At 41.5% G+C, this 67,290-nt stretch overlaps 1 protein-coding gene and 1 non-coding gene across 2 annotated transcripts; both read left to right on the top strand.

Annotated features, from left to right (window-relative positions):
• The first annotated feature begins 7,172 nt into the window (after positions 1–7,172).
• Positions 7,173–7,244, top strand: TRNAC-GCA (transfer RNA cysteine (anticodon GCA)). Its single transcript has one exon. It is a non-coding gene; the product is annotated as a tRNA-Cys (tRNA).
• Positions 7,245–29,020: 21,776 nt separating this feature from the next.
• On the top strand, positions 29,021–65,906 carry LOC149446009 (Golgi-associated PDZ and coiled-coil motif-containing protein; the record flags this gene model as incomplete). The annotated part of the gene is made up of 7 exons (XM_089653150.1): positions 29,021–29,391; positions 54,036–54,200; positions 57,503–57,526; positions 62,115–62,290; positions 63,199–63,364; positions 64,953–65,048; positions 65,742–65,906. Coding segments are annotated over exons 1-7 (1,047 nt in total), but the record flags the coding sequence as incomplete, so codon positions are not given.
• Between the last annotated feature and the right edge of the window lie 1,384 nt (positions 65,907–67,290).

Below are 67,290 nucleotides of genomic sequence, written 5' to 3'. Positions count from 1 at the left end.
GTTGTTCAGGTTGATCACCACCTCTTTAAGGTTGTCTAACCCTGCTCTATAGCAGCAGAGCCAAGCTAAGAATCACTACTTTAGTAAAAAAGAATGCAACAGAAACAGCTACTTGCAATTATCCCCATAAACAGCATTCTCTAAGGCTGCATTCACACTTGAGTGATTTGTAGCTTGAATCTTGAAGCTCCAAAAATGCTCAGACTTGAAAAATCAGTTGTTCTCTATGGTGCCTGTTCATATGATCGGGTGCGAACAGGCACCATAGAAAACAATTGATTTTTTAAGTTTGAGCTTTTTTGGAGTTTGGAGCTTTTAGCTTCAAGCTACAAATTGCTCAAGTGTGAAGGCAGCTTCAGTAAAGTTCAGAGTAACTCTGGTAACACATGTGAACCATTGGAGGTATCCAAGGCCCAAGGACACAGGGGGGGGGGGGGGGCACCCCACTGGAACTGGAGAACTCTGGCAGCAGTCGAGGAGGGGATCCCATGTGTAGCTTCCTGGAAAAACTGTGTGATAGTAGGCTCTGGCCAAGTTGCCTGCACACCAGTTCTGGCAGTGGAAGGCTGCTCACCTGGCTGCAGATCACTTGTCCAGCTACTTCTACTTTATTAGGTTCGTCCTTTCTGAGCTCTGTCTAGGATCCCAGAGATTTATGGGAAAGAGCAGCTAAAGGGGCCTGAGACTCCATCTGAACATGGTAAGTAGATGACACTCTGCTGCAATAGCTTTATACAGCACATGGTATTAATCACAAAGGAGACACACCGATAACTGCAATGTACCATTAACAGTTTCTGTCAATTCCATGCTAAAGTGTTGTCTTGATCTGTTCAGTTGTTCTAGGATTTGAAAGTGGTTAAAATTATTATTATTATACAGGATTTATATAGCGCCAACAGTTTGCGCAGCGCTTTACAATATAAGGGAGCCAGTACAATTACTATACATTTCAGTACAGAAGGAATAGGAGGGCCGTGCTCGTGGAGCTTACAATCAAAAATCTTTCTATGAATTCCTGGGTGTATCCACTTTAAAGCTGGCCATACACCTCACAATCTGATTGAACAATCTTTTTTAGATCTACCAATTATGTAGTACAAATTCAGTGCATTGTTTATACAATGTTAATGTGTGTATTATTAGAAACAAATTGCCACTGGCAGCAGTCAGAATGTTGCAAATCCTGTCATCTGTCTAGATGCACCTGTCCCCCAGCCATTTTGATAGTCAGAAGACTCTCCTGTGACTATGAATAGCAGTGAGGCATAGAATCTTGCCAAAAAAAAAGGGTAACAGTGGAAAAAGTGAATTTCTGTATGTGCAAAATTGTGATATTTCTACCTAAGGCTTATGTCAGATGGGTGACTTTTCTGCTAGTGATCCTGGTGCGGATAATTTGTTAAAATCACCAGGGGCAGGATCGCTAAAAGGCTGCCTGTTTGTCCTTATAGAATGGCTCCCTCTGCAGCTGAGGCAGTGCAATGTCAGTTCCAATTCTAGCGATCAAAATTCAGCAGTGTTAGGGACAATAGTTACAAAGTTAGTTTGGCTGAAAAAAGAAAAAAGTCCATCCAGTTCAACCATTAAAAAAAAAAAAAAGTTATAATCCTATACCCACAGTTGATCCAGAGGAAGGCTAAAAAACCCATCAAAGCATTATACAATTTGCTCCTGCAGGGGAAAAAATTCCTTCCTGATCCCCCGAGAGGCAATCGGATATTCCCTGAATCAACTTTACCTGTAAATGTTAGTATCCAGTTATATTCTGTGTATCTAAGAAATAATCCAGGCCTTTTTAAAGCAATCCACTGAGCTGGCCAGAACCAACTCTTGAGGGAGTCTATTCCACATTTTCACAGCTCTTACTGTGAAGAAACTTTCCGTGTTTGGAGATTAAATTTCTTTTCCTCCAGACAATGACAGAGAGACATCTCATTACATCTAGCTACAAAGGGAGAGAATCCATAGGGACAGACAGAGATGCCTTTTAGTGATCCTACCGCTGGTGATTTGTCTGTAGAATCACCAGTTTGATATCAGCCTTTCTTTCAGTAAAGGCTATATTATTTTGTTATTTTACTTAGTAAATGTCTGCAGATTGTTTTTACATTTCATTAATAATTTGAGTATTTGTATTCCTGTATGTGACAGTGTCATTGCCATGGCCTCTGTATGGCTGATGTCAGATGGGTGATTCTGCCACTAACAATAAATCACCAGTGGCAGGATCACTAGAGGTTGCCGTCTGTCCCTGTGGAATGGCTCCCTCTGTAGCCAGAGGCAAAAGATGTTAATGGGCTGAAGACCAGACCTTTTCTGACACTTATTGTTTGTATTTTAAAATCAGTATTTTTGCTGTCAAATTACTTGGAACCCCTATACATACAGAGTTTATATAAAAATGGTGAGTGTTGCAATTTGTTATGTTACACGGTAATTGTGCAGTGGTTTTTCAAATGCAGTGGGGTTTTGTTTTGTATTTCAATGATTTTTATTAGTTTATAAACATTAAAAAAAAACAGGAGCAACAAGACACGCCCACACAGAGGCCAATTGCACATACAAAAATAAGGAAAACAGTGCTCTAACACCAATAGAGCAGGGCCTATCAAAGGCCCAGAATTTGACAAAAACATTGGTATAACAGTAACTCAGTAACTCAAACCAAAGGCAGCTATCCACCGCTACACCAAAAACAAACAGAAATGGAAAAGGAAGGAGGAGTACAAAAGGGAAAAGATGACAAGACCATGAACAGGGGTTCGGGAACGCCAGTACCGAGCAACAACACAACCCCAGGCTAGCCTGGGGGAGAGTGGGAAGGAAAAATGCAGTGGTTTTTTTCTTTAGGCAGAGGCCCTAGAAAATAAAATGGTGAATGTTGCAATTTTTTATGTCACACGGTAATTGTGCAGTGGTTTTTCAAATGTAGTGGTTTTTTTTTTAAATATACTTTAATGAAATTGAATGCACAAAAACACAATATCATACCCAATTATTTGGTAAAAAATAAAAGATGATGTTACACAAAGTAAATAGATACCTAACATGCCAAACCAAAGCCATGCTTTAAAATTGTGCACGCTGGTTGAATGGTGACAAACTATGGTATTTAAAAATCTCCATTGGCGATGATTTAAAAGCCTTTATAGGTTACCAATTTAGAGCTACACGAGAGGTCTGGTGCCAGAATTCTTGGTCTCGTTATAACGTTCACATGTGTGGTGTGAACACTATTTACATATGTGTGCACGACCTACGTATGCAGTCGCCTTTGCATGCAAGCACTTTACATTGTCACTTTTTCTGGTTTCTAATACCATAGAGATGATCGGGGACGTCGCAGTTCTCTCCTGCTGCATGAAAAAGCAATCCAGCGGCTAATTAGCCTCTAGGATTGCTTTTACATAAAAGCCGATCACCTCCTGAAAAAAATACTTAAAGTGCCACTGTAAATATACGCATTGCAGTCAGCAAGTGCATCGCTAACAATGTGAGCAACATATCACTGATCCAGCTATAGAGGGGGTCATTCCATAGGGAAAAACAGGCAACCTCTTAGTGATCCTGTTGCTGGCTTTAGTGATCCTTCAGCTAGCGATTTTTTTCTAGTAGCAGAATTGCCCATCTCATATCAGCCTACATACATTGTATAACCTTGTAAAAGATGGTGTGGCTTTATAAATCATTATAAGTACTACTACTTACATCATACCTCCCAACTTTCTGAGATGGGAATGAGGGACACCTATAAACAAAAGTATGTAGGCATAGGACACACCCCTGCCACAGCTCCTTAACCCCTTCCCGCCGGCGCCTCCCAGCCCTTGAAGAGTTTCAGATGCTGGGGGGCGTGGTTTAGAGATCATTTGACCGCTGTGATGCGTCGTCACAGCGGTCACATGATCGGGAAAGGTCCCGATCGAAAGAGTGGACTGGGACCTTTCCGTGAGTACCGCACATGTGTGCTGGGAGCGCGCAGAGCACACGCTCTCAGCACATATGTTTTTGTTACATGAACGCAAATGTGCGGCCGCTCAGCATCTAGGCCCTGACACCGAGAGGCCGCACATTTGTGTGCGGCTGGTGTGAAGGGGTTAAAGGAGAATTAAAAAAAAAAGATTGGTTAAACCAACAAGTGCTTTTTTTACCACTACTATTCCTTTAGATTGGCTTTTGGAATTTACAAAAGCAGCCATTTAGGATTTGGATGAAAAATTTGTACTGTAAAACACTTTTTGATACATAAGTATTGCATTTTATATACAACTATATAGATTAGACCAAAATTAGGGACAAATGAGGAGGAAAGAGGGACAGAGGGGCTTTGTTTCAAATGAGGGACTGTACCTCGAAATCAGGGACTGTTGGGAGCTATGCTTACATACCTCCCCAACTTCCTGAATGGGACACCTCTTAGCACACAGTATATAGGCAAATGAACAGCCCTGGTTACCCTGGCCACAAAGATTTAAAATGGAGAAAATGATTAGCTAAACCACACAAGTGCTTTTTTTACCTCTATTCTTCCTTTATATTGGCTTTTCAAAATACGATATGCAGTAATATTGAGGTTGGATAAAAGTAGTAGTGCATAACATTTTTGTTAGTAAAATAGTACATTTTGTATAGAGATATACACATCAGATCAAAAAGAGGGACAGCTGAGACTGTAAGTGGGACAGAAGGATTTGGTCTCAAAAGAGGGACAGTCCCTCCAAAAGATGGTCAGTTGGGAGCTAAGCTGGTATTACTGCTACTAATATTATAGTATTATAGTAACAAAGTATAACAAATCAGTGTTATGTATACCCTTGCTTTCAGTGGATGATTTTTTTTGTAGTTATACAATATTGAAAGGGTGAACCTTTTCAAGGCTACATTCAGAGCGGCAAATTGTAGCAGCAGGAATCAGAGATTCCTGCTGCGGCTCTCAGCAGCTAGGTGCAGCCAGTGGCCCCATTCACTACAATGACAGGTCATCAGCAACCAGAGCAATTGTTGGCTCTCTGCATTGCCAGCAATTACCTGCTGTGATCACTGCTGAATGCTGCGTCACTGGCTATGCAGAGAGCTGTGAAAAGCTGCAATTGAGGGTGACCTGTCATTATAGTGAATGGGGCCACTGGCTGCACCTAGCCGCTAATAACCGCATCAGGACACTGATTCCTGCCGCTACAATTTGCATTGGCCCTAATTGCCGGTGTGAGTGTAGCATAATATAATGTCAGTTCCTGCAATGTGAATAAGCTGAGGCTTTTTTTCTCAGAGAATAGCTGCAGGTACCCCTCCTTATCCTAAAACACCCCTTGTGTCCACCTCTGACCTACCTTTGAGCACTGACCGTTGTCTCTTCCCCCTATCCACCTCCTAGTACTGCTCCTTTTAGAGAATACAGAGCCAAGTATAATTTTGCAGTGTTAAGTAATGTGCATGAAATTGGTTAACAATAATAGACACCTCCGAGCAACAACAGATCCTTTCCAACAAAAGTACACCCTTCCCCAGGAACAAAATACACCCCAACAACAGTAGATCTGTCCCAGCAACAATACACCCCTGCTGGTAACAATAGATCCCCTAGCAGTCAGTGTCAGTAGACCCTCCCCCATCAATATAAGAATCCTAGAGCAACAATAGATTCCCTACATCAACACTAGACCCCCCAGCAACACTACACCCTCCAGCTACAATAGACCCCCAGCAATTAGCATTAATAAATCCTCCAGCATACCCCAGCCCCCTTTGCTTGTACCTACACTCTGTGCTGGAGGTGGCAGAACTGTGGGCAGCACAGTGGCTAAATGGTTAGTACTTCTACCTGGCAGTGCTAGAGTCATTGGTTCAAATCCCAACCACAGCACCACCTGCCTGATATTGGCATGTTCTCCCTGTGTTTGCATTGGTTTCCTCCCACACTTCAAAGACATGCTGGTAGGTTTATTGGTTCATGTGAATGTAAGGTAGGGAGCTTAGATTATATATACACCCCTTGAGGGTTAGGGACTGATGCAGAGACTGACCATTTGGAAATGTGGGCACTGCCCAAGGGCCCAGGGTCAGCAGGGGGCCCCATGAGATGCCCCTGGTACCTTCTTCATAAGCCTTTTTGAGTTTGGGCAAGGACACAGGGGCCCCATGATTCCCTATTGCCCGGGGGCCCCATGAATTATCAGTCCGCCCTGGGCTGATGTGAATGTACAATATATAAACTTATGGCACTATATATATATATATATATATATATATATATATATATATAAACTGATAGCACTATATAAGTACCTGTGATAAATAAATATAATCAAACATACATCACAAACCCACAATTGCCTCTCTGGGTAAATTTACTTTTAGTTATTTTATAACAGGTAAAAAAAACTTCAAGATATCTGTATTTACTTAAATGTGTAACTGTGTATTGCATAATTCCTGTATAATATTATCTCGCTATATTGTACAGCGCTGAGCAAACTATTGGCGCTATATAAATCCTGTATAATAATAATATAATGGCATTGTTCAGTAGGTATGGTTGCAGTGACATTTCCTTGCAGTACCTGCACTCACCTGTAGGTGTCGGATCCTGCTGTGGCTGATGTAGAGCTTCCTGGTGGAGGCAGGGATCCCCCCTGGGATGTCAGAGATCCTGAAACATTGCATTGCCCTGGGGGAGTCACAACTACATCGCCGAGGGCAAAGAGCCAGACAACTGCATAGGCAGGAGAGCAGGCACAGAAGACTAATGACAAACATATTCAGCTAACCCTAGTGTGAGATGTGGCTGACAATATATAGTATGATCAGATCTGATTATGGAGGGCAATCACAGTCTGTGTACTTATCTAAGCCAAGGGGTGACAGCCAACAATGGACTCCCTGACAGTCTTGATGAATTATCAGTAAACAGAGGTGATCAGTACAGTGTTGTGGAAGGTGACCATCTGGAGTCTGTATGTGTGGTCTGATAAAGCTATCTAGATGCCTTTATCAGAAATCAAACCCTGAAGACAGGTTTGTGAATAGTAAATGTATGCAGTAGTTGATGGTTTTATTATTATTCTATTCCTATAAAAAAAACACAAGATTAATATACGCAACACAAATAAATCAGGACACTACAGCTTCTAAAGCATTGGACATACTGCATATACAACATAGAGGCACAAGGGGGTATAGCTCAGTGGTAGAGCATTTGACTGCAGATCAAGAGGTCCCCGGTTCAAATCCGGGTGCCCCCTTCTTTTGTGCATTTTTTTTCTTTACACATATTCTCTTGCAGAATTCTTTCATACCAACATAGAAATGCAATTTGTGTTCCAAATATTTTATTTACCTTTACATTCTATATCAAATAAAAATCTCCCTATATATATACAACCACAAGAAAGCAACACAAAGCACTGCATGCAGATGAATGATCTCTACTGACACCTAGTGAGCAATCTTGGAAACGGGTTTTTTCTTTATTCGCCTGTAGCTCAAACTGATTTGCACTTTATTTTGTCTCAGCAGGTCACTAATCATAGGCATTTGCCCAGATTATGGCCATTAAAATACTGTTAAAACAACTAGTTTAGTTTGCCCTGTAGCTGAATATTTCATTATCATTAACTGGCAGTTATTTAATATTGATCTAAATCCCAACTTGATCACGTTAAAGTGGAGTTCCAGCCGATTTTGTGTTTATTAAGTCAGCAGCTACAAAACCTGTAGCTGCTGCCTTTCAATAAACACACACTTACCTGTCCCAGGATCCAGCAATGTGCTCACCTGCGCCGTCCCTTTTCTTCTTCTCTCCAGGGCACCGGCATCTCAACTGTGGGCACCAGGCTGTGACAGCTTGCGGTTTCACAGCTGAGTGTCCACTGTGCAGGCATGAGTTGCACTGCGACTCCTGATTGGTCCAGCAGTTTTCTGGGACCTTTGAAGGTTCCCAGGAGACTACGGGAGGAAGGACGGAGCCGAACTTCCGGTTCACTTTGCCATGGCGAACCGAGCCGGAAGTCGGAGTGGGTACCTGTCAAAACCAGGTACCCGCTCCCCCCTCCCCAGCAAAAGGTGCCAAATATGGCAGTGGAGGAGGGGGGGGGGGGACACAAACAAGTGGAACATTGACTTTTGGGTGGAACTCTGCTTTAAGGCCACATTCACACCATACGTGCAGAAAAACTGATGGAAAATGATGCGCAGATTTCACTTGCAGAGACTCAAGTTTTCATATGCGTTTCAATGAGTTTTATACACATTGCAGATTCCTGCGCAGAAAAAATCTGCATGTGATAGTAGTGTAGTGGTGTGAACAGGGCATAGAGAACAATTTTTTTTGTGCCGTTGCAAAATGCGTGCAGAAAAACTGACGTCTCTGCAACATGGCGTGAACAAGGCCTTAGTTTGCTAATGCATTGTGCATCATAAACTAAATTTAATATAAAATACTCTACATTTTTCATCCCTTTGTGTATTTCAGTGCTGCTGATCTCCCACAGTGATTTTCAGTCATTTCATGTCTATTTGCACTCGCACGCTTGTTATTGTTTTAGTCCAGCTTCATAAAAAATGATGGACCATACCCGCATAATTTGCGTCAGCATGGCTGCTTGTAGTTTCCACCAGGGAAACATATGGCCCTGTATTGCGTCAGTCGTTTGAGCGTTAATGGATTCCATTAGTCAGAATATTAATTTATTCTGGCCATTGGAATGCATTAATGCTCAAACGAGTCTAAACGCATCTAGCATTTAGACGCATTTACATTTGTCTAGGCACATTCAGCATTTTTTCTGCTCTTCAGCTCCTCGCCTTAATGCACTTTTGATGCTTTTTTTCCAGCCTGTATTATTATTATTGCACAGGATTTATATCGGGCTCAGGTAAGTATGGAGGGGAGCTGTACACAGAAGATTTTTCACCTTAATACATAGAATGCATAAAGGTAAAGAACCTTCTACCTTTACAACCATTTTAATCTCAAAATTATTAAGGTCCATAAGAAACAGGTTTTGGAAAATTCAAATGCATTTGTCTTGGGTAAAGAAGGATTTAGCGTGGTCACAGGCAACCCAGGAATTGTAAGTGATGCTCTTAATTTCAAGCATTGTTTATCATTACTGGGTTGACAGCAAACTTCAGGGAGGTAATACATGTCCTGTCAGCACTCATAGCTTAGGGAAGTTTTCCAATGTAGAGGCTCTGCCAGGGTTGGAGTACCACTGGTCTCAGAACATTGTTTGCTTCTGCTTGTTGCTGGAAACTGCTCTCCATTACATAGAGCAAGAAGAAACAATGGTATGGGTTATGAAGATTTATTTTACCTTGACCAGACTAGAAGGTGCCAGTAAGGTTGGCTGGGGAAGGGGATAAACATTCAGGGAGACCCCCTAAAAGGGTCTTTGCCTCCCAGGCTTAGCCTGGAAAGAATGTGAATCCAGAGACCCGGTCTTTGCCGCCCAGGCTTTGTCTGGAGGTGAGGTCCACTGTGAATGATCTCTTTGACTCTGAGGCCTGCTGTATGTGGAGGCTTCATCAGCATCAGAATCATGTCCCAGAGAATGTGAAATTGACCTATGCTAGAACCTGGAATATAGGAGCACCTTCATAAAGTTTGATCAGTTGATTGCTGGTCTCGGAGTAGAGGCAAACCCTTGGCCCAGGAGAAGAGCTGACATTATTTTTCCATCAGAGTGGAATAATGTTGTTGTTGTTTGGGTGTCTTGTAAACCCTATCTCTCTCTTCTTTGGACTTGGCCAATAAAACTTTCAAGCAAAGATTGGTAGAGTGAACATCAGTCATTGGGTTGCCACTTTTGTGCAGAAAAGGCAGTTTACACAGGACGTAATGAGCTCACTGGGTTTCTGGCAGGATCAAAGGGTACTTTCTGTACTGGCCGCATTAAGGAAATTCAGTGCCCGCCACATAGATTGGGTTATTTTAGACTTAGCAATGTTCAAGTTCCAAAAGAGCATAAAATGATGATACGCTGGATCCATGGATCTTAAATAGTAAAATATTTTGAGTTCAAATCTGTGATAAGGCTGGTTAGTTGTTTGCTAATAAAAGTAACATCTATGTGTAGTTTTACTTCGTAGAATGGTATGAATTTTTTGTCCATGCTCAGGTCCTATGTGAGGTTGGGAAAGCCAATAAGATGTAGGTTGACAGTGTGCAATGGGCTTTGGTGAGAAAGGGTGGCTTATCCATTCTTCATTACAGAGAAAGTTAATCTATCTCCCAGTTAACTTTTCACCATCTCTGGTTTATTCATTATGCTATCTGATCACTATCTGTGAAATGCAGGAATCTTGCATTGGTTACCAAAGCTTGTGAAAACTATGTGCTTCTCATGACAGTTTCAGTAAAGTATGACAGGCTGATAACATTGTGTTTACTGACTGCTCCATTATCTTATCACAGGAATTGTCTTGTAGACACTGATGCATTGATCACTCTTCAAACTCAGTTGTGGACTTTCCCTTATGATATTAGATGAAGCTTGGCTATGTCGTTGGAGATGTTTTTGAAAGAAATATACAATGTTTACATATGCAAGGATAATTTTGCTTTGTGGGCATTTGAAGTGAACTTATATTCCATTTCGGAAGTAAACGTTCTATGTTAGAGCAGACACCACATATTAAAGTACCTGTCCCCCTTGCATTCTCATCTTTTTTTTGCTGCATTCTCCATTAATAAAAAAATTAAAAATGCAGTGTTGGTTGTGGGACCTCCTTGTAATGGCCATTGCACACGAACAGACCTGTATCTCTAGCAGAAAAATCAATCTGCCTGTGTCAAGACATAAGAAGACAGTGGGTGAATTAATTTTTCAGCCACCAAAATTTAGGTTTTGATCCAGGCCAGCAAATCTTGGGCAATTCATTGGTTTTCCGGTTAGCCAAGTGAAATTGTGTTCACCCTTATTTTAAAACAAATGCACAAGACTGGATGATATCTGTGAATATGGCTTCACTGAGCTATGTGAAAACTGTACTACTTTAGCAAATCAGGTCCAAAGTCTGAAGCTTTCTACAGGTTCCCTGGGGAACCTTTATATGCTTTTATTTATGTACACTGCTCAAAAAAAATAAAGTAACACTGTTTAATCAGAGTATTGTATCAAGTCAATGAAACTCCTGGGATATTAATCAACAATGAGATGACCACCAAAACAGGAATGGTTTAACAAATGGAGGCCACTGACATTTATTTCCCTACTCATCTTTTCCGACTGTTTTTCACTAGTTTTGCATTTGACTAGGGTCAGTGTCACTACTGCTAGCATGTGGCGATACCTGAACCCTACAGAGATTGCACAGGCAGTCCAACCCCTCCAGGATGGCACATCAATACTTGCCATTGACAGAAGGTTTGCTGTGTCTCCCAGCACAGTCTCAAGAGCATGGAGGAGATTCCAGGAGACAGGCAGTTACTCTAGGAGAGCTAGACAGGGCCGTAGAAGGTCCTTAACCCATCAGCAGGATCGGTATCTGCTCCTTTGTGCAAGGAGGAACAGGATGAGCACTGTCAGAGCCCTACAAAATGACCTCCAGCAGGCCACTGGTATGAATGTCTCTGACCAAACAATCAGAAACAGACTTCTTGAGGGTGGCCTGAGGGCCCAAAGTCCTCCAGTGGGCCCTGTGTTCACTGTCCGGCACCATAGACCTCGATTGGCATTTGCCATTGAACACCAGAATTGGCAGGTCCACCACTGGTGCCCTGTGCTTTTCATAGATTAGAGCAGGTTCACCCTGAGCACATGTGATAGACGTGAACTGGTCTGGAGAAGCCGTGTAGAACGTTATGCTGCCTGTAACTTTGTTCAGCATGACCGTTTTGGTGGTGGGCCAGTTATGGTCTGGGGAAGCATATACATGGAGGGACATACAGACCTCTACAGGCTAGACAATGGCACCCTGACTGCCGTTAGGTATCGGGATGAAATCCTTGGACCCATTGTCAGACCCTATGCTAGTGCAGTGGGTCCTGGGTTCCTCCTAGTGCACGGCAATGCCCGGCCTCATGTGGCGAGAGTATGCAGGCAGTTCCTGGAGGATGAAGGAATTGATATCACTGAATGGCCCCCCATGCTCGCCTGACCTAAATCCAATAGGACATCTCTGGGATGTCATGTTTCGGTCCATCCAATGCTGCCAGGTTGCACCTCAGACTGTCCAGGAGCTCAGTGATGCCCTGGTCCAGATCTGGGAGAAAATACCCCAGGACACCATGCGTTGTCTCATTAGGAGCATTAGGAGCCCGATGTTGTCAGCCATGCATACAAGCACATGGGGGCCTACAAACTACTGAGTACTATTTTGAGTTGCTGCAATAAAATTTCAGCAAAATGGACTAGCCTGCTGCATCATTTTTTCACTTTGATTTTCGGGATGTCTTTGAATTCAGTCCTCTGTAGGTTGATCATTTTAATTTCCATCAAACTATGGGGCATCCTTAGGTTCCTAACACATTACCCCGTCCATATCAGTATAGATATCCAACATGATATTTTTCCCCATTGAGATCTGATGTGTTTTCAAAGTGTTCCTTTAATTTTATTGAGCAATGTATTTATTTTGCATAAAGGGCATTCATTAGGGCTTCATTCACATGGGTGGACAGCAACAAGAATCAGCGATTCCTGCCAGAGCAGGAGTTACTGGAGAGCCAGATTCAATGACATTTTGGCTGTACTCAAGTCAGTCAAAGGATCAACTTGGGTACAATCAGCCTGACAATTGATGGATTGAACCTAGGCTGGTCCCCGCTGAACCAGCTGAGACTCGATCTATCTATGTCCAGCTTTACTTTTATTCCTAAAGTAGTTCTAAAACCTGGGCATTTTTAACATTAGAGCATTCTGTGCATTAAGGTAAAAAATGTTGTAGTGTTTGTTTTGCCCCCTCACCCCCCTGTATACTTACATGAGTCTTATCTTGATCCAGTGCCATGCCAATCTACAGCAGCACTCTGTGTGACTGTCAGTACATGGACACAGCCTGGCTTGGGATCAAGCCCGCAGATGTGCCCCCATAGCAAGCTATGGGGGCACACAAAGAAGAGGAGGTTTGAGGCTGGTCTGTCCCTGGCCCTTTAAGAGGTTTCTGATGCCGGGAAGCTGGGCAGGGTTTTTGATAATGTAACCGCTGTGAGTGGCTATCACAGTGGTCACATGATCGGAAAGCTTTCCTTTAAGGGCCAGTAACTGTGCAAGGTGTGTGCTCTAGGCACATGTTTGGCACAAGGGGTTAATAATGCTTTAAGATATTACATTAAATCATTTTTCAGTCCTTCAAGCATTCTCCAACTCCAGAAATACATTATAAAACATACTATATTTCAGGAGTATTTCAGCTGGTCATGAGTCAAGTTTTGCCTAATCCTCTTCTTCAGTATTGGGTGGCATTCAATGCTGTACAGTACAGTACTCATGTTTACACATGTAAGCACTGTACTTTGCTGCGAGTTACACTGCAGGTCCAAGACTGCTGGGAACACTAATGGGAAAAGGTGGGTATTGCAGCAAAAGCTGCATTTTTTATTTCAGGTGTTAGGGATATTAAGGCTCATGCAAAAGGGAATAGTAAAATACTGATGTCTATGCAGGATCTTGCTGGCAGAAAGGTTCTGCAAAAAAAGATGCATGTAATGGTAAGTGCTTTCATTTGTATATGTTTAGACACATAAACATCTGCAACCATTCATAAAGTTCTTTTTGCATTCCTTTAGTTCAGTTTTTACTCCCAGAATGAATCATTATATGTGTTTGCATAAATTATTGACCGCCAACTCAGAATTTTCTTCTTTGACTTGCAGCTGAACGCAGTGCAAGATCACTGAGCTCATAATCTACAATACTGCTACAGACAGATCTGTAAAACAATTGATGCTGTACAGAAATGAAAGCAGCATTTTTACCACCTGTCTACATGAGGTGTTAGGATATAAATTATTGTTGAAGCTAGAGTTGGACTTTAAAAAAATGTGGCTTAAAAATTTATATATATCTGCTACACAAGTAATTTTTTTAATTTATTGTTGTAGACATTTCCATTTTAATATGCAGCCATCTGTGATTCTGTACAATATATGGCATTATGCAACATGGGGGCTTTCTGTGCTCTATACCTGACATTTGTTCGATTGTATATAAGTACTGTTTGTATTGTAATTGCAGAAGAATAGCCTTACAAATATAAAAAAAACCCTGTTACGTGTGTAACATGATGATGTGCACAGTTTGGAGTCGATTATTTTTGAAACGCTCATTTCCATTGTCAGTGACCATGAAGTTCCTGATTAGTTTGTGTGAGGTTAAGTGGTTGTCTGAAGTCCAGAATTGGGAGCAAATGCAAGATTTCTTTCGGAAAATTATCCTTCAACAGTTTGGATTGCAAGTCTTTAACAATCTTCGGTATATCTTCTAATGTTGGATAATAGGTAATTTCTAACAGTATAAAGCCGGCCATAGACAGACTGAAATTTGGCTGGCTCATCAGGAACAGGCCGAGTTTCAATCTTCCTATGATCAAGCTGGTTGAACTTAAATCGATCCATCAATCGACTTCAGTACAACCAGCCTATTGAGTTTATTTTGCTATAGCCACTGACAGTGATCATTGTATTCTGCTGGGAGAGAAGGTTCCCTGTGCTCTCCGCTAGCAGAACACAATAGCACTGCAGGAGGGATTCCCCCATCAACACTGACTGAGCATTCCCAAAAGGTTGGCCATGCTGTTTACAATCTCACATTTTGTTCATTTAAAGTCAGGCTGCACAATATTTTCATACCTAGTTGCCTTCACACATATCCAATAGACTAGATTGTAGATAGTAGCTTTGATGACCAAAATGCATTGAAAGGTATCACAATTATACAGTAAGTGCACTGTGCCCAGTGTGAATTTCATTCGTTTTTTTTCTCTGCTGTAGTTTCAATCATTCTGATTCATTGTAAAGACTAAGTTCACTGTTAGTAACATGTTAAATGTTATTCTCGTATTTAGGGTGTAATATATAACATGTTACTAATGCAGAACCCCTGCTCATCCACTGATCCTCCACTGTGACAGTATTCAGGAGTTCTTCTGTCACATAAAAATCTGTGAATGATTTATATATACAGCCCCAAATCCAATCACTGTCCAAATCTTGCAGACTTCACCTCAGCAACATCTCCAAGATACGCCCGTTTTTAACCTCTGAAACCACTAAGCAACTTATTCATTCCCTGGTTATATCTCGCCTTGACTATTGTAACTCCCTCATTGGCCTACCTAATCGCAGGCTATCCCCTCTTCAGTCTAACATGAATGCTGCTGCCAGACTCATCCACCTTACTAACCGTTCTGTATCTGCCACCCCTCTCTGCCAAACCCTCCACTGGCTTCCCATTGCCCAACGGATAAAATTCAAAACATTAACAATAACATATAAAGCCATTTATAACTCAAATTACATCACCAATCTTGTCTCCAATTATCACCCAAACTGTCTTCTCTGCTCCTCGCACGAACTACTGCTCTCTAGTTCCCTTGTCTCCTCCTCCCATGCTCATCTCCAGGACTTCTCCAGAGCCTCCCCCATCCTCTGAAATGCTCTACCCCTATCTATCCGTCTATTACCTAATCTGCCTACTTTTAATTGATCTCTGAAAACCTATCTCTTCAGGGAAGCCTATCCTTCCTTCAGCTAATAACTAAATCTTCTATTTCTCCTATCAGTTCATCCCCCACAGTTATTACCTTTTGTACCTCCAGCCCCGCCCTCTTAGATTGTAAGCTCCAAGGAGCAGGGCCCTCCTAACCCTCTTGTATTGAACTGTATTGTTGCTGTATTGTCTCCCTCGATATTGTAAAGCGCTGAGCAAACTGTTGGCGCTATATAAATCCTGAATAATAATAATAATATATACATACTTTTTTTATTAAAAGGTGAATTTAGCCATAAATTATAAGCCTCTTGAAGTAGCAGTAGATGCTGCAGCAGTATCCTGCATGTTTGAAGTGACACCTCTCTGTGGCACTAATACTATGGATTATCAATGATCTATGTACATACCCCTGACTCCTGCACACTGTAAGGTGCATAATTCTGAAACTGCACTACATACAATACATATTCTTGACACCTGCACTTTGTTTATTATATACACACACAATACCTGCACTGTGTATGTTACATTCTTTTGACCCCTGTACTATGTACAAGTTTTAAACTACTTAGTACAAATTTTTCACACCCAAATTTCTCCACAACACATAATGCACGTCACCTCCTTCTTCTCTGCTTGATGCCTGCGGGCTAAGGGGAGGGTTAGGCTTAGGCACTGGCTCTTACAGGTGGGGGGGCCTGTCAGGTAGGTTATATAGGGCCTTATGATTTCTAATAGCGGCCCTGGGGCCAGCACTAGTAGTTAAGCAGCTGTTGTGACAAAGAACATGCCGACAGGAGGAGACAATAGAATAAGTAGAATGAAAGTATTAATCACATACAATTTTTTTTGTCATTAACTGTATATGATTAATACTGACAATGATAGTTTTCAGTATATGAATTCCTGTAACAGACACTAACGGTAACATTACTGGTTTAAATCTTCTTTCCAAAATTAAAAAAAACTGTTGCAATGACAAGTTAAACATTAGCTGGATTTAAGCTTTAATTTGTGCTTTGCTTACTCAACCTCTTACTCAACCCAGTCTGCCCATTGCATATAGATGGCGGAGGGGAAACTCTTTCAATGCGGACTAACATACCTGTACATCAGCCTGCATTGGCAGCTCCTGTGCGGCTCACAGAGCGTGCACCCGGGAGTCTGGCGATCGGCTTGTCACCAGGACACAGTGGATCACTTTACTGCTTTGTCTGGGTGATCACATAGTGTTTTACCATGTAACTGCTGTGACCAATCACAGCACTCATATTGTAAATACTTTAAAGTGAAACTAAAGATCGCTTCTCTCTGCTCTCAGTGAAAGAGCAGAGAGAAGTGATCCTGTAGTCTGTGAGTGTACAGCAGCCTGTCAGGTTGCATGTACACTCGCAAACTGCAGTGCCAACTACCCCAGTGTCCCAGTTTAGTGCCTCTGTGTCCTTGATCACTGCACCAGTATATCCGTAATAAATAATTCAGCCAGCCCCTGTCAGTGTCCTGATCGCCGCCATACCCTAAACCAATGCCCTGATCACCGCCATTCTATATACCAACACCCTGATCACTGCCAACTGCCTTACCAGTGCCCTGATCACCGCCATACCCCATACCAGCACCCTGATTACCGCCTTACCCCACACCAGCATCCTAATCACAGTCATGTCCCATACCAGCATGCTGATCACTGCCATGCTCCATACCGGCATCCTGATCACCCCATATGCCATACCAAAATTTTATAACAAAAACTAAGCAAAAAACCCAGTGGTGATCAAAAACCACCAAAAGAAAGCTCTATTTGTCTAAAAAAAGGATACAAATTCCATATGGGTACTGTGTTGCATGACTGAGTAATTGTCACTTAAAGTGTGATAGTGCTGAAAGCTGAAAATTGGCCTGGACTGGAAGGGTGAAAGTGTCCAGACTTGAAGTGGTTAAAAGATGAACTGAAGTCCAAATGTAAAAAATGTGAGCAGGCAGGTTATTTATTGCAGTCAAAAAAAATACCTGCCTGCTTGCAGTTTTATTTAAAATATACACTGGTGGAGATTTGCTAAAACTGATGTACACAGAATGTGGTGCAGCTGTACATAGTAACCAATCTGCTTCTAACGTCAGCTTGTTATGACTGGTTACTGTGCACCATTGTACCAGATTCTGTGTGCACCAGTTTTAGTAAATCTCCCCTGCTGAGTTTACATTCCCAGCACAGTGCCTGTGTGCCAGGATGATTGAACTAGAAAAATGTGATTTGTTTCAGATTCATTTGTTAAGTAAATAATTTTGTTGCATCATAACGGTTATTTTAGCATGATTCATTTTTGGAATTTGTTTTGTATATTTGGATTTGCTTCATATATTTGTTGTTCCAAACCGATTTGTATTTTCAGAAGTTATTTTGGAAGATTGTCTATATTTGTTCTAATGTGTTATTTCGTTATTTTGGGAGTTTACTTATGCACTGCTAGTCCAACCCACAAAGAGAAATGGAATGAGCTGATTGGACAATATAGACTGGAGTCATGTGCATCCGAAAATAATGAATAAAATGAAATTAAAGTGACATTAAACCTTCAGTTTTTTAATAACAAACATGGCATACTTGCCTGCTCTGTGCAATGGTTTTGCACAGAGCAGTCCCACTCCTCCTCTTCTGAGGTCCTCTGCCGGGGTTCAGTCTCCTTTTCAGTGAGTGCTCCATGAAAAGTATGTCTTCATGGGGGCACCCGTGTGGGCTCGCTCCTGAGCCACCTGGTCTGTGTCTATTGCTACAGACAGGGTGGATCGGCCCTACCCCCCTGCTCCTTTGTCACTTCATTTGATTGACAGCAGCGGAAGCCAATGGCTGCTGCTGCTATCAATCTGCCCATTGAGGAGAGAGACAGCGGCAAGAGGAGCTGCTCTCATGCACATTGCTGGATCGGATCAGGCTTAGGTAAGAATAAGGGGGCGCTGGGGGAATCCTGCAGCACAGGTGGGTTTTTTTTACCTTAATACATAGAATGCATTAGGTTATAAAAGAAAACCTTCAGGCTTTAAAACCACTTTAATTTCGGATTCATTCGTGTTATGATTTGGAGATTCTGATGGACCCACCTCCATCCAACCAAAACACAATAATTAGGAATCATCATCTTATTTCACTTTTATTCCTTACTGTAGTTATTGCAATATTTAAAAAATTTTTATAATGAAAAATATTCATGCAAAAAGTAACAGCTGATTATCCAAGAACCAAAGACTACTATGCCCCTCTACTCTTAAACGTAAAGATTAATTCCAGAATAAATATGTAACAAGTCAGCGCTGAAAACCACAAACCTTAAACAGCTAGCAAAGGATAGGTATACAGAAACCCCTCGAAGCATACAATGTAAAAAATGCATTGTCTTAATAAACTAAAAAAAAAACATTATATAGAATATACTCTAAAGTAAAATAGTAAATCAGCATTAAGAAAGAAAATTAGAAAAAGTCCTTATTAGAATCTTGCTGTCCAGCCATGTCCACCATCCCAAGGAGAAAACACCACCACTTGTGACTGAAAAAAATGCATTTACCAACTCCAAAAGCTGACAGTGCAGCAAATAGCACGTTGTAAATGACCAAGACCAGCATTCCTCTATGGACATCCAGCTCCATCCATCCACCCACACTTGGTCTTCTCACTGTAGCTGCAATCTGCACCGTTAGGGGGAATAGGATTATAAGCACGCCATTATACGAGTAGAGATTTCTCACCGAATCCAAAACCAGAAGTGGCGGCATGACTTCAGCGCGTAGCTCCACTCTGATGCATTTCATGCCAACGCATGTCTTCAGGGGACGCTATTTGCTGCACTGTCAGCTGTAGGAGTTGGTGAGTGCGGTATTTGTTCGCTCACAGGTAGTGGAGGTTTCTCCTCTGAATGGTAAAAGTTACAATGGGAAAAAAAGATTCTCAAAAAGACTTTCTATTCTTATTTTCTTCCTTCAAACTGATGGACTATTTTACTTTAGAACATATGCTATATAATTGTTTACCTTTAGTTTATTAAGGCGTTGCATCAACCCCAATACAAAAAGAATCTTATTAGAATATTCATGCTACGCTCACTAGAATGAAAAGGAATGGATACAAATCAATATGGATAATTCGTTATGTTTTGGATGCTTCAAAAATTGTTTTGGATTTGTTGAAATTTGTTACTATTGTGAAATTCTGACAAAATTTTAGTTATTCGGATGTATCCTCGAATAGTGCACATTTGCTCCAAATTTCGTCTCATAACAAATCGAATCACACATGTCCTATCATCTTGCACAGGCTGATTGAGAAGGCTGAAGACCGAAACCCAGGAGAAGATGCTGGTTCCGGTGAGGGACTTCATAGGCATCAGGTATTGCTTTAGGCTAGGTTCACATCTATAAAGGTTGTGGCTGATGCATTTTTTCGGTGTGTTTTGCATATTTGAATGCGTATTTTTGATGTGTTTGGCATTTTTTTGGGCTCAAGTAGCATCAAAGTAGTGAGGGAACTTTTATGTGTCCAAAGTCATATGTTAGGGTTAAGGGCTAGGGTTAGCATTACGGGCTAGGGTTATATGTTAGGGTTTGGGTTAAGGTTAGGGTTATATGTTAGGGTTTGGGTTAAGGTTAGGGTTATATGTTAGGGTTTGGGTTAAGGTTAGGGTTAGTGGTAGGGTTAATGGATAGGGTTAAGATTAAATGTTAGGGTTAAATGTTAGAAGTAGGGCTAGGGCTAACAATTACCACTAAACCTAACAATTACTCCTAACCCTTACATTTAAACCTAACCCTTAACCCTGACATATAAACCTAACCCTAATATTTAACCCTAACCCTTAACTCTAACATTTAACCCTAACCCTAACATGCAACTTTGAACACATAAAGGTTCCTGCACTACTTTAAAGTGACTACTTGAATGCTAGAGAGTGTAAAGTCACATTAAAGTCACACTACATGAAAAAAACTGTAATACTTTCCAATTGGCCAAAAAAATGTGACTTTGGACACATAAGGCTCCTGTTCTACTTCAATGCTGCTTTTATGCTACTTTGATGCTACTTGAGTTCCAGAGTTGTGTAAAGTTGCATCAAACATTGCACTACATGAACAGAACTGTCATACTTAACTTTTAGCAAAAAAAAAAAAAAAAAAAAAAAAACAAAACCCGCAAAATGCACCAAAAACGCAACACTTGCATTTTTGGTGCAGATTCATTGAAGTCTATTACATGCAAAATGCAATCTGCTGTGGAAAAAAAAGTCACTGACCCTTTCCAAAAAACGCACCAACTCAAATCGCACAGATGTGAACTAGATCCATAGGAAACCATGTTAAAAGGACTGTAGTGCATTTCTGCAAAATGCACTAAAAAAATGCATAAGTGAGAACCAGGCCTTAAAGTGGAACTAAAACTGTTTTATACTATGTATCTTCTGCAATAAAGGCTTTTTTCTTTCCTGTTCCCATTCTTATTCAGTGTGTACACTCAAACTCTGGTGTGCATGTACGGGTGTTATGGCATCCTGGGGCAGCCATTCAAGATAGCTGAAAATGCTGAACCGAAAAGAATAATCTGGGTAATAGATGTCAGCGGTGACAAGGGACCACTTGGACATTGCAATACTGGAGCCTAGGTTAGTAAAGTTCTGCTTTGTAGAACAGCTAAACTCATCGGTTTAACTGCTTTCCAAAAGGAAGCTCAAGTTAGAAATGCTCAATAAATAGTATTTTTAACAGACCCAACCCAGACAGGGGCTTTTGGAGGGGACTAGGGGGCTAGCCTTTTACCTACTGATTATGACCTACGGAGGACTCCGGGGATTTTGTCTGCTTCTCCCGGTCAGAGCATGGAAAAGAATTCAGTTCAATCTCTGATCCCATAAAGACAGCAGATCATTCTCTGATAGACAATAATGTGATGAATGGTGAGAGCGAGGCTCGGATTAAGTCTCTGAATAAAGACAATAAAGCTTCCCTTCTGGAGTGGATGGAAAGGTGTAATATTAATCTTGTACAGGTTAATGGTCAATATGAAAATATGGTGGCCCCCCTGCAGACTGGGTTGAAGAGGTGCCTCCATTTGGAACAGAAATATTTATCAACAATTTCCCTCAAGAAATCTATGAAGATAAATGAATTCCACTTTTTCAGACTGCTGGAACATTGTATGAGTTTTGTCTTTTGATGACTTTCCTAGTAGACGGATTACACAAGCGAAAGCCAAACACCTGAAAAACAGCATGTGTAATGTATGTTGTATATCCAGAGCTGTGGGCTTGTTTCCAGACCTTCTGGGGTGAGCTCCCTGACTAATCAAAGGCTTTATTGATTAGCTTACTGTTAATTAGATCACTGTTTAATTAGGTTACTGTTAGCCGCTAGCTGTTTGTTAGATGTACTGTTGGACGTACTGATGATATTACTGTTTAAAGTTGCATTGTTTAGGATAATGTGATCAAGATCTTATCCGATTTTGTGTGGTTTACATTCCGTGTGAATTTTCAATAAAGGGAGTTCCTGCTTACACCTAAGCTAGTGTTAATTCTTGGGTGCAATTCCCAGCTATAATACCTTGTTCCTGTGTTCCAGTGGCGTGGAAGCAGCTCTTTGACAGAGGCACCCAGGTGGGGTGCCAGGCGGTCCGTCACAGTATTAAAGAATATCAAAAAAGAATTCCAGGTATGGATATTTTTACATAGTTAAATCAGTCCAGCTTGAACCAATGAAAGCATGTATAGGACTTACCTTGAAGATCACTGTGGGAGCTGGAAATCATTGTATTAGGCAACGCTACTCGGTGATCTCCACTAGCTTCCGTACCTTATGCCATGCGGCTGTCCTGCTAGATTCTGAACACAAGAGATTGCCACTCAGCACAGGTGCTTTTCAGGGATCACTTTGCATGTTCTCAGTGTATGAAAAGCGATCTCTTATTGAATTAGGTAGAGAGGCAGGGTGATGATGTCACAATCTCCACTTTGTCCAATCAGATGACACTAGCATTTATTGAAAAAAATTCAAAACAATCTCTGAATGGTGCCCATGCTGAGAAAGATTTCCTGTGTTCACAATGCAGCAGGGCAGTCACTCGGCACAGGACCTGGAAGACAATGGTGATCACTGTAGTAGAGGAGACTACTACAGTGATTTCCAGCTTCTAGAGGGATCCCACGGGCATAGCACATGCATAATTTTTTTGCTTCAAGCTGAGCCAATGTAACTATGTAAAAGTATCCATGCCTAGAATTCAGCTTTAAATAAATGTTTTTAAATTGTATAAAAAGATAATAAAGCAGAAATAAATCCATCTATTTGAAGTAGAATTCCAGTCTAGTATTAACTAAGCTCCCACCCATCTTTGAACACCTATACTAACTACCTTGCTGAAGGCAGATGCATATACTTGCCTATTATCAGAGCGCTCTGGTCTGGCCATGATCCTATCTGATGAAGTCCCATGATCCGTGATATACCGTTTAGGGCGGAACATGGACTGATGTGGACTGGAAGTGATGTACTAGGAAACCACAGTAATATTTCTCTTTGTTTCTAAGTAATGTAAGTCAATTTTTAAACTAATGTGAGTGTGGTTTTAATAAATAGCCCTGTTCTCAAATACTACACCATCGGAGGCTGTTTCTGCTGTCTTTGGCATGTTTATCTGACACAACATGGCCGCATGAATGTCAGACAGCCTTAAAGTGTTACTAAACCCAGGACCCTGCATCCACTATATCTGATCTCACACAGTAAACACAAACATTAAAGTTCAATTATGTTAGTAAATATAAACTGCTAAATATCTTTTGTCATCAGCAGTTAGAGCAGTCTTGTGACTTATATCAGTGTCCAGCAGAGCTCATGCTAAAGCTTGTAGTAGGAGTTTTCATTTTGCTCTAGGAAGATGCAGAACCCCTTACCTCTGTCTGGACAGTGCTGATTGGCTTTTTGCTGATCACATGCACTCTCCAAAGAAAGAAAAAACTCTCTAGCAATACACACCAAACTAAGCATGTGCAGAGCGACTCCACACGATATGTCTTATCAGAAGATAAGAGGGGGGCACTGGAAAAGGATCAGAGAAGTCATGATCAAACAGCATTTTTACACAATGCAGAGGATAAACCCCTTAGGTTCCACAGTGAGTATAACAAGCATGCTTTACTGCATCTACAGACTGATTTTACTGTTGTGGGTTTAGTAACACTTTAAAGAAAGGTTTCTCAACTAGGGTTCCTCCAGAGGTTGCTAGGAGTTCCTTGAGCAATAAGCAATTTTTGCCTCTCAGGTAGGTTCCCACTGGCACCTTTGATCTTTTTAGCAATCTGTGAGGGGGTAATTCTTCCCAATGATCACAAGTGTAAGGAGCAGTATTACTTCTGACTATCACACTAATGTATCATGAATTGTAGATATAGTCATTTTTAGCAGGGGTTCCCTGAGGATGGAAAGGTATGTCAAGGGTTCCTCTGTGTTGAAAAGGTTGAGAAAGACTGCTTTAACATCCCTAGCTGTCTGATTATGTCAGTATTTCTGTGCTCAAAGAGGTACTTTTTTTGCATGGAAATATGTAGTTTTTTTATTGTAGGCTGTAATTTTTAGGAATAACTCACTGAAATCTGTCCGAACAAGAGTCTAGTAAACATCCCGGGTAGGATAAAATTTGAAACACGAAATCATAAATTCTAATTTAATAAATAATCATAAAAAATAATATAATAATAATCAATTTAATTCAATAATATAATCAAACCAAAAACATTGAAATTTGAAATATAGTGCCAAGTTCGCACATCACTGAGCAAAGTCGCAAAATCGTTTTCAGTGTCTGATGAGGAATTTCCCCACGAATCATTATCACTCAATTCTGCAAGTGGTTCTGATTTACTATTGCTGTTCTCTAGCTGGTCTAAAACCGATTTTGACCTAAAGGGAAGCTTTTTGGACACCATGGACATTTCTCAGTTTCCAGGCAGAAAGAACAGTAAAAATGCAGGCAGGGCGCAGGACAAAGCACTAGGGACAAAATGTATGTGAAATGGTTTGATACAGTAATGTTTTACTATGTGATTTTATTGTATTTAGTGAATGTCAGTTTTCGACATTTTCAAATTTCCCACCAGTTCCGTCCCCCATACGTCCCGACGTCGCAGGCAACGGAACCCGGAAGACAGATGCCGGCATTGGTCGGAGGACATTGCCAGGGACACTGCAGGAGGGACATCGCGGGAGCGCAGGACAAGGTAAGTGAAGAAGAGATCCCAGAGCAGCGCTGCAGGGTATGACCAAGTGTAGCTTGGGGTTACCGCTTGTGGTGCTGAAACTTTACTCCGAGCTACACTCGTGAATACCTCCAGGGAGGTTAAAGGGTGTACCTATTTTCCTGGATGAGAGTCTAAGTGTGCATTTGGGCACCCTAGTGGACAGGAGGTCCTGGTGACTCTACAAGTACTTAGGAAACCCTGGTGGTCACACAGCACGCATTACACGACCTTACATTAAATGTGGGTCATAGCACTAAGGTGTACCAATGCACATGTTTGTGGATAACGGCTGTGTATGCAAGCAGGTGCGGTAGCGACCATTGGCTGGACTTGAAGATCGTCAAGGCAGAAGAATGTTACCAACACACAGTGGATCTCCACTGTGGGTCCAAAGCTTTATTCTGCAATCACATGGTTCAGAAAAAAAAAAGGTTCAGAGGATAGCAGGACCCCTTCATCAGGCATGTGACCCAGTGTTAAGGTGGGAGCATTGTGAGCACTGAGGTGGCACAAGAAGAAGTATTACGGTTCATGGTATTGAATCACTGCTGGCAATTGGGCTAACAGCACTACCAGGTTCAAGAGCATTTACAGTTATGCTCAACAGTTTGCACACCCTGGCAGAAATTGTGAAATTGTGGAATTGATATTGAAAATATGGCTGATCATGCCAAAAAATGCTCTTTTATTGAAGGATGATGATCATATGAAGCTATTTATTATCAATTAGTTGTTTGGCTCCTTTTTAAATCATAATGATAACAGAAATCACCCAAATGGCCATGATCAAAAGTTTACATCCCCTGGAATGTTTGGTTTTGGTACAGACACACAAGGTGACACACACAGGATGAAAATATTGGATGAATGATTGTCCGTTTTTTTGCATGCTAGTCATATCAAAAGTGAATAGGTTACAATTTATGAAAATTCTCATAAAACAGTATATTCCTTCGTGTCTGAGCATGCACGGTCTTGGTCACTTGATTTTTGTACGAACGAATACTGTACTTATTAAATGAAAATCGTTCGTTCTGTTATCTTACGAGAAAAAAATGTTCGTGCTTGTCCCTTCGGATAATTTCACATGAACTGTCGTGATCCGCTCTTGAAAACCGTGTACTAATCATCAGACAATTGCTAGGAAAGTGGTATTTTTTGTTTGATATTCTCCTTGTGTGTACTAGGCTCTAGTCTCCAATTGGGGACACCTGTCCGATATCCCATATGGAAGAAAAATATATTTTAAAAATATTCTTCCCAAATATATTGACATATATTTGAAATGCTACAATTTTAGCCATATTCAATATATATTATTATTATACAGGATTTACAGCGAGGAACAGAGGTATTTGAACACCCTGTGATTTTGCAAGTTCTCCCTCTTAGAAATCATGGAGGGGTCTGAAATTCACATTGTAGGTGCATTCCCACTCTGAGAGACAGAAATAAAAAAAAAAAAATCAGGAAATCACATTGTATGATTTTTAAAGAATTTATTTGTGTTGCACTGCTGAACATAAGTTTTGAACACCTAAGAAACAGCAAGAATTTTGGCTCTCAAAGACCTGTTACTGTGCCTTTAAAAAGTCCACCTCTACTCCACTCATTAATCTAACTTAGTAGCACCTGTCTGAGCTCTTTAAAGACACCTGTCCACCCCACAGTCAGTCAGACGCCAACTACTACCATGGGCAAGACCAAAGAGCTGTCAAAAGACACCAGAGACAAAATTGGGGACCTCCACAAGGCTGGAAAGGGCTACGGGGCAATTGCCAAGCAGCTTGGTGAAAATAGATCAACTGTTGGGTTGGAGCAATTGTTAGAAAATGGAAGAGGCTAAAGACGACTGTCAGTCTCCCTCGAACTGGGGCTCCATGCAAGATTTCACCTCATGGGGTATCACTGATGATAAGAAAGGTGAGGAATCAGCCTAGAACTACAAGGGAGGAGCTGGTCAATGACATGAAGAGAGCTGGGACCACAGTTTCAAAGGTCACTGTCGGTAGAACACTACGCCGCCGTGGTTTCAAATCATGCATTGCACGGAAGGTTCCCCTGCTCAAGTCATCACATGTCCAGGCCCATCTGAAGTTTGCCAATGACCATCTGGATGATCCAGAGGAGGCATGGGAGAAAGTCATGTGGTCAGATGAGACCACAGTAGAACTTTTTGGTCTAAACTTCACTCGTCGTGTTTGGAGGAAAAAGAAGGATGAGTTGCATCCCAAGAACACCATCCCTACTGTGAAGCATGGGGGTGGTAACATCATGCTTTGGGGGTGCTTTTCTATGAAGGGGACAGGACAACTGCACTGTATTAAGGAGAGGATGAATGGGGCCATTTATTGTGAGATTTTGAGCAACAACCTCCTTCCCTCAGTCAGAGCATTGAAGATGGGTCGTGGCTGGGTCTTCCAACATGACAACGACCCGAAGCACACAGCCAGGATAACCAAGGAGTGGCTCCGTAAGAAGCATATCAAGGTTCTGAAGTGGCCTAGCCTGTCTCCAGACCTAAATCCAATAGAACATCTTTGGAGGGAGCTGAAACTCCGTGTTGCTCAGCGACAGCCCCGAAACCTGACAGATCTAGAGGAGATCTGTGTGGAGGAGTGGGCCAAAATCCCTGTTGCAGTGTGTGCAAACCTGGTCAAGAACTACAGGAAACATTTGACCTCTGTAATTGCAAACAAAGGCTTCTGTACCAAATATTAACACTGATTTTCTGGAGCTTACAATCTAGGAGGAAGGGGCTAGTGGTACAAAAGGTAGTAACTGTGGGGGATGGACTGGTAGGAGGAGTAGAAGATTCCAGTATTAGCTTAGGGCAGGATAGGCTTCCCTGAAGAGATAGGTTTTCAGAGATCGCCTAAAAGTGAGCAGAGTAGGCTATAGTCTGATAAATTGGGGTAGAGTGTTCCAGAGGATGCGGGAAGCTCTGGAGAAATCCTGGAGACGAGCATGGAAGGAGGAGACAAGGGAGCTAGAGAGTAGGAGGTCTTGCGAGGAGCGGAGAGTACGGTTTGGGTGATATTTAGAGACAAAATTGGTGATGTAATTTGGGGCAGAGTTATAAATGGATATATATATATATATATATATATACACACACACACACACAAACTGTATGTTGAAATGTGTTTTTATTACAAAATATTTTTAAAAATATATTTTTTTTAAATATATTCTTCAGATTTTTTTAACATATAAAAAAGTAATTTTAACATATATTTTTATATATATTTGTAAATGCATTCCAAAAATGTATTTTTGGATTTTTAAATACATACAGTATATTTGAAATGTATTTTTAAAAATATTTTTCATTTATGTTGTAATAAAAATGCATTTCAACATGTAATATATATATATATATATATATATATATATATAGAATATTGCCAAAATTATAGTATTTCAAATACATGCCAATATATTTGGGAAGAATATTTTTAAAATATATTTTTCTTCCATGTGGGATGGAAACACCTTCACTTTGAAAAGATTAGGTCTCACTTCCTGCTGTGCCTCCCAGACAGGACGTGAAGTGAAATCTCCGCAGGGGCGCCTGTTAGGAGTTCTGATAGCCTCCTACCTGAAAACTAATAAAGCTTTGTCTTTAGACACACTTGAACAGGAAGCAGCGTTAACTATACCAGTAAGACACAGAGCTATCACAGTTGGACGGGTGTGTCTAGCCTCGCGGGACTTACATAGCGATCTCTCGGCAATCGCTTGCTTTGTTCTTTAGCCGATCAGTTGTGGCAGACAAGAAAACACGAGTACCGATGTATAAACGGAACTGACTAAAACGTTTACGAAGCGAAGAATAAGGAGACGTCCAACAGCGGCTAATAACGAGTTGAGGACAGGGTACTCCAATGACTTCGTGGACCATCACAGTACACGTATATTACGATAAGTAAAAGCATTGCAGACAAGTACTAGGTCTAGCCAGGGCAAAAGAATTCGCCCCCGCCCCGGTGGCCACTTTATCCAATCATAAATGAGGGTTGGAGCACCTAGCTGTAGCTGGACCAATCTGAGTGCGTCGCACACTTTCAGGTCTTGGCTTCACTACCGTAATGGGCCAATCGGAAGGCAGCGTTGTAAAACGATTAGCCAATCCGCCGGCAGGTTGCCGTAACGCCTGGTGTGAGTGACGCTCTCCATCTTCCCGTCTCCGCTGCGCTGTCATGTCGGCAGTACCGTGCTCGGGTGCTTCATCCTCGGGGCCGGTTCCCGGGATGTCCATGTTCCGCTGGCTGGAGGTCCTGGAGAAGGAGTTTGACAAAGCCTTCGTAGATGTGGATCTGTTGCTGGGAGAGATAGACCCTGACCAGGCCGACATCACCTATGAGGGCCGCCAGAAGATGACCAGCCTGAGCTCCTGCTTCGCTCAGCTGTGTCATAAAGCGCAGACCGTCAGCCAGATCAACCACAAGCTGGAGGTGAGTGAGGGGCCTGTGTACAGGCTGGCAACATGGTTCTGGGGGGGGCTGCCTGTGGTCATATGACTTGTCAGTGTCCTGCATGGGGCCATACAAACCTATCAGCAGCCTTGTGACTGAAGTCACCCCACGTAAGGGCTTTATATCTTAAAGAGGAACTCTACTGCTGACTTTTACAAAGTGCCTGGGGTCTAGTGCTGTCTTCCTGCAGCCTGCTCTCCTTTTTGCCATGGGTCACCGCTGCCACCATCTTGGATACTGGCACCAGCTGTGCTTTCCTGGCAACTCACCCCACTGCGCTCGCACCCTGCTTTGTGAATGGTCTTGCAGCCTCCAGGGACATGTGATGTTTCCCTTGCAGGGGGCAGAGCAGGGAATGTCATCCTGGCCCAGGTGAGGATTGTGGAAGCGATAAAAGTCAATGCACATTTCCCCCCCCCCCAAATCTCCCCAGCCACCCTGAAAATCCTGTCAGTTACAGGCAGAGGAAGAAAAATCTAAAGGAGATTGTATAGTGTATGGCCAGCTTTACACACAGCCTCCCTAGACCAGTTAAAAAAAAAAAAAAAACTTTTTTCCTGGAGTTCTACTTTAATCCTTACATACTCTATCCAAAGCAAACAAGTTTTTGTCTTTACATACACTTTCACCCCCTCAGGTTGAAGGTAACACAAATCCTAAAGTCCCTTTTACATGGGGTGAATTCTGCCAGCGGATCCGCCTGCTCATTGGGGAATCTGTTCGCTAATCCTTGCTGAGCAGGCAGATGACAGGTCCGTGTTCGCTCTGCTTATGCAAACAAAGCCCGCTTTCTCCTGTAATCAGACTGCCTGTCCATTTACATCCTACTGTCATCCGATTCGCTACATCAGTGGTCGCAAAAACTGTGGCCCGGGGGCCAGATGTGGCCTTTTGTTTGCTTTTGTCCTGCCCTTGGGGCACTATTTCATTTACGGATACCAATAATGGGGCACAGTTCCTCCCAATGACACTAATGTTGGGGCATAGTTCTGCCTAATGACTCCAACAATGGGGCCCAATGACACCAATGGTGGGGCACAATTCCTCCCGATGACACCAGTGGTGGGGCACAGTCCCTCCCGATGACACCAGTGGTGGGGCACAGTTCCTCCCGATGACACCAGTGGTGGGGCACAGTTCCTCCCGATGACACCAGTGGTGGGGCACAGTTCCTCCCGATGACACCAGTGGTGGGGCACAGTTCCTCCCGATGACACCATCTACTCCCGATGGTTACAGTGTGGCCCTTCTTAAAGCAGTGTTCCAGCTGAAAGAAAAAAAGTCAGCAGCTATAAAAACTGTAGCTGCTGGTTTTTAATATACAGACACTTACCTGTCCCTCGGTCCAGTGGTGTCTTCACCACCACTGGTTTCACTGGCCGTCTTCTCTCCCTGGTGCTGGCATCTTTAGTGTGGGCACCTGACTGTGACAGCTTGTGGCTTCACAGCCGGGTGCCCACTGTGTGTGCGCGAGAAGCGCTGCGCTTTGTGAATGGCCCCGTAGTCTTCTGGGACCTGTCACATGTCCCAGAAGACTATGGGGAGGGAGGGGGGAGGACAACTTCCGCTTCCGATCGCCTAGGTGATTGCAGCATAAGTGGGAGCGGGTACCTGTCAAATTCGGGTACCTGCTCCCCAAAGGTGCCAATCCTTAATGGGGAGCGGGGTACAAAGCATTAGCAGAACGTCCCCTTTTGGGTGGAACTCCGCTTTAAGTCTTAAGGAAAGTACACTGGCTCATTGCTTAAAAAGTTTGGAGACCCCTGCGCTAGATGGATAGGGTGCGGATCGGATACCGACGCTCCTTTCTAAAACATACTGATTAACATTTATACTTAATCATTTTATTTTTTTCTCTAAAATACACTCCCGACCTTTGACTTTGAACATTGAAATTTCACCCTGACCTTGATCCTAACCTGACACTGACCTAGATCAACCTCTAGCTATTTTTTAAAATTAATATTTGTTTTTTTACACACACTTCTTTACACTTTTATTTTCTAGCAAGGAGAAAAAGATACAATGTGCCTTTTTCTCCATTCTGTAGTAGAAACACACACGGGGTGGACCTAACAGTGACGGAATGCTGTGATAGCCAATTAGAGGCTATCGCGTGATCAGGAAGTGAGCCCATTCACACAAGGTGCAGTAGGACTGTGCTGGACATAGTCCCACTGCCAGACAAGACAAAATGCCTTGTCTCCCACCAGGCCAGTTCACACCACCACATTGCAGTGGTGTTTGTTGAGAAAAAGTACAGCTTGTTTTTTTTTTTTCAGTGCAATGAAATCTGCTGCAAACCCTCACCTTGTATAACAACCCATTCAGTTTAAAATGGAAAGGAAAGGCAAAACATTTTTGGATAGATATAAAAAAAATTATTAATACTGTACCCCCACTTTTTTTTTAATACGTGATCACACTTAACAGCACACTGATCTTTCCAGTGAATGGTGGGGGGGGGGTTTGTCAGAACAAGTCTGATCACTGGAGAAGTGCAGCGCATCTAGAGAAATGACCATGCTGTGCTTTCTTGCCTAGTGTGGTAAGTTTTTAAAAGGAAAGCAGAGGGTCTGGCAGGAACACTGAGCAAACTATAGAAAGAGAACAGGACACTTTTTCATATAAGTACATTGTACAACAGAAACATATCAGGAATATGAAATGTTGGGTTTACATACTTTTCAATGAAATGCGATTTTGTGACAGTTCAGTAAAATTTATTAATAAAAAAAAAAAAGTAAACAGTTATAAGTGTCGCAATTTTCCCTGCTGTCATCCTACTGAACACCAGCAACTGCATTCTAGCGCAGCTTCTGGTGTGGATGGGCCTTAAGAGTTTCTAAACATTCCAGACATGAACACTGGTTTGTAAATCTTGCAGCATGTTGGATGGATTGTTACTGGAGTCCAGTAGAATGTGATAGATTTTTTTGCCATGTGCTGTTCTGTGTTTTATCACACATTTGGCTGCAGATTTGTGTGTTTTGCTGTGTTTTTAGTTTAGCAAAACATGCATTAAAAACTTTCAAATGGTTATAAACGCATTGTTAGGGCTCGTTCACACTTGACTCATTTCTAACTCTTCCCAAACGCCCCTATAGCATTTGACAAGAGTTAGACTATGCAAGTTTTTGAGGTTTTTGATAGGCGTTTTACAAGCGTTAAAACTGCACCACAAACGCCTATAATGAAGTTAATGTTATTAACGCTCCGCAAATGCCTTGCAAACATCTGCCAGATGTTTGAGGAGCATCACCAAAGACTTGAATGGGAGGTGTTGAAAGGCTTCAGCTCCTCCTGACTGGACATGAGGCGTTAATTTTGTCGTGCCACAATGCTAATGCTTCAGTGTGAACAGCACTGTGTGCTGCCTTGTGTATAATTTTCATAGGCATTTGAGGAGCGTTAAAAACGCCCCTTAAACACCTGAAAAATGCCTGCCTACAAAGCTAGCGTGAACGTAGCCTTCTACTGACCTTTTTGAATTGAATCCAAGATGAGCAGTGTGTCCTAAGCAAGGGTTTGATGTGTGCCTGAACAAAGGGATATAAGCAATGCTGCTGTGGTGAATGGGACTATATTGAAATGACATTTCTGTAGAGCTCTGTGTAAAAAAAAATAAATAAAAAATAAACCGTGTGATGTGCTGGGGGGTGGACCTTTCTGTTTCAATATTTTTATTAAGAAAGTTTTGCTTTAAGAATACAACAAGCTCAAGATACGACCACGCATGGGCAGAGCAGAACAATAACACATAAACCGATACATCCTGCTGACTTGTATTAGTCAAATAACGTAATGTCCAATGACATCAAGGAGGGACAGCAAAAAAACCGAACAAAATAATAGCAGCAGTAATCCAACATATTATCAGAAAAGGAAGAGGAAAGAAAAAATGTTAGAAGAAAGGAAAAAGAAAATAAAACAAGGAATCAGAAAGAAAACATGGAGGAAAGGGAAACTAGAAGAATCACAGATCCAGGGCTAGCACAGGCAGCGACTATAAGAGGCCATAACTAGTAGGAGGCAGGGATGGCAAGGAATAACATATCCAAGGTTCCCAAACCTTAAGGAATCTCGGATGAGAATCATGAAGAATGCTAGACATCTGTTCATTGAACAACATAGCATTCATCTGGGTCTTCACCCCCTGGAAGACAACCAACGGGGTTCTCCAAGCTTGAGCTATAGCACGTTTGGCCGAAATAAATAGGTAGGATGCCAATTTTTGCTGAGACCTAGGCAGACCCAAAATTGGTCAATGCAGGAGGGCCACCCTTGCATCCCTACGGACGGGGGGTGGACCTTTCAATCATCTGTTCATAGATCCTGTCACATTTGTAGAAGCTGTACTATGGCTTCTCTGAATGGAGGAGCTAGGTGGAAAGGGCAGGCATAGTCAGCCTCTAGATGACAGCTTTTCATAGCCCCCTCAGTTCTAATAGCCCCTACTGCACTGGAAGATCCTTGGGGGGGGGGGAGGCGGCTTAAGATTTCCAGAAGAAGGAATCCAGGAGCCAGCAGCACAAGGGACACTCTGGGTTAACAGCAAGTCATATCCCTTGTGCTGATTTATGTATTTTTTTGACTAAACTAATGCAAGCCATGCATGAATCGAGTTTTGTCTGATTCAGCAGGGACCGGTCAAATTTTGATCCATGTATGAGTAGGGTGGTTGTACAGAAGTCAATCTACTGTCAGATTTTTTTTTTTTGCTCAATCAGCACTGCGAACTATAGCTGGCAGCACAGTGGCTAAATGGTTAGCACTTCCGCCTGGCAGTACTAGTCGTTGGTTCGAATCCCAGCCACAGAACCACCTGCCTGGAGTTTGCATGTTCTCCCTTTGCCTGCGTGGGTTTCCTCCGGGTACTCCGGTTTCCTTCCACACTCCAAAGGCATACTGGTAGGTTAATTGGATCCTATCTAAATTGCCCTAATATGTGTATGTGTGAATGTGAGTTAGGGACCTTAGATTGTACACCCCTTGAGGGTTAGGGACTGATGTGAATGTACAATATATATATGTAAAGCGCTGCGTAAATTGACGGTGCTATACAAGTACCTGAAATAAATAAATATTCTGATCGGGGAGGGGGAGTCTCCCCGCTTTCAGGATGCCAAGGCATAGTGGGAGGATTCCCCCATCCGCCTTTGAATGTGTAGATGGAGTCAAGTCATCTTTTTGTTTTTTGTATAAGCTGTTTGTTGAACAAAAAATGGATCTATAGGCAGCTTTAGGCTTTAATTATTACATCATGTGTCTATATACTTCATGGAAGACATGTCTCAGAACAATTCTCTCCGTGGGAAAACAAGTCATTTCAGAAACTGAAGATGGAATCCTACGTGACATTTGTGTTTTGCAAACAAAAGATGGCAGCGTGGGGATAGATTAGATGCTTTCTTGGAGCAGTTGATGGTGGTGGGAGGAGGAGTAGGATGCATGGTGATCAGATAGTTTGCTACCATCTACTCTTTATGGCCAGCTGACAGTGAATTCTTTTAACTTTCACACACTACTCTTTGATCCTCTGAACCTACAACAAACACACCTGTCTTTGTGTTTTATAATGTGAAGTGTACATAAGAAGACATTCTCCCTAGTCTCTTTTCTAATGGTATTTTTACATGAACTTTAAAATGACTACATTTTTCTAATACATAAGGGTGAGTACCTTAAGCTGGGTATATTCTAGGGGATTTTTCAAGGAACATCTGCATGCATATTCTCTGTACATTTAACAGCTTGATGAATGTTGTTCAAAAGGAGTTCAATAGTTTTGTTTGCTTTCAACATTTGATTTTGGAATTAGTTGACTTTACTGAATTAAAACCACATCTACTGTAAGGCTACGTTCACACTAGCCTTGTGTGCAGGTGGCAGAGAGGCGTTTGGGAAGCGTTTTTACCGCTTCCCAAACGCCTCTGCCAATTCTGCACATTACAGCACATGGTGCTGTTCTAACAGGAGCGTTTGCGTCGCGTTGCGTCGCGGCAAAACGGACGCCTCTGGTCGAGTCAGGAGGCTTTGAAGCCTCCTATTCTCGTCTATGGTGCCGCTCCGCAAACGCCCGGCCGGCGTTTGCGGTGCGGTTGCGGGGTGTTTGCGGAGCGGTAACACCACTCAAATGCATTATAGGCGTTTGTGGGGCGTTATTAACGCTCGGCAAACGCCTAGCAACCTCCGCTAAACCGCGTTTGTGGAGCGTTAAAAACGCTCCGCAAACACCGGACCAACGCTTGCCAAACGCTATAGGGGCGTTTGGCAAGCGTTGGCAAAACAGCCTAGTGTGAACGAGCCCTTAGACATTTGTTCACTTGCGAAAAAATCTCCATGCTGCTTCTTCAAATTTTCTCTTCACTGCAATCAAAACAAATGTCAATGACTAGAAAATAGAACAAATGTTCTTAAACCAAAACATTTTGAACAAAAATCTACTAGTGCAGTAATCTCCAAACTGCGGCACGGGGAAGGGGGGCAGATGTCACTCTTTGCTTGCTTTCATCTGGCCCTTGGGGCATTTTCATTAACTGATACCAACAATGGGGGCATAATGCCCCCTGCTGACCCCAATGAAAGGGGCAAAATTCCTCCCAATGACACATATGATGAGGCACAATTGGTCCCAATGACACCAATGATGGGGTGCAGTTCCTCCCAATGTCACCAATGATGGAAAACAATTCTTTCCACTGACACCAAAGATTGGATGTTTATTCCGACTGATGGCAGGACCTTTTCTATTCACATTGGCCTCAGTCTGGCCCCCCTTAAGTCTGAAGGACAGTTAAGAAGACTTTTTTGTTTTGAAAGTTTGGAGATCCGTGTACTAGTTTATACCCAGCTGTACAAATGTGTACAAAGTGTTGGTGTTCACCAAACCAAATGTCTGTTGCCATTTCATCATGTAGATTAGAAAACCAACAAAGCACTAAGGGCTCATTCACACCCTTGCTTCATAACAATGCATGAAACCATTTGCTGATTTGTTCTGCCTTTCAGCACCTCATGCTGCTAGGGAGCACACTTGCATTTTCCTACACTACATTGCAGAGCTGTGAACCATCACTGCTTTGTAGTGGGGTGCCAAGTAGAAAATGCTGTCATTTTGTTCAAGTAGGTGTTTGGGTGCTTGAGCAGCGCATACAGAAAGTCAGTGTTCTTTTCTTTATGCAGGTTAGAAAAAGCAGAAAATGAATAGGCTGTCTTAGTGCAAAGCATGTAGCAGCAAAATTCAGCAAGATACTGCCACATTAACATTGTAACCAAACGGTATGAATAGACCTAAGGAGTTACTGTTCGGGTTTAGGGATACTCTGGCTGATACAATGAACTTCAGTCTACCATCTAGGTGCAGCCATTCAGAGCCCCCAGCTGATTCCCCTTGTAAGCAACAAAGGACTTGTTCAGTTTGTAAGCACACATTCCTGAAAGAAGATCAATGGATTGGCTTGTCCATATGGTCAACTTACAATGAAATTCCTATAGTTGGCTAAGGTAATCAGTATATTAGAGACCTTATTAGCTAGTTGTGAGGTCAATATTAAAAAGGAAATATGTAATTTGCAATTACCCAATCCGGTGCAGCCATTCAGAGCATGCACACAGCAGGAAACTGAAATTGCACCTGAGGTCTGCTTTTTTTTTTTGTTTTTGACAAAAAGGAATGTATACAGAAATATTAATAAAAAAACTAAATATGTGTGTATGTATACAGTCAGGTCCATAAATATTGGGACATCGACACAATTCTAACATTTTTGGACCTGACTATATATATATATATATATTTTACAGGATTTATATGGCGCCAACAGTTTGCTTATATATATATATATATATACACAGTGGGGATCGAAAGTTTGGGCACCCCAGCTAAAAATTTGTATTTATGTGCATAAAGAAGCCAAGGAAAGATGGAAAAATCTCCAAAAGGCATCAAATTACAGATTAGACATTCTTATAATATGTCAACAAAAGTTAGATTTTATTTCCATCATTTACACTTTCAAAATAACAGAAAACAAAAAAAAGGCGTCTGCAAAAGTTTGGGCACCCTGCAGAATTTATAGCATGCACTGCCCCCTTTGCCAAGCTGAGACCTGCCAGCGTCATGGATTGTTCTCAATCATCGTCTGGGAAGACCAGGTGATGTCAATCTCAAAGGTTTTAAATGCCCAGACTCATCTGACCTTGATCCAACAGTCAGCACCATGGATTCTTCTAAGCAGTTGTCTAGAAAACTGAAAATAGTTGACGCTCACAAAGCTGGAGAAGGCTATAAGAAGATCGCAAAGCGTTTTCAGATGTCAATATCCTCTGTTCGGAATGTAATTAGAAAATGGCAGTCATCAGGAACAGTGGAAGTTAAAGCAAGATCTGGAAGACCAAGAAAAATATCAGACAGAACAGCTCGCAGGATTGTGAAAAAAACAATTCAAAACCCACGTTTGACTGCACGATCCCTCCAGAAAGATCTGGCAGACACTGGAGTTGTGGTACACTATTCCACTATAAAGAGATACTTGTACAAATATGGTCTTCATGGAAGAGTCATCAGAAGAAAACCTCTTCTACGTCCTCGCCACAAAAATCATCATTTGAACTTTGCAAATGAACATATAGACAAGCCTGATGCATTTTGGAAACAAGTTCTGTGGACCAATGAGGTTAAAATTGAACTTTTTGGCCGGAATGAGCAAAGGTACGTTTGGAGAAGAAGGGGCACAGAATTTAATGAAAAGAACCTCTGTCCAACTGTTAGGCATGGGGTTGGATCAATCATGCTTTGGGGTTATGTTGCAGCCAGTGGCACAGGGAACATCTCACGAGTAAAAGGAAAAATGGATTCAATAAAATTTCTGCAAATTTTGGATGGTAACAGATGCCATCTGTGAAAAAGCTGAAGTTAAAGAGAGGATGGCTTCTACAAATGGATAATGATCCTAAACACACCTGGAAATCCACGGGGGATTACATCAAGAGGCGTAAACTGAAGGTTTTGCCATGGCCTTCACAATCTCCTGACCTCAACATAATTGAAAATCTATGGATAGACCTTAAAAAAGCAGTGCGTGACAGACAGCCCAGAAATCTCAAAGAACTGGAAGACTTTTGTAAGGAAGAATGGGCAAAGATACCTCAAACAAGAATTGCAAGACTCTTGGCTGGCTACAAAAAGCGTTTACAAGCTGTGATACTTGCCAAAGGGGGCAGTACAAGATATTAACTCTGCAGGGTGCCCCAACTTTTGCAGACGCCATTTTTTTGTTTTCTGTTATTTTGAAAGTGTAAATGATGGAAATAAAATCTAACTTTTGTTGACATATTATAAGAATGTCTAATCTGTAATTTGATGCCTTTTGGAGATTTTTCCATCTTTCCTTGGCTTCTTTATGCACATTAATACAAATTTTTAGCTGGGGTGCCCAAACTTTCGATCCCCACTGTGTGTGTGTATATATATATTGTGGGGTTAGCTCAGGTGGGGGATCTCCTTCCCTGGGACAAAGGTAGACCGCACAGCAGGCTTTCGTCAAAATCTGACTGGTTGTCAGTTTTATTAAAAAGGTTTGCAAGAAATATCAAAATAAACAAAACATCAAAATAAACCCTTGCCATCCAGGCACTAACTAAACAGCAGATGATTCCTCTCTCAGAGGTGAAGGGCTTCTCCCTGTCACCAAAACAAAGTAACAGCAAACCTTTTCTTGCAGGTATAGTCCATACACACAGCTCTCTCAGAACACCTCTCTGAGTCCCAGGCCACGAGCAACTCCTTGCTCCAGCCCTGCCTTATTTATATCACCTGTTGGTGGTCATCAGTGGAGCCCAAACTCTGGTCCGGACCCACCTGCTTAACTGTGGCCCCGAAAACCCGGAGTGGACTCCACCTAAACGGTCAGGTATGAGCATATGCGAGGTGACACATAGCGTCCCTCTATCACCTCGCCGTTCATCCTGTCACAATATATATAAAAGATTGGCTTTAAAGTGAATCTTGGTGAAGTGACAGTGCCTGTTACTTTTTGGATTGGGGAAAAAGGAGGGATGTTATATGACTCACTATCCTTTTCATGTGACAATGCTGGTGCTTAGAGAGAGATTGGTCACCTAGACATCCAACACTGCCACTTGGGAGCCGGGTTGATAGTCTTTTAAGCTGCAGGTTTGTGTTTGTTTTTATCTACAGATGTTCCTTAGCTGAGTAGTCAGATTTTTGGTAAAGGTGAACTATGTATTTTATAGACTATCTTCAGTCCTTTTTTATAAAATTAAAAGTCAGCAGCTACAAATACTTGTCCAGGGATCGAGCACTGTCTTCACCTGGGCGCCGCCATGTTTACTATGGGAAGCCAGCTGTTACTCCCTGCAGCCAAAAATGGAAAAGGAGGGTAGGGAGGAGGAGAATTAACAGAACTTCCCTTTTTAAGGTGAGGTTCCGCTTTAAAGTGGTAGTAAACTAAACATTTCTACTTTCCTCCTTTTGAAATCATTAATAATGTACATGGTGTTGTTTTTACAATCTGTCTGACCTGTGCCGTTCTGCAGAAATCGAGCTATGTTCAATCCAGTGACGTCACTGGCATATGCACATTTTAGCTGCGATTCATGGTATGTTCTGTGTGCAAACAATCCTTTTTGTCGGATGCTATGCCCACATCATCCCCTCTGTGGCATTGCATTGCAATCCTGCGAGAGTACATCCCCACACCCCCTATATGACTTACTTACTGCCTACATACTGCCCATGTATGAGTTTACGGTTGTCACCATTGAGAGGGGGTGGAAGCTGGATGCAGAAGAGGGGACCCAGGATAGCAAAGACCAGCTAAAACATGTAGACATGAAAGTAAGGAAAAAAATACTTAGCATACAAGATTTTTCGGCAAAGAATATAACAATCTGCATTGTCATCTCTTAGCCTACTGCCCTTATGTTTTTCAATTTGTGTCAGATGAGTTTACTACTGCATTAAGCTTACTCAGGGCTTTATCTCCTATTTCTGATGGGAAAGCAATAGAATGGTAATCATTTTGTGGTGCTGCATGGCTAAGATGTATTTGAATGAGTAAACTTCCTGTAGATTTTTCAGCGTTCAGAATCTTGATGGATATACGATTTATGTTTTGTGAAAGATCCAACTCCTTTCATCAGGTGTCTGAATGTTAGCATTCTAAATGCTTAACAAGCACCTGGGACGTTTGCCATATCGCAGTGCAATGATGCAGTTTTTTAATTGATTCCCCTGTTTTAGAAGCATTTCAGAGATTGGCTTGTGTTTTTTTTTCTTTTGTGATCTCTACACTTTTTACTTATTAGGGCCATTACTTCTAAATGGTAAGAATAACGAAGTGCTGATGTGCTTTACAGTTATCCTATTATCCTACAGCCTGTTTGATTTGCAAGTGTGTGTGTGTCATCAGTTTTCCTCTGGTGTGCATGCAGAGCTACATACAGTGTGAAATGTTGATTGCAGGTAGCAGGTGCTGTTCTCACTGTTTTTAATTAGGACATGGTTTTTTTTTTTTCCCCCCCCAAACGAGTAGTACTGTTATTATATTAGCAAAACCTCATTATTTCATAAGTGCATGGTTATATTATACTTCCTTTTTGTTCACAAATCCAATTTAGTTTCCACAGATTTTAGCCACTTGAATTCCTGAAGCTTTTACCCCCTTTCTGACCAGGCCATTTTTTTTTTTTTTTTACAATACAGACTTGCGTTATTTTAACTGACAATTATGTGGTCATGCAATGCTATACATAAATTAAGTTTATAGACATTTTTGTCCCCACAAATAAAGCATTCATTTGGTGGTATTTTATCACCTCTGGGTTTTTTTTTTTGCGCTATAAGCAAAGAGACTGAAAATTTTGAAAAAAAACCCAATATTTTTTACTTTCTGCTATAAAATATACATTTATTCTGCTACATATTTTTGGTTAAAAAAAAAACCCCAATAAGTGTATATTGATTGGTTTGCACAAATGTTATAGCTTCTACAAATGGCGCTGTGTTTGTGTATATGTATGTATATACACATATATATATATATATATATATATATAGTTTTTATTTTAATTTTTTCATAGTAATGACAGCGATCAGCGACTTATAGCAGGACTGTGATATTGCAGCGGACAATCGGACACTAACTGGCACTTTGTGGGAACCAGTGACACTAATACAGTGATCACTGCTAAAAATGAAAGTGAATGAAATAGTGCCGCAAGGGCTGGACAAAAGCAAGCAAAGGGCCACATGCGGGCCACAGTTTGGAGACCACTGTCCTAGACTATCAGCAGGTGCCGGAGCTCATTCATTGGCTGGCACCCGCTGATTGGCTTCTGCTGTGACTAATCACAGCAGAAGTGGCGCAGCTGCATGTGCACCAGCTACCAGGAAGTGCGGCCGCCCTGTAGCAGTATATCTGCTCTGGGGCAGTCACCAAATGGTAAAGTAGTAAAAAGGGAACTATCAGTAACTTTTCAAGTTTGCGTTAATAAGTTCCTGGCATGTCACAGTATGCAACTACAATACAGCTGTACCTTTTTTAATAATAATTCTCTGAACTCTAGCTAAGTGATGTTGCCTAGGCTGGGAGGTTCAGTCTATGTAAATGACAGCAGTTTGCTACAGGCAGGTGAAAGCATTTACACAGTTCAGCTGGGCATACACTGATTTAGGGCCCGACCACACCAGTTGCGGTGCAGGAAACGCACATTCTCAACACAGAAATGCGCTACTCTTGTTAGACATACGCGGGTTCTCCCTGCCACTCTAAGCAGAGAGCAGTAACTGTCAGGATCTCACTGGAGTGCTGGGCTATGGAGGGAGCAGCTTGCTCAGGCTACTGGGTGGATCCTGACCTTATGTTTGTGATTTTTTTTTTTTTTTTTTTTTTTTTTTCTTTCCCCAGCCTGGACCGAAAGCGGGCTAAAGTTCTCTGTTGGCTGAAAATGGGTAACAGGTGTGCAGAATGAATGAGCTTTGGCTGTCCTTTAAAATTATACAATGTATTAGTATGAAAACTTTCTACTATGAGATCAAAAATGTAAAATTGTAACATTTCACCAGAGGAAGATTATTCTTTGAATTAGGGCCACTTCACACCAGAATGCGTTGCAGGTTTGTTTCCTGCACTGCGTTCAAAATGCTCTGCACTTGCGATCTGCAGTGGGTGTCAGTGCAGTGCAGAAGTGCCATGCAATTCAGTTTGTTTTTTTTAAAGTAGTACATTCACTACTGCGTTATTTAAAGCGGCGCTCCACCCTAAAGTGGAAGTTCTGCTTTAAGGACTGGTCCTCCACTCCCCATTAAGTATTGGCACCTTTGAGAAGAAGGTACCCAAAATTGACAGGTACCCGCTCCCACTTCCGCTGCTGACCAATCAGATGCCGTCTAGCCCAAACTGTCATCTCTGCAAGTAGAAGAAAGAGACGGGCGGAGATTTCAAATCCCTGCCATTTTCTCCCCTCTCCGACCACTGACACTAAGCATGGGATGCCTGCAAGGAGGTTTCCCGCACCGCTCCTGTGTGAACTCAGGTTAGGACAAGCCTGAGTTCACACGGGAGCAGTGGGGAAACCACATGCGATTTGGACAGGAATTGCATTCCTATTCAAATCTCATGCTATTCTTTGCAGTGCGATTTGCGTCCATTAACTCAAATCGCACTGCAAAGTATCGGTACTTGGTATCGACGAGTACTTGACCGAAAGTATCGTTACTTGTACTCGCCGATATAAAAAAAAAAAATGGTATTGGTGCATCCCTACTAAAATTTTTACACTTTTTCACCAATCACTGTGTCTGTTGACACATTTTGGATTATATTGATTATCCTGTTAATGGGATGAAGGAGTTGATGAGATGAGTAGTGTTTCCTGGCCAGCACCACTGTTCCCTCCAGTATAAGGTAAATTTACACTAACTGTTGATATAACTGCTGGAAAATGGTCATTGTCAGATTTATCATAAACCTCCCAAGTGCATGCACTTCAATACCTTTATTAAATGCCACATTATAGTCTATCAATCAACCTTCAGTCCTGGACACAAGTGAATAGAGGCCTTTTCTGGTTAAAGCAAAACTATGTTCACCTCTGTGATGTCCAGCAGCTCCCTTGCTGGCACATCTTGACCCAGACGTCATCAGGTTCACTGTACAATGTAAAGAGGACTGCAAACAGGCAGGTAGGAATACTTCATTGCAGGAGATACATAGGGGGAGATTTACTAAAACTGGTGCGCTCAGTCTGGTGCAGCTGTGCATGGTATCCAATCAGCTTCTAACTTCAACTTGTTCAATTAAGCTTTGGCAGTAAAACCTGGAAGCTGATTGGTCTCTATGTAGAGCTGCATTCAATTTTATACTGCTCAGTTACCATAAGGTACCATGCAAAGTATTTGCAGTTTCAGTGCCCCCATTTTATTAATTTGAATGGATAAATGTTGGGTATCAACATTCTGCATGTAGGACTCTTATTCACTCATTACAACATGGTGTCATGGCAAAAACTGGTTCTATAGAAAAATGTTTTCTTTTGGCCCTGTTTTTGCTGTGCTGGGAAACACATCCGAATGAGTGAACTGGCCTTTAGCTCTTACAAAATAGATAACCGGAAAAGCCACATTCTACAGAAATGTCTTCTATGTTATTCACTGCCCTCTTGAATAGCTAAAAGTTGAGTAGAACCACTCTAATCTTTTGTTCTGACATTTCTGTTTTCATTTCTGAGGAATCTGAGTCCTGACCTCGCTGGACAGGTTTTTATGTGGGTTAATGTTTCACAATTGTTTGAACACACCTAGTAGTTTATAATCATTAATCTTTTGATCCTGTTTCTTGCTAAACTAAAGCAGGCCATAGAACCACGTTCTATCGTTCAAAAAAACCACGCGTTTTTTTGAACGATAAATGAAAAATCGGTCGTTCGTTAAACCAACGTTACCACCAACAATTACAAAAATCGGCTGACCAAGTCATAGAGTCCACCCCATATAACAGCCAAAACTTCTGTTCCTTCCAGGCCATGGCTAATGCGCATATTTTTTTTTTTTTTGTTAAAACGATCATACGATTTGGCCATCATTGCTGCAAAAATCGGTCGTTTTCCACGAATTTCCAACATGACCAATAATCCAAAAGTGCAAAAAACCCGAACACCAGCCGACCAATTAACCCACTAACAGTGCGAAAATTGGCCGATTAATCTTTCGGACAAAAAATTGGCCGATTTTTGAACCGTCTATGGCCGGCATAAAGTTTTTTTTTTTTCTTTTTTTTCCTTTGTCAAACAATTGTTAATTGGGCATTGGGTCTTTTCCTGCAAGAGTTTTGCCCATTCACACCATTTGACATTTGTGTTGGGCTACAGTGGGCAGCTGTGTGTGTATACAGGGAAAAAATAATAAACACACACAAACACTTGCCAAAAATATTGAGACACCCCTCCAAAACATTGGGTTCAGGTGTTCCAATCCCCTCCATGGCCACAGGTGTATAAAATCAAGCACCTAGGCATGCAAACTGCTTCTACAAACATTTGTGAAAGAATGGGTCGCTGTCAGGAGCTCAGTGACTCCAAGCGTGGTACCATGATAGGTTGCCACCTGTGCAATAAGTCCATCTGTGACATTTCCTTACTACTAAATATTCCACAGTCAACTGTTAGTGGTATTATAACAAACTGGGAACAGCAACTCAGCCATGAAGCGGTAGGCCACATAAAATGACAGCGGGGTCAGTGCATGCTGAAGCGCACAGTGTGCAGAAGTCGCCAACTGTCTGCAGAGTCAATAGCTAAAGGCCTCCAAAACTGATAGCCAGGCCTTCTCTTCCGACATAATTTCCTGACCTCACAAATGTGCTTCTGGAAGAATGGTCAAGCATTCCTATAGACATACTCCTAAACCTTGTGGACAGCTTTCCCAGAAGAGTTGAAGCTGTTACAATTGCAAAGGGTGGGCCAACTCAATATTGAACTACATGAACTAAGACTGGGATACCATTAAAGTTCATGTGTGTGTAGAGGCAGGCATCCAAATACTTTTGGCAATATAGTGTGTGTATGTATATTTATATGTATGTATGTGTGTGTATGTGTATATATATATATATATATATATATATATATATATATGAACAAAATTGTTACATAATATGGTGTTGGACCACCTTTGGCATCCAAGACAGCCTGAATTCTCTTAGGAATTGACAAATATTCTGTAAGTCTTGGATGTAGATAATAGAATCTATTACTACTCTTCATGTAAAAATCACTCCAGTTCTCACAGATGCCGGAGGCAGAAAATGACTGTCAGCTTTGTTCTCCAGAATTAACCATAGTGGCTCTATGATATTGAGGTCCGGCTACTGCAGTGCCCAGGGAAGGCGAGACTTCGTCTGCATGCTCCTCAAACCATGATTTGAAAGCACCACCTGTGTGAATCGGAGGGTTCTTGTCTTGGTAAATGGCACTGTCTTCAGGAAACAATATCTGCACCATGGGGTGCACATGGTCAGCCAAAATGTGTACATGGTCCCTGGCAGTGACTCTATCTTTCAAGGTGATGATGGGACCTGCAGACTACCTAGATATGGCTGCCCTAACTTTGATTGTGTTGCCACCATGCTTTACTGTTGGCACAAGACAGTCCTGGTCGTAAGCTTGGGTAGGTGTTTGCCACATGTAAACGTCCAGTGGTTGGGAATAGTGTGAAGCTTGATTTATCAGACCATATTAGTCTTCCATTGATCGATCGTCCACAATTTATGGGTGTTGCACCGCTCTCTTCTGAGTATTACTATCAGTCACTAGTGGTTTGGCAATTGAATCTCGCCCGTGAATTTTTTGCATACAGAGTTCCCACTGCACAGTTTTTGCGGACATGGACTTTGGAAAACTGAGATTAAGCTCTGCAGTCACTTTTGCAGTGGTTGTTTCCTTATTGCGGGCCACTCTCCTGCGCAATGTCCTTTTTGTCTTTTTCAATCAGTTGTTATTATTATTATTATTACATCTAGTTTATATAGCGCCAAAGGGTTTGCTCAGCGCTGTACAATAGAGGGGTGGACAATACATGAAACATTACAGCACCTACAAACAGCACACGAGGGGTTATAGGGCCCTACTCTTTCGAGCTTACAATCTAGGAGGGAGGGGGTAGTGGTACAGGAGGAAGTGGCTGTGGGGGATGGAGTGGTAGGAGGAATGAAGGAGAGCAGCAGTTAGGTGAGGGTGGGGTAGGCTTCCCTGAAGAGGTGGGTTTTCAGGGAGCGCCTGAAGGTAAGGAGGGAAGGTGACAGTCTGATGGATTGGGGTAGTGAGTTCCAGAGGATGGGGGAGGACCTGGAGAAGTCTTGCAGATGTGCGTGTGAGGAGGAGACCAGGGAGCAAGATAGAAGGAGGTCTTGTGAAGAGCGAAGGGTACGGGTAGGGTGGTACTTGGGAATCAGGTTGGTGAGGTAGTTAGGGGCAGTGTTGTGAACGGCTTTGTAGGTCAGAGTGAGTAGTTTGAATTTGATGCGTTGGGCGATAGGGAGCCAGTGGAGGGATAGGCAGAGGGGGGTGGCAGAGGTGGAGCGGGTGGTGAGGTGGATGAGTCTGGCCGCTGAGTTCAGGATGGTCTGAAGTGGGGAGAGCCTGCACTGGGGTAGGCCGGTGAGGAGGGAGTTGCAGTAGTCAAGGCGTGAGGTAATCAGGGAGTGTACGAGTAGTTTAGTGGTGTCTGGGGTAAGGAAGGCGCATATTTTGGCGATGTTCCGGAGGTGGAGCCTGCATGTGTTTGTAAGTGATTTGACATGAGGTTGGAAGGAGAGGTTAGAGTCCAGAATGACTCCAAGGACTTTGGCTTGCGGGGCAGGATTGATGGTGGTGATGTTAGTAGTGATGGATAGGATGGGGGGGGGGGGGGGGCGCGGGCAGGAGGGAAGAAGAGAAGCTCGGTTTTGGAGAGGTTAAGCTTGAGGAAATGGAGCGACATCCAGTCAGAGATGTCGTTTAGGAGGTGAGTGATGCGGGCGGAGAATGTGGGGGTGAGGTGGGGGGTGGAGAGGTAAATTTGAGTGTCATCAGCGTAGAGGTGGTAGTTGAAGCCGTGGGAGTGTATGAGTTTGCCAAGGGAGGAGGTGTAGATGGAGAAGAGAAGGGGTCCAAGGACAGAGCCCTGGGGGACCCCAACAGAGAGGGGGAGTCAAGGGGAGGTGGCACCATTGTAGGAAACGCTGAAGGAGCGCCGGGATAGGTAAGAGGAGAACCAGGAGAGAGCGGTGTCTCTGATGCCAAGGGAGAGTAGTTTTTTAAGGAGGAGGGGGTGGTCAACTGTGTCGAAGGCCGCGGAGAGGTCCAGGAGGAGGAGGACAGAGTAGTCGCCTTTGGCTTTGGCGGTTAGTAGGTCGTTGGTGATTTGAGGAGGGCGGTTTCGGTGGAGTGTAGGGGACGGAAGCCGGACTGTAGTGGATCAAGGAGGTTGTTGTCAGTTAGGTGGGCGCTTAGGCGGTCATAGACTAAGCGCTCCAGGAGTTTGGAAGTGAGTGGCAGCAGGGAGATGGGTCTGAGGTTGTTTGGGTCAGAGGGGTCCAGGGAGGGCTTTTTGAGTATGGGGGTCCAGGGGGCAGGTAGTGAGGCGGGCTTCTGAGAAGACCCTGGTGACTTCCTCAGTGGTAGCGGGGCTGAAGGAGTGCAGAGCTGGGGGGGTTACGGTAAGCGGGGTCTTGGGTGTGGAGGGGGGCAGTGCGGTTGCAAGGTCAGAGGAGGGAAGAGATGGGGGGGGGGGGGTGGGCTAGGTGGGGAGGTAGATTGCGAGTTGACTATGTCCTGACGGATTACATCAATCTTGTTGTGGAAATGAGTGGCAATTTCGTGGGCGGTGAGTGAGGTACTGAGTGGAGGAGGGGGGGGAGAGTAGGGAGTTGAAGGTGGAGGAGAGTCGGCGAGGGTAGGAGGAGAGGGTGTTGATCAGGTTTACGAAGTAAGCCTGCTTGGCGGCGTGGAGGGAGGAGGTGTAAGTGAGGAAGGCAGATTTGTAGAGGGAGAATGAACGGGGGGACCTGGTTTTGCGCCATAGTCTCTCTAGCGCGCGACTGCGGCGTTTGAGGCATTTAGTGTGGTCGTTCTGCCATGGTTGGAGCGGTCTGGGTTTGATGTAGCGTGTGGTTAGGGGTGCCAGAGAGTCTAGGGTAGCTGATAGTGAGTCGTTGTACGTGTTAGTGGCTAGGTCAGGACATGACAGTGGAAGGATGCTGTCGTGTAGGCGGTCGGCAGCTAAGTGGAGGGGGGCCGGGTTCAGGTTGCGGAGGTTGCGGCTGGTGATGGTTTGGCGCTCTGGGGGGGGGGGGGGGAGTTAGGGGAAGGGGAGATGGAGAACGTGAGGAGGTGGTGGTCGGAGAGAGGGAAGGGGGTGTTAGAGAACTGGTTGAGGGTACAGAGGTGGGAGAAGACGAGGTCAGTTGACCATGTTGACTGCATTTATGCTTATCAGACGACGTTTCCCAGAAACTGTATATGCCGTTATAACCTTTGATGCTGTACCTCGCTACACTGCAAATAGATTGGCAACTTCAGCTACAGAGGCACCAACTAAGCGGGCACCAACAATTTTGCCCTTAGAAGTTCAGTGAGCTATGACATGACTCTGTATTACTGGCAGAAACGAGGCTTCCCACCTGTTAGGCAGGTGTCTCATCATACAGCGGAAGCAAAAGAATGTTACATCACTTTCGCTTTCAATGTGAAACATGTAGTAACTTACCTGCAAATCGTGTAGTGTTTCCATATTATTATTATTATTTTTTTTTTTTTTGTGCTTTTTAGGAATTTTTTTTTTTTTTTTTTTAAGCAACTTTGGGTGCTTTCATAGAGATTATCACCAAACAGATGCCTTGACATAGAATTATGACCTAGGGTCTGTTTACAAAGGTTTTTCCCTCAAGATTTACACATTTCACCAAAGTAACACATTTTAATGATTGGCTTCAACTGGAAAATTGAATAAATTCTGGGTGAAAGTTGTGTGAATCTTGGGTGAAGACATTTATAAATAGAATCCTAAAGTGTGTGTGTTTTTAACAGGAATATATTTTATTTTCATTAGGGCATCTGTACTGTGAAAATTATGCTTGAAAAGGACAAGCAAGTGGGCACATGACTAGCCTCCGGTATTACCTGTAGGCTCCCTACAGCTGAAGTTTTCCCCACTATTGATCTTGGCATGCTCTGCTATGCACTCTCTGTACCAGTGGAGAAGGAAGTTGCTCCCTCATATCAGAGCTGGTGACTGGTGATCTACTTGTGTGGAAATATAATAGGAAGCAGCAGGAGATGTTCACAAAGCACAGAACCACATAATGAATGAAGCAGAAGCAGGGATCTCCACTCCAGCAAGCAACACAGTAGTGACCTCACCAAACCTCATTACAAATTTGAAACTAACCTTTACAAATGATCTCACATTACAGATATACAGTTACACAAGAGTGCCAAAGACACCCTCCTATAGCAGGAATTGAACAGGGTATGGTTGTCTAGAGTTCAGGTCCACTTAAAGTGTTATAATGAATGCAGGGTCCTGGGTTTAATATCTGGTCTCCCACAGTACACAGAACATACAATGCAGTTATTTTAGTACATATAAACTGCTAAATACCTTTTTTTTTTTATCAGCAGTTAGAAATCACAAGACTGCTCTATCAGTATCCAGCAGAGCACTGGTTAAAGCTTGTAGGAGGAGTTTGCATTCTCCTCTGATTGTCCTATGAGGCTGCTGGACTCCAGACCATCTGTATAGACAGCGCTGATTGGGCCTGTGCTGATCACATGCGCACTCCCAAGAAAAAAAAAAAAACCTCTCTAGCAATACACAGCAAACTATGCATGTGCAGCTTGCCTTCAAGGCTCTGTTCTATCCAGCAGATGGAATGGGGACAGTAGAAGAAGGGGGAGTATCATAGAAGTCAGGATCAAACATCCTTTTTACACAATGCAGAGGATTAACCCCTTAGGTTCCACAGTGAGTATAACAAGCATGCTTTACTGCATATACAGACTGATTTTACTGTTGTGTGTTTCATAACACTTTAAAGTAGATATGGTAACCTAAATTTAAAAAAATTACCAATGATGTGCTGATGTAATTTGCAAGTAGTTGTTTCAGGGTTCAGCCATATCTTAGCAAGATTTCCTGGGAAAAAGAAATTGCCAAGCAATCATATTTCAAGGGAATGTTAAATGGGGAAGCTGTGTATATATAGCAGCAGACCACAACGACTGCTCAAGTTTGACTCCACATCACATGCAAGACCTAGACTTTCATTTAGTGACTGTGTAAGATTGTGATTTGGGGAAGTTCCATTTTACATGAGTTATTGTGAAGAAGTTAGAACTGAATATGCTTATATGTGGCTGGATTCATATGAAATTTAAGATCTTACTGTTCATATTTGATTAATATGGAGGACAGAGTAAGGAAATCAGGCATTGACACAATGATTTGCTTGCAGATAATTAATAAAAAAAATTACTATCCAGTAATTCTCTATTTAGTTAGTTAATCTGGTAAATAACATTAGTTGTTTAAGTCAGCTGTATAAATCTCAACCAAGCTCAATCTAAATTCCTAACAAACCCAAGCAGATGGGGATAGTTAAAGTATATGTAAACCATCACCTTGTAAAACAACTCATTGCGTTTAAAATAGAAGTGAAACATTTGTGTATAAATATATATATATTAAAAAAAATAAATATATATGCCTTTTTTTCCTTTCTTTATAAGTGATCAAATTCCCTCTTAACATTCCCAGTGAATGACTGTGCAGTGCGGGTGTGTGTCATCACAAGCCTGATCATTGGAAGACAGCACACACAGAGTTCCAGCACACCTAGAAAATTGACCATGCTGCACTCTCCCGCCTAGTTTGGTCAGTTTTTAATAGGAAAGCAGAGGGACTGGCAGAAACATTAGGGGTATCACACAGAGGAATCAATACAAATAACGGGATATTTTTTTATACACGTTCATGGTACAGCAGGCACATATGAGCAATATGAATTATTGGGGTTACATTTTCTTTAAGGTCAATCAAGTGTGTGTCCAAGTACAACAAAACACAGTATATGTCAACCCGGACTACTTTTTTTTTTTTTTTTTGCAAGGTTTTATAGAGTTGTGCCCATTCCAATAAATAAAGTGACAATGAACTCTGGTTTAAAAAAAAAAAAAGTCTATTCAAGTATGTAGTCTTAAAGTCGTTATAAACAGCCATGTATATCTTAGATTGTACACCCCTTGAGGGTTAGGGACTGATGTGAATGTACAATATATATGTAAAGCACTGCGTAAATGGACGGCGCTATATAAATACCTGAAATAAATAAATAAATTAATGTGTAAGCTGTACCTACAGGTAAGCCTATAATAAGGCTTACCTATAAGTATAGTAAATATATCCTAAACTTGCATCATTTTAGAAGATATTTGTAGCAGCTGGTGGCACCACCGGAGCTGTTTTGCGCCCATGACTCCTCGAGTGATGTCATTGTGGCTCGGCCATTCAAACGGCCAGAGCCTGTGAACCCAGAAGGAACACTGGGTGAATATTCGCTGTCAGCGGTGACAGTGTGCCACTGGAGGGATCCATTTCACAGTTAAGTCTGTCATAAGGTGCTAGTATGCTGTTTGGCATTCAGTGAGAACATCATAATTAATTGTGATCAGCCTGAGTAGGAATTTGCTTACTTTAACTGCTGATTGCGGTGTCATGCAACGATTTACCCAAATTAAATGTTATCTTTTTTATTCACACAAATAGAGAAACAGCCCCAAAGCATGATGTTGCCACCCCCATGCTTCACAGTAGGTATGGTGTTCTTTGGATGCAACTCAGCATTCTCTCTCCTCCAAACACGACGAGTTGTGTTTCTACCAAACAGTTTTATTTTGGTTTCATCTGACCATATGACATTCTCCCAATCCTCTTCTGGATCATCCAAATGCTCTCTAGCAAACCTCAGATGGGCCATGTACTGGCTTAAGCAGGGGGACACGTCTGGCACTGCAGGAGTCCCTGGCGGCGTAGTGTGTTACTGATGGTAACCTTTGTTACGTTGGTCCCAGCTCTCTGCAGGTCATTCACTAGGTCCCCCATGTGGTCCTGGGATTTTTGCTCACCGTTCTTGTGATCATTTTGACCCCATGGGGTGAGATCTTGCGTGGAGCCCCAGATCGAGGGAGATTATCAGTGGTCTTGTATGTCTTCCATTTTCTAATTATTGCTCCCACAGTTGATTTGTTCACACCAAGCTGCTTGCCTATTGCAGATTCAGTCTTCCCAGCCTGGTGCAGGTCTACAATTTTTTTTCTGGTGTCCTTCGACAGCTCTTTGGTCTTCACTATAGTGGAGTTCGGAGTGTAACTGTTTGAGGTTGTGGACAGGTGTCTTTTATACTGATAACAAGTTCAAACAGGTGCCATTGATACAGGTGATGAGTGCAGGACAGAGGAGCCTCTTAAAGAAGAAGGGACAGGTCTGTGAGAGACAGAAATCTTGCTTGTTTGTAGGTGACCAAATACTTATTTTCCACCATAGTTTGCAAATAAATTCTTTCCAAATCAGCCAATGTGATTGTCTGGATTTGTTTTCTCATTTTGTCTCTCATAGTTGAGGTCTACCTATGATGCCAATTACAGGCCTCTCTCATCTTTTTAAGTGGGAGAACTTGCACAATTGGTGGCTGACTAAATACTTTTTTGCCCCACTGTGTGTGTATGTGTATATATATATATGTGTGTGTGTGTGTGTGTGTGTGTGTGTGTGTGTGTGTGTGTGTGTGTATATATATGTATATGTGTTTGCCTAACAAGCTTTGGTGTGTGTAATGTGTGCTGCTTTTTACTAAAATTCTGTTTGTTCCCTGGGAGGGGGTTGGGGGCGTCACATGCATACCCTGAACCCAGAAGAAGGGCTGATGTACAGGTACATGGTTCATTGAAAGGGATTTTCTCATCAAAAACCAACTTGGTTTGAATAGGTTACAACTAGAACTACTTGTAGTTAAAGTTAACTTGGCCTTTATTTTTGTACTCCCAGTTGAAGGTAAATTCCAGGCATGGTTTTTATTTCTTAGTTACGTAGGTTCAGATGGGCCAATGTAAATATGACTTTCCTGTAAGACTGCTGGAACAGTGGAGGCTTATTGTAGTAGTCACCGCAACTACTGTGACCGCTGCACACTTCTGGGTCCTCTGGCGGGTGTTGCTTTCTTTGGCATGGGTGCCATTCACACAACACCTTTCATATTACTCAATGCATGTGGTGCAAACAGTGATTGAATGAGGGGGAGAGGCGGGATGATGGCGTTTCGCAGGACACATTAGCTTTTCGTTTTTTTAATAAATAGACCCTTATGTGTTAAGTAAGAATGTTTTTGTTTTTCCTCTCTGTGACAGCCGAAATTTTATGTGTGTTCTTCTTTCCCTTGTGCTATATTTATTTATTTCCAAGACCTGTCTCCTAACCTACAGTGTATATTCAACTCTTAAGACACACTGGTTAATGGACTGGATGTTGCTGCCATCCTTAAAATGTAAACATTTCTTCAATTTTGCAGGCTCAGCTTGTAGATTTGAAGTCGGAGCTGACAGAGAATCAAGCAGAAAAGGTGGTGCTGGAGAAAGAGGTGCATGATCAGTTGCTTCAACTCCATGCTGTGCAATTACAGCTGCATTCCAAGACAGGACAAAATGTGGATTCAGGAGCGATCAAAGCCAAACTGGTAAGATGGAAACCCACCTTGTTACAGTTTTTGAATGGCTATATTTATAAAAAAAAAAAGTAGACAATTGAAAGTCAACTCATCCTAAAGTGATATTTAAACTTCTGCTGGCACTGGCAATTTATACCACACACTTTTTGATTTTTCATATTTTCTGAGGATTGCTGTGCCTGCTTCGCTGCCCACATAAATATACAAAGATAACAGGTGCCACTTTCACCAAATCGATTCTTCTTAAAGTATAACTAAAGGAGAAAATGTTTTTATTTATTTTTAGTTTTGAATAGAGTGGGAATGGTTTAGAACACCTATTAGGTTTTAATTGCTGTCTATGCTCCTGTTAGGGAGATTCACCCTATTTGTCCTGTTTACCATTATTGTCAAAAGAGAAAATAAAAGAAACCCCTAATTTTGTGTTATCCCCAGGAAAGTAATAGAGGGAAAATCTTCCAATAGGGAAATTAGCTTTGGCGACCTGAAGGTCCCCAGAGAATTCCCTTAATTTTCAGAGATTTTCTCACTTCCTGTTTCAGCTATGGGACAGGAAGTGAAGGTAAATCTCCCTAATGGAACCCAGATGGCAGAAAACAAACTGACAGAGGTTATAACCCTCCCTTGCTCTTTTCAAAATGATAAAATATTATTGCCTACAGTTCTACTTTAATATGCACATAGTGCCATTTTTTTCATGGGTAGATTAGGGAAGCATTAAAAACCCTTTCTTTTTTTTTTTTTGCCATTTGCTCCCTAATGAGGCAGTTTCCCTTCACTTCTGGTCCTGTAGAAACAGGAACTAAAAGGAAACCTCTTGAATATATGGGGAATACCCTAACTGAAAAAAGTGTCCTTGTTGGAATATTTCCTATCTATTTCTCTTCTGGAGACTCGCAGTCCCAGTGATAATGGTCACCGGGACAAATAGAGGAATTCTCCCTAACAGGGACACAGAGAGCAAGAAACACCTGATAGGGATTTTATCCCCTCACCACTTAAAAACTAAAAAAAAAACATTTGGGTTTCGATTTTCTTAATATAGAAGATAGTCCTTTAAGTGTATTTAAAGCCTTTTTTTTTCTTTTAGTTTTGGCCTGTCTTTTTTTTTTTTTTTAATTTCTGTTGGGTTTTTATTGCTGTCTGTGTCCCTGCTGAGTAGATTCACTCTCTGTGTCCTGGTGACCATTGCCACCAGGACTGAAATTGAAGGAATATCAGCAAAGAGGGGAATTCTTCCAATATGGGGTACTTTTTCTGATGACAACTGTCTGAAATGATTTCCCTTACTTTGGACAGATTTATTATTTTTCTTGTCTGCGGGAGTGAAGGTAATTCTCTGATAACAAAATCCATTGGAACAGAGTTGTGGTCATATGGGAGATGATGGAAATACAAGCTGTTACAGAAATTCTTGCCAAACTCCAAGAGAGATGAGAAACTAGCTTTAGTTTTCATTTTTGAGCAGATTACCAAAAAAATGTCAATTCTTAGTAGTGTAGGTTATGGACCTTCTTCACATCAGCGATTACTTGCATACACTGGATTCCTGCAGCAAGAATCAGCAGAGTTTAACAGCTAGAATGACAGGGGTATGCAAACATTTGTGTCTAGGCTTGGATATCTGTCCTTAACTGTTGGTGCGGCTACATTCAAATAGCAATGGCTGCTGTTAGCCTGTCATTGTTTTTTACAGGCTGATCAGCTGCCGCTGTTTGCATACACATGTTGTTCCAGCTGAAAGATTCTGTTGATTCTTACTGCTGGAATTCAGGGTTTACAAGTAATCGTGTGTGTGTGTGTGTGTGAGAAGGTGGCCTAAAGGTTATATTCTGCGTTATTCTGAAAAAAAGCATTTCACTAATGCGATAACTAGGATTTGTTGTACAGTTGAGTTAGTATATTCTGTAACTTTGGGCGTGTTGTGTGTATATATGGTTAGAATGTGTAGTGCTTTAAATGCCTTTCTTCTTGGTTTAATCTTACCACTTATATATTTTTTTGTCTTTACTTTTTATTTTGTTTTCTTACCCCTTTCTATTTTGTGTTTACATTCTGTTTTCTCTCTGATCAGCATGCTAATATTGAAGTGAAACTTGTGCAATTTTACTACATACCTTATTTTAGACCTAGTGAAGTCACCATTAGGCCTCTATGTAATGAAGGCAGATCATGGCTGTTGGGAGGGGCTATCGGGCATCACAGCACCATGCTTCAGTACTCCTCTCAAGAGCCTTCAGCCATTATGCAACACTGTGCGGACTCTTGGGAAGAGTTGTGCAAATATCCAAATTCCTTGATGGGTAGATGTTGGTCTGGAGGAGTAGAAGTTCTTAGGTAGACTGCATTTGCATGCAGACTGTCCTTGATAACATTTACATGTGATGAGTCTTCATGCTTGAAAGTATTCACATCCAATAAATGAAAGGTCAGACCAGAGACCGTAAGACTGGGAAGGTAGAGGGCTAGATGAATCTGGATGTTCTCTAGCCAGGAAATGAGGTGGGCTGTATCTGAATTGCTGCAGATTCTAATGCACAGTCTGAGCTTAGAGTGTGCAGTGAGTGAAAGTCATTTCAGTACAGGGAAGGAGCCTGTACAGATGTACAACACTGATGGTGAGGCTGAAATTCAACTTTAACATTTTTTGTTGAGGTTTTTTTATGACAGTAAACTTGTGTTATTTGCTTTGCTTTTTATAATTAGGCTGATCTTTAGGGGTTCATCTTTTGCAAAAAAAAACTGCCTATGCTGGTAAGGGGTGCTTTGTAGATGTACTGCTCTGACTAAAGTTGAATAATGCTCTTATTACAGGTGTAGACCATTTACATACCTCCCGAAGCCTGACTGGAATACTCCCAGGATGTTGCCAAGTAAGGCCTAGTCATTACTGCTCACCTCCACTATCACAGGAATCAGTTCTTTTTTCTGATGCAAACCCCCCTTTCTCTCCTCTGGTGCAGTAGCTCTGAGCTCAACATTTGAGAGCTCACTCCTGTGATAGTGGAGCTGAGCAATGAGGACTAGGACTCACTTAGCAACGTCCTGGGAGTATTCCAGTCAGGCTTCATGAGGTGTGTAAATGGCCTACACCTATAGCAAGGGCAATTATCTACCTTTATCAAAGCTGTTTTTATCTGCAAACACTCCTTATCTGCATAGGCTGTTTTTTGGTAGAGGGGAACTAACCCTTTAAACAGTTCAACTGCTTTGTCAGACTTTTTCAGAGTTCTTTTTTTCTAATGCTCCATCCTGTTTTTCTAACAATGTCTAGCCTAACCAGAAATGTCTCTTTCTCCTCTTGCCTTAAGTCTGTCCCTACTCTGGAAGTCATGGTGAGTATGACACCTTTCTGTCACCATCTGTAGCACTAACCTGTTATCTGACTTTGTGTAGTTGTATTAATCTTAGTGAGGCCAACCTTCCACAAATACAACTCCAGGGGCTTTGTTAGGTAAATGTAACCATGGGCAGGCTATTTACAGCCATGTATTTACATATTCTTCAAAAGCAGTACATGAGCTTTGAAACAAGCCCTCATGACATTCTGTAGCTGCAAGCAGTGGGGGTAGATTTAGATTTACTATGGCTCCATTCACACTTGTGATGCAAATTTGATGTCCAAACTGGCATTACAAGTCACAGCCCATTCTTTTCAATGGCACCCCTTCAGTTTAGTGCAGCTTTGCATAGAAACCAGTAGGCATCCAGTTTTTGTCTTTTTTTTTTTTTTTTTTTTTTTCTTTGGTTAAAGCTTTTGTTGAAAAAGCTGAAGTTAGAAGCTGAATGGCTACCAAGTACAGCTGTATCAGATTTTGTACTCTCCAGTTTTAGTAAATCAACCCCTATGTGTAGCAGTGAAACTTCAAAGATCCAATGTATTCCTTTACGTCTGGTCTCGGCACTCTCCTATCTCACTTCTTCCTCTACACCTGTTCTTGGTTCTATATTTCAGTTTAGACGGCTGACAGGTAGCCAAGTCACTTTGAAATCATCCCCCTCTGTACCTCCATCCCAAAGTCTTTTTAATGTTTGTTAACCACTTCCAGTCTGGACACTTTCACCCCCTTCCTGTCCAGGTCAATTTTCAGCTTCCAGTGCTATCACACTTTGAATGACAATTGCGCGGTCATGCAACACTGTACCCATATTCATTTTTTCGCATTTTTTTGAGACAGATAAAGCTTTAGTTTGGTGGTATTTATTCACCACTGGGATTTTTATTTTTTTTGCTATGTAAATTAAAATGTCCAAATTTTTTGAAAAAAAGTGTTTTGCTTATAAAATTTTGCAAATAAATAGTATTTCACCATAAATCTTGGCCAAAATTTTATTCTGTTTTTTTATTTTTAGTTTAAAAAAAAAAAAAAAAAAAACCAAATTAGTTTATAACCAAAAAAGTATAATTTTTAAACTTTTTGTTTTTACTTTTTTTTATATTATTTTTATTTATTTTTTAAATACTGTCACCCTAGCAGTACAGTGTCACCATTTTTTTTTTTTTACACTGATTGATTTGCTTTTACACCCATAAAGGATGTAAAAGCAATCATTTCTCCTCTCTAGCTGCATTCTTGCAGCCATTGAGAATTACTGAGTGAGCTGTGATTGGTCACAGCTTGTCACATGGTACAAGGCTGTTGTGAATAGCCTTGTACCATGTGACTTCTGTGATCATTCACAGATTTCACACGTATTAAGCAATGATATCACAAGTGACATCTTGCTTACTACTGTGCATGTGATCACTGATTGGCCTATCAGTGATCACATGATCGGGACCACGTACAGAGGTCCCGTCCGATGATCGGTGTTCCACTGTGTTCGGAGGACACAGTGGGCACCGGATCGCGGTGCTGCGTGCTCCCAGGGAGCGCGCACAAGCAGGGTGCGGGGAGGCCGTTTATAAACAGCCACGCGACCCTGCACTGCCACCGTTTGGCCGTTTATATACAACGGCCGGAAGGGAGGTGGTTAATAATATGTAAATAGTTGAATGCTTATTGCCTGGCAGCAGTTCTACTCAAAAACATTTTAATACGAAATAATTTTCTCCTGCCTTCATGATCAGACTGTTGTAAGTAGTAATGGCTTTTCTCTAAGGTGGGGGTCAGCAACCTGACAATTGCAATCTGCCTGTCAACCATAGGCAGGTGACAGGTAGATCGCATTTGAGTCCCTGCTGATCCATAATTGCCCTGCATCTTACTGTACAATGGAAAACATCTTACTGACCTTTGTACACTGCCCTATCCACTACTACTACTGGGGGCTTGCTAGTTAATTAAAAAAAAAAAAAAAAAATCTTTTGTCTTGACTATTTTGCAGATAGACCAGGTCAGATATATTTGTAATGTAGACAGAAGTGGTCACATGATAACTAGGGATGCGCCAAAACGTTTCGGCTGAAAACACCCCTTTTGGCTGTTGACCGCAAAGGAAAAAAAGCACTGATACAGGTGCCAAAAAAACATCGCCCTTCAAAGCTGCCAACACTTGTTCAATGCTTTTTTTTTTTTTATCCAATGCTTTACATTGCAGAGGAGAGAAGTGGGGTCTTATTGACCCCATAGCTCTCCATAAAATGGACCTGTCACTAATTATTTATATCACAAGGGATGCATGCATTTCTTGTGATAACAATAAAAGTGATTAAATTTTTTTTTAAAAGGGACAGTGCAAAAAAACAAACATTTAAATACATTTTTTAAAAAAAGTTTAAAGTGCCCCCGTGCTCGCACGTAGTGGTGAACACATACGTAGGCCATGCCCACATATGTAAATGGTGTTCAAACCACACGTGAGGTTTCGCCACGAACGTCAGAGCTTCGTTCTAGTTCTAGCACTAGACCTCCTCTGTAACTTTATACTGCTAACCTGTAGAAATTTTTAAAGCATCACCTACCTGTTATAGATGATACTGTAAAGAGATTAAAACTATTAAGCAGTACAGCTAAACAAACATAATGTGAAAGCAATTCTGTCGTTATTTGAAAACGTAAATTAATGGCATCACTGCAAAGAAAACCTTTAATACTTGCCTGTCTCACTGCCTGCGCCTTCAGACTCCTCAGTGTTAAAGGGTAAGTCCACTTTTGGAACATGTTACTTGTTCCACCTATTTTTAGGTGGCGTTGGCACCTTCTTCACCCAATCCCCCTCCTTGTGACAGCATGAGGGGGAATTCTCTCCCCGGACTTGCTGCCAGTTTAAAAACAGCGCGGCTGTGCAGGGATCTGACTGCACAGCTTTTTCATTTGTTCACTTTCCTGTGAATAAATCAACTACAAGTACCATCAGCCATTGCGGCTGCTAGCTTTTGGTTATCAATGAACTATGAGGACACTGATGAGCTTTCTCATAGTTAATAGCAGACAGCTATCCTGAGAGCCTGAAGGGGTCTGACATTGCACCCACGATCTGCTGATCGCTGGTGCAATCCTTTACAGGCTGCTTAGAAAACAAATAATAAATGCATCTTTTTTTTACCAGCAAGAAAGTGCTTTAATTTTTTTTTCTAAAAGGTGATTTTTAAAGAGCAGCAAAAAAATGTTCTATTCTAAATTTACAAGAGTATTCGATGCTGGCGCCCTCCTCTGTGTTTCTTTGGTTTTCTCCACTGACCCATACTTCATTGCAAGACACAGTAGTGCTGCAGAAAAACAAAGTGCAATGGGGTACAAGGTTGCTGCAATGCCAGAAATGTACTGGATGCCGAAGATCATTCAGCAAGCTTAGATCTTTAACAGAGCAGTCAGACAGTTATATTTAAAAAACACTTTAAAAATATTTAAGATATATTTTTGCTTTAAATGACAATCAAAACTCACAATTGACTAATTGGTTGCAGTAGTTTGATGTGGTTACACTAATAAAAGTTGAGCTGTAGCTGGTTCATGTTATAACATTTATGAGTCCTGTGCCTGCATTTTGCATCACTGTTTAGTGTGTATTGGCCTCATCTAGTTTCTCAGTCTATACAGAAAGTTTATTTCTACCTGCTTGTAAAAACAAAAAGCCAAGTCATTTGCCTTTACTACAAGGGGTATTCTATAAAGAAATAAATTTGTAGCAGTAGACACACACCTGTGTGCTGTTCCTTCACGGGTTTTATGTTGTTTTATGCTAACCGGTTTAATCGTTTGCTTTAGATTACAGGCATGTGTATTTTAGCCTGGAACCATAGTTTAGTTTTTATTTATTTTTGTTTTGTCATATGAATTGTCTTCATGTCATTATTAGTCACAGCTAATACTGTGGTACTTGGGTGTTATGGGAAACTAGGATCAAATAAATATTAGTATTTATCTATCACTGGTATTTATATAGCTCTGATTAGTACATGCAGATTGTAACATATTGTACATTCACATCAGTGCTTGCCCTCAAGAAGCTTAAAATCTAAAGCTGGCCATACACTGGCCAAAGTTTGACTGGTATAGCAGGGACTGGCAGAATGTTTTATCAGTATGTGGTCTCCCCCTCTTTACAGAAGTCAATTAGTTTAATCAGCCTCTGTCAGAGGGACATGACAGAGAATTTTGGGACCATCAGCCACTGATTAGTGTATTTTGACTTTGACAGGTACAGCTGTGAAACTACAAAGAGTCTTATTTATGATCCCATATCACTCTTTCTAGCTTTTTTTTTCTAGCTTTTTTTTTTTTTTTGCAATCTTTAAAAGAACTGTCATGAAAGAAAAACTAAGACTATTGATGCTATCCTTCTGAAAATGCTTTATTCTGAGTTGGGAACAAGCATGTAGATGAGGAGAGTCAGAACTCCTTATCTGCATTCTAAACCACTGGGTCAGCATGACAGCCATACATACATTTTCAGAAGGAGAGGTCAGCAGTTCAACCATCATACTTCTAGTACAGATTGCTTTTATTGTAACATTCACTGTTAAATGTGATGATGTAGGAAAAAGAACTGGAGGCCAACAAGAAGGAGAAGGTAAAGGAAGCACAGCTGGAGGCAGAAGTTAAATTGCTTAGAAAAGAAAATGAAGCTCTTCGCAGACATATCGCTGTACTCCAGGCAGAGGTGTATGGAGCAAGGCTGGCTGCTAAGTACTTGGATAAAGAACTGGCTGGAAGGTAAGAGCGATATCGCCCCCCAAAGCCCCCCCCCCCCATCAGGGTTGTGCTACAACTGTCTGTTGCTGCTTTTTCTTCACTACACTCATTCTTGTTTACATTAAAACTAAATTTATAGCTCATGTAAAGGAAGGTAACACCACTATTTTCCGTTTTGGCTTCTTGTTTCTCCTGTCTGTTTGTTGGACAGTGAACCAGTGTAATCACACTGTCCATTGAGCCATTGTTAATTGCTTATTGAACAGGCGGATGAAAGGGAAAGCTGCATAGCTGTGATAGGATAATATTATGAAACTGAAATATATATGCATGTGAATCATTTTACCTGCCAAAGTGTACTAATTCTGTTTTTCTGTTTAGCAGCCTCTTGTGATTTATTTTAAAAATATATTATTTTTTTGTGTGTGTCTGTCCTATGGTGGCTACACTCTATGGATCTATGGACCCATATGGAAGAAAAATATATTTGAAAAATATTCTTCCCAAATATATTGACATATATTTGAAATGCTACAATTTTGGCCATATTCAATACATTTATATATATATATATATATATTTTGCATGTTGAATGTGTTTATATACACACAATGTGGCTCTGCTTGCAAACACACACACTTCCTTTTCACAGGATTTAATTGAGATCAACAGGGGCCAGTGGTTCTTGCTGCTGTCTCCATGTCCAGTGAGGTGAAAGCGGACTGTGCTACTGTTCTCAGGCACAGCGCTGGATTGAGAATGGGCTAGGTAAGTATTTGGTGGGGTTAACTGATCACAGAAGGTATTTTACTTTAATGCAGATAATGCATTAAGGAAAAAAATGTCTGCCTTTACAACCACTTGAAAGTCCAAATGAAAAAATGAATTTACATGCTATAATGAAATTCCATTTTTCTATCTTCATTAAGGGTCCAGCAAATTCAGTTGCTTGGTCGAGATATGAAGGGTCCTGCACATGACAAGCTATGGAATCAGCTTGAGGCTGAAATTCACTTACACAGACATAAAACCGTTATCAGAGCCTGTCGAGGGCGAAATGATTTGAAGCGGCCTCTGCCAGCTCCTCCAGGACATGTAGGTTTGCTATTTTCTATAAAATATGTTTGATATAGCTATTGTATGCTGTCCTATTGTTAAAAAGAGCATCATATTTGCTATGCTTTTCAGAGATTTTTTTTTTTTTTTAAAGCTGCCTTGTTAAGCATACAACAGGGCACTAAACTAATATTTTAAAGGATAAGTTCACCTTTAGGGAGCATGTTATATCGATATGTGGGGGTGACCTATAACATGCTCTCATGCACCCACCTCCAGCTGCCAGCTCTCCCCACTCTGTCACTGGGTAAGGGTTCCTCTCCCCGCCCCTGCTGTCACTTTTTGAAAACAATGTGGCTGCATGGAGCTCCTCCCACACAGATGCATCATTTATTTAGACCTGGTTCACACTGATGTGATGCGGGAAATGCAGAGAATCCTGTGCAATTCTCACACCGCATTGCAATCACACAGAGTCTGCTTGTTCTGCTGTGGGTGTCGATGTTTTAATGACACCCTGAAACCGACCGCAAAATACAGTGTGATTGCCAGAAGTCAGATCACATGACCAAAGTCAAAGTTGTGTGCTTGCAGTATTGAAGTATAACGGTAAAAATAGCATGCAACCAGCATTTGCAGAAGAACAGGAATGATTGCAGTTTTTGTTTCTCTCTTGACAGATGTTTTTTGAAGTGAATTTGTGTCTTGCTCATAGTAGGCAATGCAAAATCTTTAAATTGCAAGCTTACCAATGGGTTAAGGGTTTGCCTTTCATTCACACCCCTTGCCATTGCACTTAGTCTCCTAGAGCAGAAAGCAAAAACAAGTAATTTTAGGCATGGGGAGCATGTGATCTGCTTTTTTCCACCGTTATTGGGCACTTAGATACCCAATGCTGTCACATGGAGGTGGAAAAGGAGTACTTAGCTCTGTGTAAACTCCAAATTGCAACTTTCATTTCCTTTTGTATGACTTAATGGAATGCTATAACCCCTGTCAAGTTTTTTTTTTTTTTTTTTCTTTTTTTTATTCTTTTTAAATTTTTGTTTTCCCCTCTGTGTGGAACTCATACAGGGCTTTGCTCTTATTTTTGGCAGGGAAGTGAAAGGTAGGTAAGCATATGTCTCTGGAGGTCTGCATTGAAGTGAACCTGTTCCATTGTCTTACATGGACACAGCACAGAATCATTGTAAAGCTGAAATTTAGGCAGATAACTACCTGATTCATATAAAATACAAATATGCAATATCTTCTTCCTACCAAAGGATTCTGCCCACAATTTCAAACCACCTTATGTGAATGGGACTTTACAGATGCTGTGAGTGTACACTACACTGAGCATGCACCACAGCGTGGGAAATAAATTGCTAGTAAAATTAGTCATACAAAGAGAAGAACAGTTAATTAGCAGTCACTTTGCAGACCTGCTAAGCAGAAAGCATATTCTGTATGTTATGGGCAATTATAGCTGCCTCTTAGTATATACTGATTGCAAACTATACTTATTAACACAACCTTTAAAACCTTAACCTACATTGATATTATTTGTTGCATAAAGCTAAGTACACTAGTTGGGCTTTGTCACCTATTTGTACAACGTTCTAGATGTTTCCTTTTGCATCAGCAGGACCCAGAATGCTTAAAGAAAAGTCAAGGAGTTGGGCCAATCAGAAAAGTTATTTTGGTTAAAGAAGATCATGAAGGACTTGGTATATCTATCACAGTAAGTAATATGGATCTCACATAATGTATATGCAGCTTTTATATATTTAGAATGTATTTTAGTATATAGATCCGTTTCAAATTCTTACCTTTGAAAAAGGAGGTGGGCACAGTGGGTTTAGCTGTGTAGATTTCAGACTTTTTATAGCTGCCTGGTCACGGGGGTTGGGGCCTAATTTGGGCAATGAAAGGAAAAAAAAAATTAAAAACTGAGTTTTTAATTAAAATCTAATTTCACAATTATGACAAATCACGGCTTGAACTATCTTGCTTTGCATGTAATGAGTCTATCTCATATATTAGTTTCATCTTTTAAGTTGCATTACTGAAATAAATGAACTTTTGCATGATATTCTAATTTTTCGAGTTTCACCTGTATAACCTGATCTAGAAACCAGTTCAGTTGGGCAATGAGAGAGCAGCAACACACATAGGAGCTCATCACTCTGAGTGCTGTGCAAGGGATCATAAGAGGCTGATTTCAAGAAGTGCTTATGCTAATTGTATGTACAAATACATTTTGTTTCCTTTTTTATATTTAAAACTGGATAGAATAAGAATTATCAGTTGATTAGGCAGCTAATATTTGTTTCCTTGAACAGAGCTGTGTTCTTAAAACTATTATATTCTTACTAATGTAACATGTATTTAAAAAATAAATGTCTTACTACTTCTTTTGTTTTTATTTGTTTAGGGGGGAAAAGAACATGGAGTACCAATTCTTATATCAGAAATTCACCCAGCACAGCCAGCTGACCGTTGTGGTGGACTTCATGTTGGCGATGCAATTTTGGCAGTAAATGGCATAAATTTGAGAGATGCTAAACACAAAGAAGCAGTTACTATCCTGTCCCAGCAGGTAATTGGGTTTAAAATCAATCATTTTAATCCACACCTTGTTGTATTGTTGGAAGAATACAACTGGTGGTAAGTCTTTTGCAGTTAGTATACAATTGCAAGTTACCTTGGAGGTGTTGACTTGTGTGCTTTTTAGCTTAATATATAGTGCATTCATAAAATATTCAGACCCCTTCACTTTTTAATTTTTGTTATGTTGCTGCCTGATATTACAGTTGTTTAAATTCATTTTTTCTCTTTAATCTGCACTCAGTACCCTAAATGACAAAGTGAAAACAGAACTTTAGAAATGTTTGCAAATGTAGGAAAGGCCTGGTTCACAACTATGCAGTTTGCTTTTGATCCCTTTTTGCAATGCTTTTTGCGTTGCGTTTTTATGTTTTGGGGGTTTTTTCTTTTATTTTTTTTTTTTTTTTTTTTGTTAAAGGGGAAATGTGTTTGTTGCAGGGCATAATAAAAGCGCTGCATGCGTTTCAGAGCATTGTCTCCATTGAACTCTATTGTAGCAAAAATGCTGCTTTTTGCATTTAAAAAAAGTCCCTGACCCTTTCCAAAACTGCAGCGGCTGAAGAACGCACAGATGTGAACATGTCCCATAGGAAACCATGTTAAATGGACTGGTGCGTTTCTGCAAAATGCAATAAAAAAACATTGTTGTAAACCAGGCCTAAAAGGAAAAATATTGGCATAAGTATTTAGACCCTTTGCAACAACACTTGAAATTTAGCTTAGGTGCCTCCTATTTCTCTTGATTGTTACTGAGATGTTGCTACACTTTGATTGGAGTCCACCTGTGGTAAAATAAATTGATTAGACATGATCTGGAAAGGCATACTCCTCTCTTTAGGCCCTTTCACATGGATGTTCTGATCGGGTCTACCTGCCTGTTTTTCAGGCAGACCCGATCAGAACCTCCATTCTCCTCTATGGACATTTGTCTGTTTAACCCCTTGACGCTGATCGCACGCAAATATGCGGCCTCTCTGCATCTGGGCCTTGACGCCAAGCGGCTGCATATTTGCGTGCAATTAGAAAATACATATGTGCTGAGAGCGTGTGCTCCCAGCACATACAGTTGTGTTCAAAATATTAGCAGTCAGACATCACTAACCTGATCAATCACTGTTTTTGGTAGCAATGATATTTCTACATGGCAAATAATTTACTAGCAGGTGTAGTAGAGTAATAGGGATCAAACAGACCCAACAGTCATGACATGCATGCTGCTGATTCTGTGTAATTGAATCACTAATTGAAAGGGGCATGTTCAAAATAATAGCAGTGTGGAGTTCTATTAGTGAGGTCATTCATTCTTTGAAAAACAGGTGGCAATTATTGCCCTTATTTAAGGAAGGAAGGCAGCAAATGTTGTACATGCTGGTTAC

This window comes from Staurois parvus, unplaced genomic scaffold, assembly GCF_062004578.1.
Source record: "Staurois parvus isolate SC_StPar_1 unplaced genomic scaffold, SC_StPar_1.0 ptg000703l, whole genome shotgun sequence".
Taxonomy (NCBI): Eukaryota; Metazoa; Chordata; class Amphibia; order Anura; family Ranidae; genus Staurois; species Staurois parvus.
This window is presented reverse-complemented; position numbering and strand designations above follow the sequence as displayed.